The sequence below is a fragment of the Crocuta crocuta genome, unplaced genomic scaffold (genome assembly GCF_008692635.1).
Source record: "Crocuta crocuta isolate KB4526 unplaced genomic scaffold, BGI_CrCroc_1.0 scaffold24, whole genome shotgun sequence".
NCBI classification, from domain to species: domain Eukaryota; kingdom Metazoa; phylum Chordata; class Mammalia; order Carnivora; family Hyaenidae; genus Crocuta; species Crocuta crocuta.
In genome coordinates, this window is record NW_027530974.1 from 12378760 (window position 1) to 12450429 (window position 71670).

At 46.3% G+C, this 71670-nt stretch overlaps 1 protein-coding gene across 1 annotated transcript; it reads left to right on the plus strand.

The window, feature by feature from the left end:
* The first annotated feature begins 37849 nt into the window (after window positions 1-37849).
* On the plus strand, window positions 37850-56535 carry CD83 (CD83 molecule). The gene is made up of 4 exons (XM_077770000.1): window positions 37850-37936; window positions 51467-51680; window positions 53985-54091; window positions 55393-56535. Exons 2-4 carry the CDS (start codon window positions 51491-51493, stop codon window positions 55519-55521), a joined length of 426 nt encoding a protein of 141 aa, XP_077626126.1. The 5' UTR covers window positions 37850-37936; window positions 51467-51490; the 3' UTR covers window positions 55522-56535.
* Window positions 56536-71670: the final 15135 nt, after the last annotated feature.

The window sequence follows — 71670 nt, forward strand, 5'->3', positions numbered from 1 at the left end:
ATTTGCCAGATTGATAACCATCATCTGAAACCCCTCAGTTTGCAAGGGTTACAACAATGGGCATTGGACTTAAAATTATTTTTAAGGTTTATTCATTTTTCAGAGACAGCGAGAGACAGAGCATGAGGTGAGGAGGAGCAGAGAGAGAAGGAAACACAGAATCTGAAACAGGCTCCAGGCTCTGAGCTGTCAGCACCGAGCCCAACATGGGGCTTGAACTCACAGACCGTGAGATCATGACCTGAGCTGAAGTCGGATGCTTAACCGACTGAGCCACTCACGTGCCCCAGGAAACTTGGACTTATTATTGGACTTTTTATCACCTTCACTTTCCCCTGCAATTTTATTTTTATTTTGTTTTTTTAATGTTTATTCATTTTTGAGAGAGACAGAGCACAAGCAGGGGAGGGGCAGAGAGAGAGGGAGACACAGAATCTGAAGCAGGGCTCCAGGCTCTGAGATGTCAGCACAGAGCCCGACACGGGGTTGAATTCACAAACTGTGAGATCGTGACTTGAGCAGAAGTCGGACACTTAACTGATTGAGCCACGCAGGCATCCCTTTCCCTATAATTTTATTTTATTTTATTTTTTTTAATTTTTTTAAAATGTTTTATTTAATTTTAGGAGAGAGAGAGAGAGACAGCATGAGCAGGGGAGGGTCAGAGAGAGAGGGAGTCACAGACTGAAACAGGNTCCGGAACAGGGGCTAGAAAAATGCTGATGCCCAGGCACTGCCCCAGGGAGTCTGATTTTATTGGCTCAGGCTTTAGCCTCCCTCACTCCTGGCATTCTACCATCCAGATGGACTTGAGAAACAACAGGCTAAAGGAAATGTACTGAGAAGATGAGAGGCAAACACACACACACACACACACACACACACACACACACACACACACACACCGGACTTAATGTGTTGAAATGTGTCTGTTCCAACCTACCATTCGATAATTTCATCTCTCACTGCATAAAAGGTCACAGGCAGAATATTTGCTTTAAAGGAAAATGACTTCTGAATCATGGGAATGATCAATTTAAGGGGAATAGCTGAAGTAAAAGTCACAGTCTAATTTGTAAGTGAGGTTTATACTTCCATTCCCTAGCCCCTCCCCCACCCCCCGCCCCAGTTCTGTCTTGCATTTAAATCACATAATAGATTGTCACAAATGGGATATTTTTTTCAGGGACCCTGTTCTCATTGTTGATTGACTTTTTTTTTTTTTTAAATCAGGGAAATGTGGAGTCTTTGTGAGGTTTGCATGTATGTTTGTTTATGCATCTTTTTTTTTTTAAGAAAGAGAGCACAAGAGTGGATGTGAAGGGCACAGGGAGAGAGTGAGAGAAAATCAAGCAGGCTCCATACTCAGCACAGAGCCCAACATGGGGCTTGATCCCATGATCCTGGGATCATGACCTGAGATGAAATCAAGAATCAGATGCTCAGCCAAATGAACAACCCTGATGTCCCTACACCATTCATTTTTTAAAAATTGAAGTACAGTTGACATATAATATTATACTAGTTTCAAGTGTATGACATAGTAATTCAACTATTATATATATGTTACAAAATGTTCACCACCATAAATGTACTCACCATTTGTCACCATACAAAGTTATTATAATATATAGCCTATATTTCCTATGCTGTACTTCCCATCCTTGTGACTTATTTATTTTATAACTGGAAGTTTGTACCTGTTAATCCCCTTCATCTATTTCACCCATCCCTCTCACCCCCTTCCTCTCTGGCAGCCACCGGTCATTTTCTGTTTATGAATCTGTTTTTCTTTTGGTTGTTTGTTTTCTTTTTTTTATATTTCACATATAAGTGAAATCATGCTGTATTTGTCCTTCACTGCCTGACTTCTTTCACCTAGCATAACACCCTCAAGGTCCATCCATGTTGTGAATGGCAGGACTTCCTTCTTTGTTATGGTTGAGTAATATTCCGTTGTGTGTGTGGATATACATATATATATGTAACATCTTCTTTATCCATTTATCCATTGATGGACACTCTATGGACACTTGGGTTGCTTTCATTGCTTGGCTATTGGTTGACTCTTGATTAAGGACCAAGCAGCATATAAATTAATCAGAGATTTGAGTAGTTGTCTATCAGAAAAACAGATGTTCATTAGTTAAAATATCCTTATTTTATATAGCAAACTACCATTCAAAGCCAGTACATGGACAGAATGTGTTGTACCCACAGAGTATATGAGAGGTACCTAAACCTCCAATGAATGAAGAGGTGGTACATAAAAATACACCCCCACTGTGTTATAAATGTAACCTGAAACTAAATAATGTCAACTGTGATAATTCCCTCAAACGATTATTCTTGAAAATCGAGGTGGGGTAATGTTTGTAAAAGAGCTCATTCAGAATAACAGTTATAACCACTACATTTCACACGTTGACTATCTGTCAGACCCGTGTCTATGCACCCAACAGATCTCATCTGTTCACGAGGAACTGGCTCTTTCCTCCCTCACGGCCACACTGCCAGGAAGTGGTGACACCAGGAATATACCCAGCTTGGTCTCACCCACACTTCCTTTCCAGGAACTCTGCTATGCTCAAGAGCCCTCCAACTAGATGGTATTGTTATAAGAATGACAATGTTCTTCTAGAATTTAGAAAGTTACTCTCAGGCTTATTTGAGAGATCTTGATAACTTTACCAAGTTGCCCAAAGAAGTACGAGCTGACAGTTTCTTTTTCACTTATGAAAATCTTCTGACATCAATAGGGACATTCCGTCTTTCTGTTGACCTTGGAGCTATTATGATAAGAAAATGCTTTTGTGTTTGAGGACGAAGGTCATTAAAAGCAAGAGCTCAGTTTTCAACTCTTTCCATAGAGTGATCTGTAGGATATTTTAAGTGGGGGGAAAAAAAGCAAGGTTTTAGAGAAGACAGAATGCTAAGCAATATGTGAGATATAAAGGAAACACACACTCACACACAGTCCTATTTGCTTAATTTTTTATATGGTAGGCTAAAGCCAAAACTAACAAAAATGCTTTCTTGTTGGAGGGAGGAGCAGGTTGGAAAGGATGGAACTAGCTTCTCTGAATTTACCTGGTTTTGTTGATTGGACTTTAGACTTACATAAATGTTTTATGTAATTACAAAATAAAATTAAATAAAATAGAAGCCAATCCTTAAAACCTGAAAGCCAAGTGAAACAAGTTAACAGGACCATGTATTGAGTTGGTGGCTTATCCACACCAAGGGGACCTATTTCATGTGACTCTAACACACAGTGACTTAATTGTCATTCCCTAGTGGGTTATACCTTAAGGTATTAGACAACTGCAAATATGTTTCACATGTGTTAGTAATAACAGTTACTACTCATAGGCTTATTTGGTAATAAATTGATAATGTTACCTGAAACATGGGTGTGTATGTATGTATGTATACATATATGCAAATGGGTAGCAGTAAAATCATTAGGAACTAAGGCTTTCTGTTTAAAAGGGATGCAAATCTAAAAGAAAAAATAAGTACCACCTTTGATTTCTAAATTTTAGTTGAAAATACAGATATGAACTCCTGATATATTTCCTCTTAAAAAAGTATTTCCTACCACTGCCCATAGAAAAGTCTAGAAATAATCCAGCAGTGAGCATCTCTAGCATGCAAATATTGGGGTGTAAGTACCAATTTCCAATAAAAGGAGCCCGTGTTTTTGGAGAAAGGGCCGATTATGAGTTTGGGACAAGAATGTACAAGATGAACCTAGGACACATTGATTAACCAGAACGCAAGGGGACCATAAAGAATTTTGGAGTTGGGCCGAAAGAACTCAGAGCCAACTTGAAGGGGTCCTCACTGTGCAAAAATGGTACGTTTTGAGCTCAAAAATAAAAATAACTACAATGACATTAAAATGATGTTACATGTATGTTAAACCTTATGACTTAATTATAATAGCAAGTTAATAATCCTTATTGGTTATTGTTTCCTGAGGTTGCTCAAGAAGCAACCCATTATTCTGAAAGCCAATTAATAAAGGACATGAATGAACCATTGATTCCATTTTGCTTGAATGAACTGTACTTCAGGATAAGTAGCTGATATCAGAGAGTTCTTTATATTTATAATTTATAATTACATGTTTTATCATTTCAGATAATACGTGCAGAAAAATGAAGATAATTCAAGATTACATTTCTTGACCCCCTAACAAAATACTGTCTCTAAACAGTGGTCATCGATGTCTATTAAATCCATGAAATGAAAGGCTGGTAGATACCTTTGGGTGGATCATTCAGGCTGTCATCCTTGAGCCTGCGGTCAGTCATAACATTACAAAAGAGAGACATGGCCATCAAGAGCCACCAGGTGTGTTCTTGCTAAAATAACTGTACCTGAATCTGGTCATGGGTTTAGGTCTGCCTCCCAGTTTACAGGAAATATGGTGGGACAGAGAAACATGCTATATGGGATTCTGAAAAAGAAATCAGCAAAATACAGAAGAAACTGAAGGATGTCCTGGATCGTTCAACAAATAAATCGCAAGTACAAAAAAAGACATAAGGAAACTACTATGGGTTGAATTGTGACCCCCCCACACCCATTCATATGTTGAAATCCTAACTCCCTTTCATTCAGAATGTGACCTTATTTGGAGATAGGGTCTTTATAGAGATAATTGAGTTAAAATGAAGTCATTAGGATAGAGTCCTATTTCCAATATGACTAGTGTCCTTACAAAAGGGGGAAATTTGGAGCCAGACATACACAGGAGAGAATGCAATGGGAAGATAAAGGTAGAGGTCAGGGACGGGGCTGGGGGGATGCTTCTACAAGTCAAAGAACACAAAGGATTGCCGCAAAGCACCAGAAGCTAGGAGAGAGGCATGGGACACATTCCTTGTCACTGCTCTCCCAAACAGCCAACTCTGCCTACAGACAAACACCTTTATCTCAGGCGTGCAGCCTCCAGGACTGGGAAACAATGAACTTGTGTTGTTCAGAAGCCCCTTACATCGTGGTACCTTATTACCAGTAGAAGCCTATTGGCTCAAAGAGATTCAAGACACATGTTAACAGGGGCGCCTGGGTGGCTTAGTCGGTTAAGCGTCCGACTTTCGCTTGGGTCATGATCTCGCGGTTCGTGGGTTCGAGCCCCGCGTCGGGCTCTGTGCTGACTGCCAGCTCAGAGCCTGGAGCCTGTTTCAGTCTGTGACTCCCTCTCTCTCTGACCCTCCCTTGCTCATGCTGTCTCTATCTCTCTCCTAGAATTAAATAAAAAACATTAAAAAAAAAATTAAAAAAAAAAAGACACATGTTAACAAAAACTACTGTGTGACTCTTGCTTGGATCCTGCTTCAAGCAAACTAAGTGCATAAAAATATTTAGCTGGAGTTTGAATGATGTTAAGTCAGTATAGGGTTTTAGGGGGTGTGGTAATGTTATTTTAGATATATTTTAAATGAGTCTTTAGTTTTTAGAAACATATATTGAAGTAGAAATATATTTTAAAAGAGTCTTTAGTTTCTAGAAATATATATTGAAAAATATATATTGAAGTATATATATACAAAGACCATAAGATGTTTGGGATTTGCATCAAGACAAGCCATCAGGGACGAGAGAATGAGTAGAGGTGTAGATAAAGCCAGAATAGCCAGGTGAGGATCAGTCTTGAAGCTGGCTGGGAGAGACAGGCAGTGATATGGTAGCAAAGTGGCTGAGGAAACAGGAAACCTTCATTCGAAGCATTTGCCAATTTCTGTGATCGTCCCGTCACGGCCGATTCCAAGCTACCGATGGTTTAATGGACAACTTGCAAAATTTCTGAATAATACTCAGGTGTTGGGAGCAGGTTGTAGAAAATGACTCTAGATACCACTGCACCACTGTTGTATTCTATTTTTTTTTAATTTTTAATGTTTATTCGTTTTTGAGACAGAGAGAGACAGAGCATGATCAGGGGAGGGGCAGTGAGAGAGGGAGACACAGAATCCGAAGCAGGCTCCAGGCTCTGAGCTGTCGGCACAGAGCCCGACTCGAGGCTCAAACTCACAGACTGTGAGACCATGACCTGAGCCAAAGTTGGATGTCCAACAGACTGAGCCACTCAGGTGCCCATCTAATTTTTTAAAGTGAAATTTTCCATATATATTTTTAATTTAATTTTTATTTAAAAAAATTTTTTTTAATGTTTTATTTCTGAGAGAGAGAGAGAGAGACAGAGAGAGCAGGGGAGGGTCACAGAGAGAGGGAGACACAGAATCTGAAACAGACTCCAGGCTCTGAGCTGTCAGCACAGAGCCTGACGCGGGGCTCGAATCCATGAACTGTGAGATCGTGACCTGAGCCGAAGTCGGACACTTAACCGACTGAGCCACCCAGGCTCCCCATATATATATTTTAAATAGGACCACAACCTGGCTAACAGTTCTACTCTTCATTTTATTCTGGAGTTTGGTGTTATAAAAAAGGATCTGGTCTTAGAAGTCCCAAATGAGTCTCAATTCTACAATTTACTAGCTGTGTGACATGAGGTAGGTCACTTAACTTCTCTGGGCCTGGTTCCTCAGAGAAAAATACTATCTCATAAAGTTATTGTGAGGATTACCCAAAGTAGGATAAATGGCTTTTAGAAATGTGAAGTATTGGGGCACCTGAGTGGCTCAGTCGGTTAAGCGTCCAACTCTTGATTTCGGCTCAGGTCACCATCTCACAGTTCTTGGGATCCAGCCCCGCATCGGGCTCTGTGCTGATAGTGCGAAGCCTGCTTGGGGTTCTCTCTCTCCCTCTCTCTCTGCCCTTCCCTTGCTCACGTGCATGCTCACTCTCAGTATTGTTATTATTGCTGTTGATTATCAGACCAAGACTAAAATGAAGTAAATGAGATGAAGCCTTGACAGTAGACAGCAATTAGAATTTTCTACAATCCCTTGAAAATCATAAAACCATTACTGAGTCATTAGCAAGAACTTTCTAAAGGGATCTTCCAACTGTCTTTCTAAATCACTAATGAAGGCTTCGGCTGTGTGGCAGGGACCGTCGGGACTGTGGGTCGCGTGCCAGTGACAGCGGGGAGCTTGATAAGTGGACCGTGAAAGACCAAAAGATAGGGGCAACCTGGATGGAAAAATACCAGCCAGGACCAGAGTGGGGCAGGCAAAGAGGGCAGTGTGGATGACTCCTGTCTACAATGCAACAGACCACACACACACTCCAGTGTCCGTGGGTGCAATCGAGTTAGAATAAGAAGCATGAGCATCCCTGCTGGGTGAAGGATTCACCGTGAAGTCAGGTGGGGGTGGGGGGCAGAGGAAGGGTGGGGATTGGAAGGAGGGGACAGCAAGCCAGTCATGTTGCCAGGGTGCTGCATGTCTGCATAAGAAAGTTCCTTTCTCTGGGCACCTGGCTGGCTCAGATGGTTGAGCGACTGTTGATCTCTGCTCAGGTCATGATCCCAGGGTCGTGGGATTGAGCCCTTCATCAGGCTCCACACTGAGCATGGAGTCTGCTTAAGATTGTCTCTCTCTCTCTCAGCCCGTTTCATGCTCTCTCTCAAAAACAAATTATAAAAGAAAAAAAGAAAGTCTCTTTCTTTCTTCCTTTCCTCAGCTTGGAATCCCATCTCCTTCCCTGAGGAGAACCCCCATTCCCTGGCCCCGCAGATGGCTCTGACGAACCCCCCCCCCCAACATTAGCATGGGTCTGCAGAGGGGTAACTAGATCTGAGGCCAGAGGGCCCGCATGTGGATAGACATCACAGGGAACATTCTGGAATTGGCATTCCTCCTCTCAAGGCCCCTCCCAGAAGGAAGGACCTTATAAGTAAAAAGACGGCTCCCAGACCCCCAAAGTGGATGCTGGATGGAGAACTTTCTAGGATGAGGAGCCACGAACCCCTGAAGCCTGGCTTCTCTCCCCGCAGAGAGCAGGGCTGGAGAGCGGCCCTGGAAAGGACCTCTGTGCGAGGCGCCACCTGCCACCACCGTGCTGACCACAGGGGGCGCTGTTTGCTCTGTAACTCCTAGCCCAAGGCGGCGGGTGGGAGTGAATGGATCACCCCCCAGCCCCGGGGGGCACTTAAACCCTCCCCGCAGTTTAATAAGTGGCTCCTAAAGAAGGAAAAAGCTTCCAGGACAAACAAAAAAAAGCTAAAATGCCCACAGATGATGGCAGTGCCAGGAGAGGGAAATGATGTTTGGGGGCCCCGGGGCCCTGTCTCTACCCTTTTGAAATCACAGCTTTGGGTAAGGCTGACGAAGGGCCACGCATAAGCTGTGGATGCCTTAGCCAAGGGGGCTCTTCCTTCCTTCCTTCATTCAATAAAATTAAAACGTCATACACACCTGAGCTCATGCACACTGACAGACACCAGGGATACTGAGAGCTTAAGAGGCAGCATAGCATAGTGCCTAGAACCAGGCTGCTGTGTGGCCTCGGACGTGTGGCTTGATGTCTCTGTGCATTGGTGGGTTTGTTTGTTTTTTACTAATGAAATGAGGAATTTAATAGAATCTCCCTCCTGGAGATGAGAGGAACAAATGAATAAATACATGAAAAACCCCTGAAAACAGTGTCGGGCACTTAGCAAGCTCTCAGTAAATGCTTATGCTGTTGCTATTCTGATGGACACCTTAACTACAATTCTTTCAGATTCCTGGGTATCAGAGTCAATTTATGAAAGTACCCCATCTACAGGGGCGCCTGAGGGGGCTCCGTCGGTTAAGTGCCCCACTCTTGATTTCGGCTCAGGTCATGATCTCACCCATCCTGAGTGTAAGCCCTTGTGTTGGGCTCTGTAACAACAGAGTGTGGGCCCTGCTTGGAATTCTCTCTTACCTCTCTGCCCCTCCCCCGCTCACTCTCAAATTACGTAAATAAGCTTAAAAAAATACTCCATCTATATAAGTGGGTTTTTTTCTTCAAAACTCCACACGCTGCCCCATTGATGAGGTTGGCATGTGGCCCCAGGGGTGATATCAGGACAGCCCCTCTTGTAGCTAGGAGAAAACCAGGTTTCATCTTCCATTCAAAGAGCCCCCTTCCCAAGCTTGCACTCACGGGCCTCACACTTCTGTGGACACACACAGTGCGACCCTGCCGGCCACGCTGCTCGATCGATCTCTCGGGCTCGGCAAGTCCGGCGCACACGCCCGCTGGTCTCTGCGCTCAGCCCAGGACAGGTGCGAGCCGTCACTCCTCCGGCGCCCACGGCCACATCCTGGTTTCCCGACAAAGGGACAGAGTGGCTCGGCCCGTCTCATCTTCGGCTCGCAATACCCACGGTTTCCTGCACATCTGTGTTCCGAAAGCCTCCTGACCGCGAGGATTTCAGCCGAGAAGGGGAGCCGATCCCACTCCGTGCCTGTGCACCGTCCCAAGCTCTGTAGCAGAGGCGTGTGCACAGTTTGAGCAAAGGACCTCCGAGTGCGTCTAGGCTGGGAGGTGCATGGGGCCGGGCAGGTGTGAAGGGCTGGGCCCGCCAGAACGGAAGTTGCATTTTCCCTCTGACACCTGTTTCTCCCTTTGTGGTCTATTTGCTTCAGGAAAATCCAAACCCATTGTCTTCGGCTGGAAGCTCTTCATAAACGAGAGAGAGAGAGAGAGAGCGCGCGCGCGCGCGCACACACACACACACACACACACACACACACACAGGTCAGGGAGGAGCAGAGAACAAGGGAGAGAGAGAATCCCAAGCAGACTCGGCGTCTTTTAGAGCCCGACGCAGGGCTCGAAATCACCACTGTGAAATCATGACCTGAACCAAGATCAACAGTCGGACCCTTAACTGAGTGAGCCACCCAGGCGCCCCCTAAAGACTTTAGAGTAGCAACAGGACAGAGTGCCCCCTGGTGGCGGTGGGAGAATGTGATTGGCTTGTTTGCATAATCCCACAGGCTTGCTGGGAACCCAGGGCCAGGACTGGAAGAAAGGCATTGTTTTCTTTGGGAAGGAGGGTTGTTGAGCTCCAGGGGCCGCGGAGAGGGAAACTCACGCTTAGAGCATTCGAGGCCCTCCCATTTTTTTTTTTTTTTTTTACCAGCTGTCAAGGCAGCTCATAATAATTTTAGGCCTTACACCTATGAAAAGCAAGACACCAGGCCCCACATGGAGTCACTTATGCTAAGCTCCACATCAGCAAATGAGAGTTACAGTTCTGGCTTTCCCAGAAATAGAGTCTTCAACCAGTCAATCAGGAATCGCCTGATCAGCACGACTCCGGTCACCTGCCTGTGTAGACCCCTGCTGTCCCCTAAAGAAAGGTAATCTTGCAATAACCAGCCACTTTTTTTTTTTTTTGCGTGGTGTAACTCCCTTCTGCCTATAAAAGTCATTTTTTCGTACAGCTTCTCAGAGCTCCCTTCTACCTGCTCGACGGGGGTTCTGCTCCATTCATGAATCGTTGAACAAAGCCAGTAAGATCTTTATAATTCACTCAGCTGAATTTTGTTCTTTTAACCCACCACACCATCATCTGCTCCGTTGCACAAACCAGAGAGTGGGTCTCATACTTGACTCCCTCCTCTTTCTCTCACGTGCAATCAACCATTTAATCCCATCACTTCTATCTTTCTCGTACGGAAGCCGCCCGCTTGTCACGGTCCCCATGGCCACCATGTGGCTTTCAGGCACTTCTCTCGTCTGTCATATGCCTTTCTTCATCCGTGCTTTCTTCTTTTTTTTTTTTAAATGTTTTATTTATTTCTAGGAGAGAGAGAGAGACAGCGTGAACAGGGGAGGGGCAGATAGAAAGGGAGTCACAGACTGAAACAGGCCCCACGCTCCGAGCTGGCAGTCGGCACAGAGCCTGATGCGGGGCTCGAACCCACGAACGGCGAGATCATGACCTAAGCGAAAGTCGGACGCTTAACCGACTAAGCCACCCGGGCGCCCCATCCGTGCTTTCTTCTAGTACTTCATGCAATTTCATTTTGCATCTAGATCTCGCGTTCATGGGTAACTTTTCTCGTGTATGGTGCAAGAAACCGATCTGAGTTCACCCTGGAGCTTTCTGCCATAGCTGACGACCCCCACGGACTTCTTCCTCACCTGGCACCTAGTCCGGTGAGCATCACTGACTGTCCTGATTTCCACCTTACCCTCCATCTCACTGCGTCACTGCGTGTAGGGCACACCGTGCACAATCTGACAGCCCCTGGTCTTACATCCAATCCTGTCTCCCCTCTACAGCTAGAGAGCTTTGAAAGAAGGAAATATGACGAAATCTCGTCTATTTGCTTCAGGAAAATCCAAACCCATTGTCTTTGGTTTGAAGCTCTTCATAAACGGGCCCCTTCCTTCCTGCTTCGGCTCCCATTCTCTCTCCTCTTATGCATTTTATCAGAGTCAACACCATAAGGTGTTTCAGGTTCCTAGACGTGCGCCTCCCACCTCTGGGCCTTTGCACATGCTGGCCGCTTTGCTGGGCTACTGTTCTCCTACCACAAAGTCTTCCTCCCGGTCTCAAGGGAGACTTCGCTTCTCCAACCGAGTCCTTGGTCCTGGCCAGCCTGGTTTGGGCGTCTGTCATGCCCCCTTAGGTTAACCCTGTGGTAGGATTTCCATGCCTTAGTATTTGCTGCTCTTCCCACTAGTCTGTCAGATATTCGAGGCCAGGGACTGCATCTCATCTCCACCTTGCTCCCATCATCTAGTACAGTGCACCGCACACATGGGCAGCACTCAGTAAATATCTCTGTCAACTAAACAAGGGACATGGCACATAGGAATAGCATCAGTTGCCATCACCAGTTGAGGGTGGGTCATGGACAGCTTTTGTGTTTCCTTAAAAAAAACTCTGTGAGATGAATCCTATTAGCATCCTCATTTTACAGCTGATGGTAAAATGACAGGTCCAAGGTCTCACTGCCAGTAAAAAGAAGAGTCAGTTCTTAAATCCAGGATATGATATCCTGATTTCAGACACTTGCTGGTAACCACAACTTAGTCCTGCTTCTATGCAAACACAGAGCTGAATTTAGAAAGTGGCGTGCCACTCAGTGTATTTCCTGCACAGGGTGTGCGCAGGAAGGGAGGGGCTGGGCTGTGGAAAAGGCAGCCTGAAGCGAGGTCTGGGTAACTGGAAACCGTGGATGCTAGTGGGGAAACTAACAAGCTCTCACCTGTGCCCTTAGAAAGATGGGCGCAGAGAAGGTGGCCATCCAGTGCTGCCACTGGAGGAAGGACAGAGTCCCCCTGGAGGTGAACCTGGTGCCAGAGGAGCCTGGAGCACAGATTCTAGAAGTTTCTAGAGGACACTTTTGGATGTATACCTTAGCGAGCTTCAGGCTTTAATTGTGAAGTTTTGAAGCACAGCCCAAGAAAAAAGCTATTACTCGAAGCCCATGTTTTATGAAACACAGATGTAATATTGATGCTCGAAGCCACTTAAGGAGTAATTTTGTGCAGGTTTCCCAAGCGATTTATTGGACAGGTCTGGAGATTTGCAAAGTGGATTTTATTCTATTCATATTTTGGTTCTTAATCCCCTTTTATGCCTAATACTTCACATTTCAATTTGGCATTTCAGAACCTATTTAAATAAATCACGAGAGCTTAATGGAAAATCAAAATCAAATTAAATAAACGGGTTAACTGTTCAGCTGCTAGGTTTTACTTCAGCCATCACAGGGTTAGGAAAAAGCACAGAGCAATTTATAGCCAACTCGTCTGCTCTGGAAGAGACCTCTCTATCACCGTACCCTCCTGGGCATACTTAGCCCATCTCAAATGACACATGGAGAAAACATCTGTTCTTTGACAAATACCTGCACAGGAACAATTCAAATCACAAGCCCACATCAATACCAAACGTACATCCTACTGCATTTTAAATAGACATAGGAGATCTAGCGATGTAGAATTCATTGCAAGTCATTAAAGTTTATTTACCAAGCATAAAGCTCAGAAGAGAGTTCAATTCCTTGAAATGGAGAGAATGGTGTGTAATGCTGAGCAGGAGAGGAGGAGAGGCCCGAGAGGGGAGAAGCGTGTTCCCCTGAACGCGTCCTTCTCTTTGGGATCTCCAAGGCTCCCACACATCTTTGGGACCCTTTATTTCCTCTCCCTTCTTGCACCCCCACTGCACCAGCTACATATGATCCACCCCGTACTAAAATTGCTTGACAAGGTTCCTGAAAAGGCAAGTTGCCGCCATTTCTTAAAGTGGTTTCCTCGCCCTTGTTTTCACTTATTTACCATCCTTGTCTTTGCTTATATATGTTAAAGAGTGGTCTTAGTTGGTAGGGTATTAGCGTTTTCTGCAGTAACAAACAACCCCAAGTATTAATGGCTTATAAAAACAAACATTAATTTCTCATCATGGGACAGTAGGTCAGCCGAGGCTCAGCGTGTCTCACTTGAACTTGGCTGGACTCCACTGGACTTGACTAGGCTTGATTCCAAGCCTCAGGTCAGATTCAAGTCTGCTCTGTGTGTCATTCACTTGGAGACCCAGGCTGTGGGAGTAATCGCTCCCTGGGGCATTTTATTTTTCAAGGAAGATAAGTAGGAACACGAGACAGGAAGGGTACAGTCTCAAGGCCCGTTAGAGTCTCTTCTTAGTACTGACACGCTACCATACGGGTCAAAGCAAGTCATGTGGCCAAGCCCAAAGTCAAGAGGATGAGGATATATACTTCATCCTGGATGTGGGCAAGGAACGTGAATATTGGCTGAATATTGGGCATGTGTGGGGGTATGTGAGTGCAGGGATCTCTCCATCATTTTTTTTATATAAAGAAAAACCAAATATTTCTCCAGCTTTTATTATGCTATGGAGGCTCTGCCTTCATTTTCAGGGTTTATGGTTGGTGCCTTAATAGCCCTGGAGAAAGGAGGCAGACTGAAATATACCTAGTTAATGGTAATCATGGTAATACTTAGAATTTATCACACAACCACCACGTGTGTGGGTACTTTATGTATATTAATATAGTGAGTTTTACAAACAATACAACAGTGTTTACATCTGTACTTAATTTCTATTTCAGCATCTACTTTAGTGCTCCCATTCCAAAGAGTTGCAGAAATCGAATCTCAGTCACTTTGGGGACGAAGCAGGTGGCGTGGGGGGTGGTGGGTTATCATCATTGGCACGCTCTCAAGCATTTTCATTTCTACGTGGCCTCCAGTCAGTGATATCCATGGTATTACCACTACATCATTCTTACTCAATGAGACCTTTTGGGTGTGGCTCCCCTTCAGCCACTCCTCTGTCTTTTGGGGGGAACATGGAAAATAGTCCCTTGGTTCCATGATACTCCATCTGCCAATTTCTGCTTTCCTACTTCCCATTATAGCTCAAAGGGCTTCGAGGTCTCATGGGCCTCAAATGGTTTACACATGTTCTTGGGTCTTTGAAGCTAGCTGGGGTTTCCTTCCGTCATCCTCCTTCCCTAGGCATGGCCTGAGATGGGGTTGGGATCAAGCAGCAGGAGGAGGCAGGGCTCTTTCTGGAACCATCCAGCAATGACCAACTCATTGGACTTCTATCAGTTTCTCTCTTCTCGCAACCTGCAGACTTTTGTCTAGGTTCAGTTGGGCTGACCCAACCTTAGACAGTCTTCCCAAATGTGTTGTTTAGGGCATAATTTTATGCTCTGATTCCTTCACCTTTGTCACAGGTAGAGAAATTGATTTTGAGGCAGATGAAGCCACTTCCCAAAGTTAGCTAAGGAGGGTCTGTGGGATTCAAAGACTGCCACGCCCTCCCTGAGGCTAAATTGGCTCCACAAAGACATTTTTTAAGCAAAAAAAAAAGAGCTGGCATCTCAGCTCCAGTGTAAGGGTTGCAATGACATGTGTAGCCCCAAATCGAACAGCATTTCTAACTCAGGATCTTCTATTGGGTGGTGGGAGACACCTCAGTTGTTGGGGGTAAAGTTCCAAAGTTTCAAAATGGCGCCTTTTCAGCTCTTGTTTCTATGTCTACAGAACTCAGTCCAGAAGTAAGAGGTAAAAATCACCCCCTCCTAAAACCAATACACAAGGGTCCAGGATAACTCACACTAACTCAATAATTGCTCAAGTTTGGGGTTTGGAAAACAGGCTTTTGAGAGAGCGTTGCTTACTCATGCATGATTCCCTCCCACTTTTGGAAAGGACCCAGTGAATGTAAACAGTTATTCCATCTCCTCTGATCTCTGCTACAAGTGCTGCTTCCTCCATCATGAGAGATTGTATTCTATTTCTGGGCACCAGAAAATAAACTTTTGTGACTTGTAATGAAAGTCATGTACACACACACACACACACACACACACACACACACATCATCTACACAATTGACTGACTTGGGCAAGACACCCCGTTCTCTTTAGTCTCTGTTAAAACCACATAATTTCCTTCTCTCTCCTAGTTTCTCTCTCAACTATTGTACATTTTGGTTGTATGCTCCAATAATATTCTTTTATTTTTAAAGTTTATTTATTTATTTTTGAGAGAGAGAGAGAGAGAAAAGAGTCCCGAGCAGGTCCCACGCTATCAGTACAGAGCTGGATGTGGAGCTTGAACTCATGAGCCGTGAGATCATGACCAATGCACTGAGCTGAAATCAAGAGTCGGGATGCTCAACCAACTGAGCCACCCAGGCGCCCCTACCCAAATAATATTCTTGCAAGATAATGTTACCAAGGAAAGAGAAAAATCAGACGAACATTCTTGTGGTGTAACTGTTCAACTTTTTCGGTCTCTACCCATTTGAAAGATGTTGGAAGGTAGGACACCCCTGTTTGCTTGTTACTTAGCTTCTCTGAACCTCATAAAATGGGAATAATAGGAACATTGACTAAAGATCAAAGGGGTGGGTCCAAGCTGCCTATTAGGCATATGCCATTTGTGTTAAAATATATACATAAACAACTTGCTGGAAGAAAACACACCAATTTGTTGATGGTGGTTATCTCTGGGTTGTGGGACTATGGCACATTTGAATTTCTCCTTTCCAACACTCAGCTTAATCTCATCTCTTTTTCACTAAACTTGCTTTTATGAAATGCCTTTTTCTCATTCCAAAATCACATGCATTCTCAAAGGACAGAGATTGCCGCCTTTAATAATATGTTTTGTAATTGAATTGTAGTCGATATACTGATTCTTAAAGTGTACAGTAGACTCTGAAGGAAATTACAAAAAAAGGTTTTCAGCACACTTAAAAATGTTGTACGATTTTTTTTTATTTATTAGCTTTTAATGTTTATTTATTTTTGAGAGAGGGAGAGACAGACAGAGTGTGAGCAGGGGAGGTGCAGAGAGAGAGAGAGAGAGACACAGAATCCAAAGCATGCTCCAGGCTCTGAGCTGTCAGCACAGAGCCCGACATGGGGCTCAAACCCACAAACTGTGAGATCATGACCTGAGCCAACGTCGACCCTCAATTCACTTAACTACCCAGGTGCCCCTTCAGCCCACTTTTGAGCACTGGAAATTCTTTAAATAAGTGGATAAGGTGACTGATAAGTGGATGAAGGAACAGCATTCATTTTGTAGTATAATTTCTGGAATATCACAAAATTAGTCACCATTCTTTGGTAGTTGTCCACAGATTGGAGGAAAAACTAGTTTATACCATTATTCAATGTTTTTAAACTCCAGATCAATGTACTAGGTGAATGTAACAATTTGATCAGTCATCTGGAAAGTTCCCGCACATGAAAAGTAAATACATGTCCTTAAAAAAAACCCAGTTCATTGAATGCTTTATTATAAAACAAGTCTTTCTGCTTACATTAATAAAAAGGGGAACTAGATTGGATATGAAAGTAAACTGTGGAAAAAAAATGTGATTCTGAAGAATTTTCTCTGTTCTCAAATATAGAATATGAAAATCAAAGATTATTGGCTTTCATACACAGAAGGTCGTTTTTATTAATAAAACTTAAACATACAGAGCTGTCAAATTGGGAGCGAATATTTGCTTTTCGGAAGGTTTTGCTACATAGGTATTTTAAATAAGTGGATTCTTTAGCTTAAAGTCACACGGCAAGGTCATGGGTATCGAATTCTGTAGCAGAATGGGAAACACTCATTCAATATGGCTCAGTCCCATATTTGAAAAATTGCGGCAAAATTGCAGGTAATACAGATAAGAACCCATCATAGTCTGGGCCCCGGGTGGTGAACACCATCTAGATCATTGTGCTTTTAGGCCCACAATGGAAAAATTAACAGTCACACTCTCTTCACGATTTTGGCAATCTGTGATAGAACCGAGGCCGACTCGTTCATCTTCCTGGATGAAAAAAATAATAGTGGACCAAAGTTAAAGAAGAACTTGACATGTGAGAAAAACCTTCTCTGCTTGGGAACACAGCACCAGCAGAAATGACTGGACGAGGTAGAATATCCATTCTTGGCTCTTCAGGGAGAGAGGGCCGGGTCTCATCTTGTTGACATGCCTGGACACGCTGACCCTTTCAAGTCTTTTTTCCAGTTCCGTGTTTCTGTGATGTCAGTGCTACTTCCTCTCCCAAAACCCCCCAGCAGTGGCCGAATGTCAGAAGCCACAGCTCACAAAACCCGTGACGGTCTTTGTCGAGTTCTTCTTTTGGTTTCTCTGACAGGAGGCTGATGCAGGAGGAGCGGAAGGCTAGAGATCTGCTGCGGGGCTGTGGTCTCCGGATGATGGCTGGCTAACCGGTACCAAGATGGCGCCCCTGGGCGCCTGGACACCAGCCTCTGGCAGCGTCCCTGTGCTTGAGAGTGTTGTGTGTGGGGAACAACAGACGCCTGATGTGGGCAGGGGGGGGGNACGGATCACAGGGCCCTATGTAGAAGGAGTCCAGGTAGAACGCAAGTGTCATTGAGAATCCCATTATTTGGAAACAACTGAATGATTTTTTTGTTTATTTTTAATACACTGCTGGTTTGGAGCAGTACTGCCAGCTACAAGTTGAGGTCCTGGTTAAAAAAAAATAATCCTCAGATGCCCTCAGGTAGGGAAGTCTGGTAAAAATAAGTCCCTTACCAAGAACTGTTTATCAATGGGCAGCATTATCTGGCCTTGGGCTGCACTGCAGAAGTGTGGTAGGTGACTTGCACGGGTCTCCCCTCCCCACCCGCAGTGGTTTTCTGAACCCAGGCACACACTTGACCTAACTGTTTTGTAACTTGCTCCAGGGTGAAGGTGAGGTCTTATCCGTTGTTGTGGGCTCCATAGGGTTAATAATGGATTGTGAACTCCATGTACTCAATGAATGTTTGCAGAGTGAGTACATCCAGAATCAACCTATGTCCTCAGTGCCTACCCACCACCCACATCAGCTCAGGGGCTTCACAGATTTTCAAATCCTAGGCCAAAAATTAACCCAGCATATGATTATACCTTACGGTGTAGGAGATGTTCTATCTCATGAGACTTTCCCATTGGCCAAGTTTGAGAACCAGGACTTCGTGTTGAATGAGCTGTATAATGACCACTGGCCAGCTCATCGGCTATGGGCCTCTGGATGAAATTTCATGATGCTTTGATAGACCTCTCATCAAATTTACTGAGAACTTCTGTTTCCTCTGTCAAAGCATAAAACTACATTCGGGGGAACTTCCTCATCAGTGTGTTAAGACTAAACCCAGACTTTTGTGGGTTCCACATGGGAACCCAACAGAATGTCACCCAGCCTTTCTTAGTTTCCGCCGGGTTTCCTGTCCCTCAGCCAGGTGTACCTGTTCCCACTACCAGGAGACCAGGCCTGAGCTGGACAGCCATCAGCGTCACTAGTTCCCCTGCAGGTACCCAGAGGCTCGATTTCTTCTTAGCTCTGCACTTGCTTTCCTTTCTGTCCTTGATCCTGTTACTACACTGACCTACCAAGTTCACCAAGCCACCTGTCCATTGCTTACTTTCCCTCTTTCTGGGTTCAGAGCCTAGATTTTGTATCTCAGCCAACAGAACTTGAACGTGGGTCTTTGGGGCGGCTTGGTGGAGGGGGGGCTCAGTAGATTAAGCATCTGACTCGATTTTGGCTCAGGTCATGATCTCATGGTTTGTGACTTCGAGCCCCGTGCTGGGCTCTGCACTGAGAGCTCAGAGCCTGCTTGGGATTCTGTCTCCCTCTCTCTCTGCCCCTCCCCCACTAGCACTCTCTCTCTTTTAAAAATAAATAAACATTAAAAAAAAAAAGAACTTGAATTTGAGTCTTAATTCTCCTTTCCTTTATTTAGTCTAATGAACTTTACATAGAAATTTTTATTTATAGCTGTGCTTGTAAACTCAGATGCGTCCCAGAAAGATCACATCATGAGCGAAGATGGTACACAGCATGGAAGAGGAAGTGGGATCGTCAAGATCTTCTTCAGTGGCTTGTACGTTGCTTTCCCACCTTGGGGGACACATGGGTGCAGAGCAATAGTTCTCTACCACGAGACCAACAATGATGTGAGATGCTATGTGGCCACTGGAGCCCACCCTCAGGTTCCAATGGGGGTGGGGGATGGGGAGCTGGAGGGCACTCCTACCTCTCCTGCCTGGATAAAGGGGGCACCTATGTCACGGTTCTAGCCAGTGTTCTCAATCTTATTTGATTCTACCTAAGAGAAGGCAAAAATCTGAATTTGTATGGAAAATACCAGAACTTTTCAATACTGGCTGGTTGATTTTAAAAAAGCTCTGTGCTGGCCAATTAAGACAACCAATGGGCCATGTTCAGGGGTACCAGCTACTGGTTGAAGGGCTCTGGCTCAATTCTCTGACTCATTGGGGCATTATTGGTATCCGCCCTTCATAGGAGGAAGGCCATACATCTGCGCAAGTGAATGGAAGAGCCAGGATCTGAACCCACATCTGCCAGCTGTGAGTCTTGCTTCCACAGTGGCCGACTGCTCTCCTGGCTGGTGAGTTTCTCAGCACACACCCTGAGGGGTTTATTGGGATAACAGGCCCTGCATTCTAACTCTCGTGGACACTGTGTCTATTAGACCCCAAAGATCTGTCTGCACTGCGAAGTCAGTGTTTTCCAGTGAGCCTCATCCCAGCACAACTGGGTACAATGGCCTTGGAGCATCTCCTGTCTGTACCTAAAGGGGAACAGTGGCCCCAGGTCAAATCCACTGCCTGTGAGCAATCGGGGGCAAGTGGACCACACGCTGAAGGTGCTCCGGGCATATTCGGCCACGGGAGGAGGAAGCTGACATGTTCTTCCTCATGCCTTCCCTTCCACATGGGGTATAACCTCTTTCTTGGTTTCTCCCTCAGGTAAGCCTGTGGTAAAGCCCCTCTACCACACTGACTCTAACATCTGCACTTGGACTCCAGAGGTCGGGGGGGGGGGGCGGTGTCTGAGTGTGAGCACCACCTTTACTATAATCTTCCAGTGTGATGTTGGACCTCTCTCTTCAACTCATTGGGCCTCAGATTCCACACCCATGAACGATGAAGCTAAAGACTTCATCTTTAGACTTCATCTAAAGACTGAATGTGTGTGACAGAAAGCCTAACTCAAGCAGGCAGAGGCTAACACTTGAAATGTGACCATTTCACGTAATTAGGTAAAAATAGCAGGTGCTTCAACAGTACTTCCATAAATTGCTCTCTTCTATTTCTCGGCTTGGCTCTCCTCCATTTTGACTTCATTTCAAGGTGGTCAGAGGGTTTCCAGTTACTCCAGGTCTACAGCTTCCTGGATTCAAGCCCAGAGAAAAAGAGGAAGGTGGCCTTTGAATAGCAGCAGCTAAAGGTTGTGGCATATCACTGACTCAACGGTTTGTGTTGGGTGCCCTGAGCCTGTCCCTGTGGCCACACTTGTGTCACATGCCCACACCACCTGAAACACCTGTGAGCTGGCATGTGGGAGAAGCACTTCCCCAAGGAAAATCAGGGCACAGCCACCCAATGCAGGACAAAAAGGTACTGCGTGTTAAGTGATTGAATGTGACTTTTTAAAAAAATCATAGAACATGGACATTCTACCCAAAGTCAGAACTATAGAGAAAGGTATATTCAGAGAAGTATCACCCCATGCCATAATTCTCTCACCCCTTTCTCCCACACTCCTTGTAGGAAACCAACATTTAAAAAAAATTTGTTCATCCTGTGCTTCTTTTTGTAAAGAGAAATATGTATGCAAATCTTCTTATTCAACTTCTTTCTTACACAGAAGATAGCAGGTTACATATGCTCTTTTACACTTTGCCTTTTCGCTCAACAGTCTCTCCTGGAAATCACTCCATATCAAATTGTATCCAAAAAGGGCCATAGAGCTCTTTTGTGTACTAGAGTACTAGAGTGTACTTGTTTCTATCTCAGCACCTCATTATGTGTACAAACTACATTTGTTCCAACCAATCTCCTGTGCTTGGATATTTAGGTAGTTTCCAATATTGCACAACTTTAAATCATGCTACAGTGAATAACCTTGGGCATCTGTATTTTTATAACATTAGAGGTATACATTTGGGGTAAATTCTTGGAAGTGGGATTTCTGGGGGTGCCTGTGTGGCTCAGTCACTTAAGCGTCTGACTCTTGGTTTTGGCTCAGGTCATGATCTCACAGTTTTGTGAGTTCGAGCCCCACATCAGGCTCTGCACTGGCAGTGCGGAGCCTGCCTGAGATTCTCTCTCTCTCTCCCTTGTTCTCTGCCCCTCCCCCACTTGCACTGTCTTTGTCTCTCTTAAAATAAATAAACATAAAAAAAAAAGAAATGAGATTTCTGGGTAGAAGGATAAATGCATATGTGTTTTGTTAGATGTCGAGTATCCCTCCATGGGCATAGCACCATATCACATTCCTACCAAGAATGGACCTGAGTGCCTACGTCTTTAGCCTTACCAACAGAGAGTATTGCTAAGCTCTTGAATTTTTTTTTTTTTTTTTGCTAATCAGATGAGTAAAAAATGTTGTTTAATGTGAATTTAATTTGTTTTTTTTAATTTGGAGTAAAATTGATCATATTTTTACATGTTTAGGGACCAATTTTACATCTCTCAAGTCAATTGTTCATGTCTTTTGTCCACTTTTCTGTTAGAACTTTTTTCTTTCAATTTTGAGAAGTTTTTATGATATTGGATGTTGGTTCTTAATGATCTGTGCTGCAAATATTTTTTTCTGTAAGTTTTTGTGTTTTGACAATTCTAAAGCTTTAAAACTTTTTTGACATTTTCTAGAGTCAGATTTATTGATCTCTCATCCAGATTGTTAGTCACATATAAAAGAAAATCTTTTCCTACTCAGATTACATAAAAGCTCATCCTTCATCTCTTCTGGTACCTGTGCAATTGCATTTTGCATCTAAATTTCTGATTCCTTTGGCAATTATTCTTGTGAATAGTGCAAGAAATTATCTAATATTATTTTATTATTATTTTTAAAAATTTTAATGTTTGTTTATTTTTGAGAGACAGAGACAGACAAAGCACAAGCAGGAGAGGGCCAGGGAGAGGAGGAGACACAGACTTGGAAGCAGGCTCCAGTCTCTGAGCTGTCAGCATGGATCCCGACTTGGGGCTCAAACCTATGAACTGTAAGATCACGACCTGAGCTGAAGTAGGCGCTTCACCAACTGAGCTACCAGGTGCTCCTATTTTATTATTTTTTTAAATGACTTTCTGGTCATTTAAATATACTTTAAATAATACCAGTTTAATATAATAAATAACACTTTAAATACTGGTATTTTAAAAATACCAGTTAGTCCCAGTGATTTGGGGATATCACTTTTACCATAACCTAGATTTTTATAAGTATTTGAGCTGATTTCTTGGCTTCCTATTTTATCCCATTCATCTGTCTGTCTTTTTAGGTGCTGGTATTCTACTGATGTGATGATAAAGGCTTTGTAGTATGTATTAATATCTTATAGGACCACTCCTCTTTCACAGAAGATTTTTTTTAAGGGGAAGAGTTATTATAAAAATATTTTCAGGCTGATGGGAATGACCATGTAGACAGATGAGTCAGGAGAGAAAGGGAAAAATCCTGATGTCCTTGAATAGGCATGAGTGGGGAAGTCTAAAAGGAGCCAGAGAATACAGATTCAGGAAGTTAGTACCTGTCAGTGAGAAGAATTCCCTTCTGATTTTGTTTTCTGGGGAAATAAGGACCAAGGTCAACAGCTCAGAGTGGGGAAGGGGATGAAGAAGAGAAGGAGTCATCTTACAGAAGGAGGCTGCAGAGTACTAAGAAATTACTCAGCCAATGCAGAGGGCCCACCAGGAGTTTGTGGTCACGAACACCATGCAGAACCCAACAGCATAGTTATGTGTTGTTCTCTAGCCTCATACAATGGCTTGAGTTTGGAAGGTGAGTGCGCAAGGAGTTGAGTTTAAACAAAGTTGGGATTTGGCCAAAAGATATGACAAATGGAGACAGGGGGTTAAGAAGTACTGGGAGCCTGGATGTAAGTGAGCCGAAGACCGGGCCGGGGATCCAAGGTGGGTAAGGGAAGTGAGGACGCGAGGGTGGAGGATGGGCACGAGAAGATGGAAGTGGTCTAAGGAATGTTGGGGTCTTTGGAAGGGCAGGTAATGATCCTGGGTAATGATCTTGGAAGTGAGTGGACAAGCCAGGACAGAAGAAAAGATGTCAACAAAGACATAAAGAGATTGGAAGGCCAGCACGTTCTTTGCTGTTGTGATAGTGACAGAGAAACTGTGAGCCAGATCCTGAAATGTTCGTGAATAAGGGACAGTGGCTGGGAGGCTGGAGATGGCTGCAGTGAGAGGGGTAGCAAGTGGTGTTTCCATAAATCATTCCTCAGGGACCTTCAGGATTGTAGCAGGAGGAAATTCTACTCCTCACCACCCCTAGAAAATCTCCTCAGGACCCTCTTTAGTCCACTCCCTCCCCTGGCAATCTTCCAGGGTTGGATTTAGCTGCAAAGTCTATGAGGCCTACCTGAGAGATTTGTCTTTAAGTTTGTAGAGGCTGCTGTTTCTTAAAACTCAGAGGCAATCAGGGAGCCTTGAGGGAGATCCTGGAGAGCCAAGTGGGACACGTTTTGAAGGGTTGGCATGAGTTTCATTATGGGTCCTGGGGTTCCTCTGCAGTGTAGACCGGGTAAATGGAGATGCAACTTCTCTCAGGAACTCCCTCCATCCAGGGCATTCAAAGGGTCAAATAGGCAGAACCCTGTGGAAACCATGAGGAGTGCTGCCTGCATGAGGTGGGCTATTGTACACCCTCAGGCCAGCCTACCCAGGCTCCAAAACCAAAGCCTGAGTTCATCTTCAAGAGTTCTTAAGTGCCACCCTTCCGCTTCAAGCTTCCTTTCCCATCCAGACTTCCTGAGAATGTCCAAGCATCTGAAGTCACTCCTGACAGATGACATGTCCCAGCCAAGTGAACTGCACCTTGGCCAGAAGGACCAAAGCAGACCTTCCTTCAGAAGGACCAAAGCTGTAATGATCCATGGCTGAAGTGGTGACCCCAGTGTGGGTTCGGTCATGTAACTGAGGCTCACTCAACCTGAAGCCTGTTGACAGGAAGGACCCCAGGTATCCCTGAGGGAGAAATAGATAATGTCCAGACACTTAATCTTTGAGGAAACAGGCATGTTAATAGACTTAGGGTAGGGTCCCTGTCTGATAAGGGACATGCGAAATATAAGATCTGGGTCTTTGTTAAGAATGAAAGCTTATGGTCTGTGAGCAGTTAAGATGTTAGAAGTAAGGTCCAAATCAATGTTATTTTCTTTCACGTACAGCAATTTGGAACGTGGTGTAGAGGTAGGAGGAAAGTGCACACTGGCCTTGGGGTCACTGGCTCATGCCCACAGGACTGCGGAGAACAGGTAAGAACTCCTCTCTACTCTCCGGCTATGTCCCAGGAGGCCCTTGTGGGGGCGGGTGAGAGACAGGTCCAATCAGCTCCTACTCTCAGCCTGTGATTAGCCAATGGGGTCAGGTTCTAATGTTGACAGACAGAACCTGGATTAGGGTAGAAGAGTGGGAAGGGTGAGGGGCCGGCTCCTTTGGTCAGAGGAAAGTCGGTGATTCAGGGTTCCTAGCCCTAAATCCCCATTGGAAAGGGATGCCTCAGATCTTGTAGATGCACACACACACACACACACACACACACACACACACACACACACACACACCTACCTAAGTACCTCCTCAAACCACAGACCCGGAGTTGTAATTTTTCTCACTTAGACACAAGAAGCAGCTGCATACCCTCTATTTGCTCAGTAACCAGAGGTCCTGGGTAAGGGAGAAGAGCCTCATCATATAGAAAATGCGTTTTGAACCCCAAGCACCAAAGTTTGTTAAAATGTACAGACCACTGGAGATGCCTTTTGATCCTCCCCAAATCCTCCAGCGTCCATGGCTTTTTGAGGGTTATGTGTCTGTCTACAACGCCCAGCTCTGGGCTTGGGAACGAGGCTGAGGAATCCTAGGTGGGAAGCCCACTCAGCTGGGACACTCTCTGTCCTGCCCGACCAGTGGCCCAGAGGCCTCAGGGTCAAAGATCTGGCCTTGTTCCCAGCCTGACTTTCCCGTTCCAAATGCTGGTCTTGGCCTTGGGCACACATGGTCACATCCCCTGCTGCTGATCATCTGCCTCCCTGACCTCCCCAGCAACACACATACACATACACTATCTGGCTGTCCCAGCTTGGACCCACTTCCTGTCCTGAGATCGTGGCTTTTGTCCCCCAGATGCCCCACCTCTTTATCCCCCTGGGTGGCAGCCCGCTTTACAGATACACGTTCTGGACTCATGAGCTCACACAAACCTGTCTCTGGGACAGCAGACAGCGTGAGCATCTTATCATGTTTCCATCTTTAGGTGAGGTCTATTCTGTTCGCCATGAGACAGGAGAAAGACAGCCTGTGATTTGGTGATGTCACGGTACTCTGCACTCGGGTAGGCTACTGTGTGTCCTGAGGGGTCCCCTCTGCAGCTGCTCTGCTCTGTTATTACATCAGTGACCAGACAAATGTGAATGATATCTTTTTAAAAAATTTTTTTAACATTTATTTATTTTTGAGAGTCAGAGATAGGGCACGAGTGGGGGAGGGGTGCAGAGAGAGAGAGAGAGAGAAAGGGAGATACAGAGTCTGAAGCAGGCTCCAGGCTCCAAGCTGTCAGCACAGAGCCTGATGTGGGGCTTGAACTCACAAACTGTGAGATCATAACCTGAGCTGAAGTTGGATGCTTAACCAACTAAGCCACGCAGGTGCCCCAAAATTTATTTTTGAGAGAGAGAGAGAGAGAGAGACAGGGCATGTGTGGAGGAGGGGCAGAGAGAGGGAGACACAGAATCCAAGGAAGGTTCCAAGCTCTGAGCCATTAGTACAGAGCCTGATGCAGGGCTTGAACCCGTGAAGCATGAGATCATGGCCTGAGCCAAAGTCAGATGCTTAACCGACTGAGCCACCCAGGTGCCCCTGATCTCTTTTCTCCTGGCTTATGCTCACTTGAGTTACCTAGAGGCAGTTATAGGATAAGTTTTATAGGGCACTAAAGAAACACGGGCCATGGGGGCTCCTTACCGAACAACAAAGTGTGTGCAGGTTCTGAAGTCCCAGCCAGGGAACAGAAGGCGTATTCAAAATTTGCAAAGTTCGAGACATAGGATTACCATATCTAACAGTGGTCTTTCACGTCAGGCTTAGCCGGGCATCAGTTCTCTCGGGCAGAGAGGCAGACATTTCAATATGACCTATGGGAGTCATTGTAAGGATTGAATGGTGTGCCGTGTGTATGTGTGTGTGTGTGTGTGTGTGTGTGTGAGTACCGCTTGGTAGATGTTACTTTCTTTTCCCTTCCTAATGCTAGTGGCATGTGTCTTCTGTATGTGGCACTGTCACTTTATGTTCTTGAAAGTAGGAGCCTTAAGGAACCTTAGATGCTTTTGTGCGTGAACACCTTCGCTGCCATGACAATCGGATCTGAACTGACATATCGGCTTTTCCTCCGACAGCTGCTCCCAGGTCTGTTCGGGTGGGGGAGACTTTTCCTGGCCTTCCGCAGAACCATCATTTGTGCAAGCATCCCCGGGGCTCCAAACAGCAAGGAAATGAGGGAAAGCAAGCAACATCTGGTGCTAAACAAATACCATCATCTTACAAACGAGTTGTCTGTGGGTTAATGATTCTTGCATATGGAGAGCAGAGGGAAGGCATCGCCGGGACCCGATCCTAGATGATAAACACCTGAAAGGCAGTCACAGGACCTGCGGATCGCTCTACCGTGTCTACAGCTAAAATCCAGGAGAAAGCTAAATTTAGAAGAAAGAGCAGGTGCTCATGTTCATAGGTTTCAGCCGTACCACGCGGGAAGCCCACCTCTCGCTCTCTGTTTGGAAGAGCAGGATTCTGCAGACACGGAAGCATAAGAACAGGTCAGTGTTTGCACTGAGCCCAGTGGAGGGCGAGCTCGTGTGGGGTCTGTGAGCATCTCCTGTCCTGCTCTCTCGCCCTGGCTGAGAACATTCCCGTTGCGTTGCCACCTGGGTAGCTGGGAGCTCTGGAATGTTGTCCAGCATCACACAGACGTATGAATGCAAAGGACTAAGACAGATGCCTTATGCCTTGTCTGGTTCATCTGGGGGATACACCCCCAAAGAAGAAAAATGCTAATGAGTCATTCTCTAACACTGAAGGAACGCCAATCAAGCTGTGAATAGAGTGGCTCTGGGCCAGATGGCCACAGGGGATTTTGTCTTTGGCATCCACTTGTTCTGTCCTCTCTCCTCTTAGCATGATTTTCCCTCTCTCGACTGAATTCCCAGGCTATCAAGGATGCTCTCTGTAAGGTCCCAACAAGCCCACTGCCACCAGATGTTACACATCATGACAGAGAGGAGAGATGACACGGTGACAGCCATCGATGTGTTCAGTTCATCTTGCGTGGTGTTTGGGCAAACATCTATCATTTGCAGCATTTAAGAGATTTCATAAATATCTGAATTCTCAGCTTCTCTCTGTCTATCTGTCTCTGTCTCTGTCTCTCTCTCTCACACACACACACACACACACACACACACACACCATCTGAGAGATTAAAAGTTTTGGCAAGCCTGGGTTAATTTCACATTCTCAGCAATTGACTGCAACTGAGTAGTGGCTGCTCCTTTTAGATGGGTTGCTGCTGTTCAGTTTACCGCAGTCCCCACTATTCTCTATTGCCTCCATTCTCCCATAGTTCAAATATATAGTTGGGCAACTGGCTCTTTTTTTTTTCTCTAAATTTATTTCTAGGAGAGAGAGAGAGAGAGAGAGAGAGAGACAGCGTGAACAGGGGAGGGTTAGAGAGAGAGAGGGAGACACAGACTCTGAAATAGGCTCCAGGCTCTGAGCTGACAGTCAGCACACAGCCTGATGCGGGGCTCAAACCCACGAACCGCGAGATCATGACCCAAGCGAAAGTCGGCCACTTAACCGACTAAGCCACCCAGGCACCCCGCAACTGGCTCTTTTTATTCACTCACATTTACCTTGCTGGTCTTGTAGGTGATTGCAGTCTGTGCTTTGGGTCTACTTTCTGTTTTTTGTTGTTGTTGTTATTTGTTTGTTTATTTATTTTGAGTGAGTGAGAAAGCGAGAGAGAAAACACGTGGGGGAGGGACAGAGAGAGAGGGAGAGAGAGAATCTGAAGCAGACTCCATGCTGTCAGTGCAGAGCCTGACGTGGGGCTTGATCTCACAAACCATGAGGTCACGACATGAACCTCAATCAAGAGTTGGATGCTTAACCTACTGAGTCACCCAGGCTCCCCGTCTGCTTTGGATCTTCTAAGTGTTCTAGCTCCTTACCTGTCTCCATACAAACCTTGTCAGCCTGTGCCCATTTCCACAAGCTACCCTGTTTCAGAGACACTAGAAAAAGCTCTAATTGGATCAGCAAACACCCAGAACTATATTAATGGTCCTCAATAGTTTGATAACTTTATCAGTTAACTATGTCCGTGATAATACTGCTTAAAAACCAATCACAGAATCTTTGTGGGGACATGGCAGATGGCATTTGCTTTGTTCAAGTGGTCTGCTCAGTGTATGAAGGTCAGCTGTTCCAGGCTGGGCTCAGCTGAAAGGGAAGAGGGAGTGGTTCCTTCCCACATTTCTCATCTTCTCCCTGGGACTTCTTGTGGTGACAGGGGAGGTACCAGAGGGAGTGAAATGGGCACATTCTGATTTCTGCCTCATTCTGCTGTCCACTGAGTCATATGACCAAAGCCAAGGTCAAGAGGTGGAGGTGTATTCCTGCCCACAGCTCAAGGATATGGGAAAGCTACAAGGGATTTGTATAGTGACATGTTCATCTTACCCCTAAAGAGGCCTTGCTTTTTGCCTTTGGCTATTGGAAAGTGATCATTAGGCCCTTGGAATGCTCTGCTTGGTAGGGTTATCTCTGTTAGCCTGGGGGGTTTGGCCACTGGGTGGTTTAACAAAGTGATTTATGATGGAGGCTTGCGGTAAGGGTAGTGGTATCAATACAGAGAGCATGTGATAGAACCCAGTAAAACCTCTGGACACTGAGGCTTGGGTGGGCTTTCCTGGATGGTAACATCCCACGCATATTGTCACACACCATGGCTGGGAGGGGGCGATGCTGTCCACGAGCACCAGGGAGAGGATGTCGGCGAACTCCATATTTGGATGCCTCCCAGGCTTTGTCCAGAAACTCTTCCTGATTTTAATCTGCCTCTTTTCCTTGGAATAAACCATCGCTGCAAGTGTAAAGTTAGTATGTTCTAGTGTTATCAGAACGGAGGGTGGTTTGGGGAACCCCCTTGAAGTTGAATGGGTGTCAGAGGTGAAGGCAGCCATCTTGTGTGAGCCGTTCCCTAACTCTGCTATTGACCTGAATTCTCACAGCACAGAAAGAAGAAGGGGTGAAAATTGAAGCTAAAAATGCAAAGCACCACAATCTCCCTCTCGCGTACATCTTTATTCACTTATTCATTTACTCAGCAAACATTCATGGAGCACCTACTATATGTATGTCTCATGCTACTCCAGGATCTGAGACTAAAAGAAGTTAATAACGCACAGTCTTAAATTCTAGAGGAAGAGACAAAATATAAAAAGCAAACAACTCTATGAGGTAATGTCAGATTGTGAGATGAACTTAGAGGAAAACAGAGTGGGGCCCAGCAGGTGGCAGAGGTCAGCTCTATTTGTATAGGGTAGTTGAGAAGGACTCTTCTGGAAAGGTGACGTCTGAATAGGCTTGCAGGAAACGAAGGAGAACATTGGGTTGTGGTTCAGGGCAAGAAGGTTCTAGAAGGAGAGATGAGCTAGCCCAAAGATGTAGGACCTAGGAGCATGTGAACAGGGCACTCTGGCAGAGATGATACTATAGCCCAAGGAACTCAACCTATAAATTTTCTTCACGTGTCCTTGAAGGACTGAGCAGTGCTTTCCCCCGAAGTGCCTCAAATCAAACCCGAGGCCAAGTTCTCTGCGGTTTGTACTTGCGCAGCTTTGCTCAGGTGGTGCGGCTTCTTCTGCACGGTCGACATGGGGATCATTTCACCTGCCGCTTTCCTCCCTCACAGAGCATGAGCGGCAGTACATTCCAGATGCTTCTGGTTTCCCTGAGGGGGATAAAAAAAGAAAGCAAGAGAAGTATAGGAATACAAGTTATTTCTGTTTATTTTGTTCATTAAGTGAACAAATGCACACAGCGGGAAAGTACAGGGTGACTAAGAAGTAGCCCAAAGGGAAAAACCTAATGGGGGAATTTTATTAAAAGATATAATTTACATATCCACACTTTGGGCTTCCCTCTCAGCCTCTCTGTGGCTTTTCCACCACCACCTCCCCCCTGCCCCCAGTGGGGAGGGCGCAGGTGCCGATGGGGGGAGAAGCATGGGTCGTGGAGGGTGTGCGCAAAGGTCCTTTCAGCTTGAGGGAAGGGCTGTAGGAGTGACCTTGGGGCCAGCTGCTAAGAGCTCTCCACATGGGGCTGCTTTGGGGGTTCAGGTTCAGAAGATGCTTACCCCAAACCCGGACACTAGATGGTAGCTGCTGTGGTTGATTTGTTGGCAGAATTCATTCGAGTGCATTCTTATCTCTCAAAAACACTTCTCTGGAAAGGAGGTTCCGAAGACACCCTTGGGGCAAAGGGGAACCCCGTCTTCCCCTTCTGTAGGGCTTCCTCATCTACCAAGTCTGTCAACCCTGAGGGTGAGAGACAAAAGAGGCTGATGGGTGCTCAGGATATGAACCCGGAGTTTCACCCCCACCAACCAGCACCAGTCACCAGATGAGCTAATGTTAGTCAGCCTCAAATTTTTGCAAATTTTTGATGTGCTCAGCATTTGATAGGTGCCTGAAGGCTGTCCTAAAAATGTGTCTTCTGGCCCCTCCCGAGGGCCTTTTCCTTAAAGGGCAAGACTTCCTCTCATTTCCCTTTTCGCCTTATCCAATCTCTGCCTTTCCCCCATGGGCTCCTCACTAGTTCTTTCCCTCCCTAGAGAGCTGCCTTCAATCCCCTTACACCACACCCTTCCAGACTTTCAGAGAGAAATTGTGTAGAATCAGTGTTCTCCCTCTGAGCTTCTTGAGAACCATCTTTCACATGCACAACTTCCATGCTGCTTAGTAAATGTTTAACAGGGGACTCAAATTTCCTCCTCTCCATGCCCATCCCCACCCCCAGATCCCTGCCCTGGGAGGGGTAGGTGAGAAGAATGGATAGAACATTCTAGAACTTTAGGGGCGCCTGGGTGGCTTAGTCGGTTAAGCGTCCGACTTTCGCTTGGGTCATGATCTCGCGGTTCGTGGGTTCGAGCCCCGCGTCGGGCTCTGTGCTGACTGCCAGCTCGGAGCCTGAAGCCTGTTTCGGTCTGTGACTCCCTCTCTCTCTGACCCTCCCCTGCTCACGCTGTGTCTCTCTCTCTCCTAGAAATAAATAAAACATTAAAAAAAAATTTAAAAAAAAAAGAACATTCTAGAACTTTCTCCTCCCAGTCTCCAATCTCTGAAAAGGTTCTCAAAGGTCTGAGTTCCAAATGCGTGATGTGCTTTTCCTGGCATGCCCTGCGAGCGAGGTAAAATAACAAAGCCTCAGTCCTGACGTAAGTCATCGTAAGAAAGGAGGGTCTGAGGGTCAGCAGGAAGTGGCAAGGGCACTGGTTATCTTTGGTTTTCTTGCCCAAGGTTGACAGATGTCTGCCGATGGCAGTGAGCATGTGTAACCACAGTGTTTTCTAATGATGTGGGGTTTTTCTCTTTTTAAAGCACAGAACAGAAAGATGTGAAGGTGACAGCTAGTGGTTTCAGGACGACAAGAAGCACTTTGCATTCACTTTTCTTTTCACCTTCCAGTCAAAGTGCAGATCAACCCACTCGTAAACTTCTCTCACTGGTTCAGAGAAGATCCCAGGCCAGTGCTCGGAGATGCTGCTTTCCCACGTGCAAGTCACTACAGAGACACGCCGGGGGACACACCAGTGTTTTAGTGTCACGTGGCCTGTAGTTAGCCCGAGAATGTTTCATAGGAATGGCCTTCTCAGAAATATGTTCATACCTCACCACGAGGGGCTGTTTGAAGAGGGGAAGAAGCAGTGTGAAAAGATACTTGGGTATTTCAGTGGGTTGAGACATAGTCACTGTGAAGTCACATCGCTCGGCTATTAAATAATAGATTGGGTACTTCGATTTTCCGCAATATGGTTTTCTGTGTAATTTAAAAATTTTTTGCACATTTCTAGAACTAAAGGAATAAAGGCTAACCGATGTCTATCTGTACCTGTGAGCAAGTAAAGGCAAGTTGGAGGGTCAGAATGAAGAGCTATGAACAGGCATGAGCTGACTCGGGGGCAGGGGTGTGGGTGGGGAGGAGCAGTTGTCCAGACTCGCGAACTGGTGTCTAATTGGAGCTTAGGTTTTAACGACCACCAGGCACACAAGAGGCCCCTGGGCCCTAGGAGAGTAAGAAAGTTAAACCTGAGACACCCCCTGCCTCCCGCCAAGATAAGGATGAACTGAAAATAACTGTCCACTCATACAGAGAAACGACAAAGAGACTTGTAGTTTTTTTTTCTTATTTTAAACAAAAGCCTCTCCTTAAAATTCATAGTCATAGAGGTGTCCTCACATGAATATGATATTTAAAAATATTACACTTAGAGTGGTTTAGCACACACCCCACCAAGAAATTAATATAAAATTCTGGGCGCCAGGAGGCTCAGCCATTTAAGCGGCCCCTTCTTAGTTTCAGCTCAAGTCATGATCTCACAGTTCCTGGGATTGAGCCCCATGTCGGGCTCTGCGCTGACAGCATGGAGCCTGCTTGGGATTCTCTCTCTCTCTCTCTCTCTCTCTCTCTTTCTCCCTCTCTGTCTGCCCCTCTCTTGCTTGCTCGCTCACACACACACACACACACACACTCTCCCAAAATAAATAAACTTTAAAAAATTAATATAAGATGCCATCACAGAGATTGATTTGCAACTAAAAATCACAAAGCATATGAAAAAAAATCCATATGAAATCAAGAGTTAGCACGCCAAAACAGACATCAATATGAAAGAACTCCAGATAATACAACGATCAGGTAGACTCTAAAATAAACATCTCTAGCATTACGAAAGGCACAAAGGAAGTAAGAGAGAACACAATAAAAAGATAAGACGCCATCAAAGAAGACCAGACTGGAGTTAAATCAAAAATCAACTGTAACTTCAGAAAATTTTTAAAAAATTATAATTTAAGACTTAATAGGTTAAACTGACGATTACATATTACAGAATGAATAACTAGCAGCTGGGAAGATGAATTTGAGGAAGAGTCAGAGGTCTGCACAGAAAAATGAGGAGGGGCAAAACGTGGGGAGGAGCTTACCATGGGGGGTGGGGCGGATGGGCACGCAGTGGGAGGGGCCAACACATACTTACCACCTGTTCCAGAAGGAAACAGCAGAGCAAATGGAAGTCAGGCAATATTCCAAGAGAATAATGGAGAATTTTCCAGAACTAATGAAAGCTGCAAACCTTACTAGGTTAAATAATACCAGATTCTCCACTAAATACAGGCTGTAGGATGAAAACCACACCAAATTGAAAGGGAAGATTTTAGAAGCATTTGTAGCTAAAAGAACCCTTGCCCACAAAGGAATGAATATGGGATTGTCCAGAATGTTGCAACAGAAGCCAGAGAACAATGGAATCATACATTCTAAGCCCCAAGAGAAAGTAACAGTCCACTTACATTATAGCTAAATTAGCATTTAAGAATCTGGGCCAAAGGAATATTTTTAGACAGAAGAAAATGAAGAGTGTTTACCCATAACAGGTTTTTGCTGCAAGAATTACTCAAGAATATACTTCAGAAGAAATGACTCTTAAAAAGCAGCAGGGAGACGTATCATATTGGATTCGGACAAATATTCAATATATAAAAGAGACTAACTGGGGAGTAGAAAAATAGGGTGGAACGAAGGTACTGGTCACAGCCATAGATAAAATAGGCAGTGAAAGGGCAGAGGTCAGGGCACTTAGGCATTTTGGGGAGAAGCGTGGCAATATTGGCTAACTTTAGACTTTATTAGATCAGCCATGCTTATTAAAGGTTATGTAAGGGTAACCACATCAGATGGGAAATTGTATGTACAGCTTTCAAACCAGAGAGTGAATGTCATCGAATACAAAAAAATTTGGTCAGTGTTAAATATACGCAAGAAAGAAAAAAAGAATCAGATGGAAAGCAGGTTAGGTATAAAGCATGAAACAAGATGACTGAACTAAATTCAAATATAGCAGAATTTAGATAAAACTAAAATTAAACTCTCAATTAAGAAGACAGATTGTTGTATTGGATTAGAAAAACCTAACTACATGCTTTAAAAAACACGTTAAGAACTTAAAGACAAAGAAATATTGAATTTAAAAGTATAAAAAAATACCAGCTCAAAGAAAGCGGTTTGGTTATATAAGAATAGGCAAAATTCTCTGAAGCAAAAAAGAAGTATTTGGGGGAGGGAAGGTCACTAAATAAAGCTAAAAAGGAACAATCCACCGGGAAGAAATAATTGTAACTTGCTATCACCTAAAACAGCATCAAGTTATTATATGAGGCAAAAACAATAGATGAAATTTCAAAAATACATGGACAGTCAACTGACGACTGGATCAAGAAGATGTGGTTTATCGATACCATGGAATACTACATGGCAATGAGAAACAATGAAATCTGGCCATGTGTAGCAANCTGAAAGAAAAAAAAACAAACAAATGGACAATTTCATAGTCACGGGGGGATTTTAACACATCTCTTTCAATAATTGATAATATAAGATGACCCAAAGTTAGGATGGATATAGACAGACCCATCACACAAGGAGCAAGCTTGATTAAAGAGACCCACGTCGGGAATGCACATTCTTTTCAAGAACATATGACACATTTACCAAAAACCCACATATTAGGCCACAAAAATTTCTTGAGAAGCTTCAAAGAATCATACAGACCGCATTCTTGAGTGCACCCAACTGCCAAACATCAGTAGTGATTATTAAAACCAAACTACATAGTTGGGGTTTTTTGAGAAAAAAAAAATCCTCTAAATAATTCATGACCAGGGAAGAGTCTTCATGCAGAATCTAAGAACGGATTGTTAACAGTAACCAAAAAGTTCCACAAGATTGCTGCCTGTACAAAAGTAAGTTCTTACTCACTTGTAATGAGCAATTAAAAAAATTTAGTTTAGAAAATAGCAACCACAAATATAAAGGTAGCTAGGAATAAATCTCCCCAAAATGTAGAAGACTTGAATGTATGAGACTTAAAAAATTCTGGAAGACCTAAATATAAGTAGAAAGATAAACAATAGTGATGGATTTGTAGAATCACTTTCTAAAGATGCTATTTTCTGCAGGTCATCATTTGAATGTGTTCCTTTTAAAATTCAAAAGAGAATTGAGATTCACAAGTTGATTATAATTTGTATCAGGTAGAGCAAAGAACCAAGAATTCCAGAACAATTATGAAGAGGGCAAATCAATGTATGAGGGTTCACTTACTCCATACCAGAGCAAGACTTAACTATAGTTTAAGTAATTAGAAAGAGACAGTAGCCCAGAAAGAGACAGAATATAGAAACACATATGGAAATGTGTATGTAACAGAGATGTGATTTCAAATCAATGGGGAAATAAGGAATTTTACCATCAGTACTGAACACCCGGGTCTCCATATGGAAAAAATAAGTTAAATCTCTACATCAAACCGTATTTAAGTGGATTAAAGACCTGCTTATGAAAAAGCATGACTTGAAAAGTTTTGAAAGAAAATGAAGGAGAATGTGTTTATGTTCTCAGGGTAGGAAAAGATTTCTTCAACATAGCACCAGAAGCACAAACCATAAATGAAAAGACCAATACATTTGACTACATGAAAATAGTTTTTACAACATCCCTTTTGTACATTAAAGACATCCTAAACAGAGTAAAAAATATAACTTTGACTTGGAACAGATATTTGGCATGCACGTAACCAAGAAAGGATTTGGCCCAGAGCTTATAAGCAGCTCAAATGGAAAAGGCCAAATGATATGACCAGCAATCTTCAAGAGGACACAATGGCTTCAAAATGTAAAAGAAGATGTTCCTCCCTCCTCTAATTAGTGCCAGGTAAATTAAAGAGGAACTGGTATTTTACACTCATCAGATTGGTGAAAATGAAAAAAAAAATCTAATGATACCAAGTCCCTCTGAGGAGAGTGTAAATGGGCACATGTACGTTGGAGGACAAGATGTTAATGTCTGATGACCCGATGGGATTGCTAGGCCAGAGGATTTGACCGCCCCCAGCTTAGGCAACATTGTTTACAACGTCGAAAAATTGGAAAACCGCCTAAATGCCCAGGTATAGGGTCTGGCAAGGGATAGATGGTTTATTAAGACTACATTGCATATAGATGTGCTTGATTCTTTTTTCTTTTCTGTACTTGTATGCCTAACAATGTCTCAATTAAAAAATTAGTGTGATGAGGGTTATGGAGAAAAGGCACTTAGAAATAGCTTGGTGTGACTGTCCGTGGGTTTAACCACTTCCAAGGGCAAATTAAGGCTGTTCTCCACTCCTCAAGTGGAGTCTGAAAACAATAAATGTTGGCAAGAGTGTTGGAAAACAAGCACTCTCACAGCTGCAGGTGAGAATATAGATTGAGAACATCTCAGTGGAGGTAATGTTGGCAATGTTTAACAAAACTGTAAATTCCCTTTGACGTAGCACACTTTCTTCTAGGTACTCATTCAAAGAAACTAAGCAGTTTCTAAGGGCAGAGCTTGATCACGAAGTTCATCACAGCGGCCACAGCATCGTTTGTAATCATACACAGCCTACCACCCCCGATGAGAGTCTCCTAACTGGTTAGATTAATCACGTCTAACACGATCTAATGGGTTCTAGCTTATGATGGAACTGTGTGACGGAGTATTCCGTAGCCACCAACACAATGCTGTTGAAACTCGTTAATGTTATGGAAAGTCTTGCAAATACCAAGCTAAACGAAAGTAGGTTACAAATTCGTATGTAGAGTGTCCCTCTTTAAAAATACCTGTGCAGGCATTGACGCGAAAACACTAAATATTAACAGAGGGTACTTCCGGATGAATAGGAGGTGATTTCTATTTTCTTCTGGCTTTTGGGGGGGGTCTTGCCCCCCAAACTGAGTTTTAATAGGAGAGGTTCTCCTTTGGCTGAAATACTCTCGGCAGGGGGGCTGGATAACCCAGCCAGAGGTAGGGAGCCACGTGCCGTCGTTGCCCGGGAGGCCCGAGGGGGTCTTTGGTTTACAACAGAATCTGGGGAAGAGTGAGGTCCTGAGTTCACCTCTGGCGTCACCAGCCACACGCCGGGCGCCCTGGGGGAGCGGCGCCACCTCTCCGTGCACAGAACGGAGCGCCCCGGGCTGGCCGCGCGCCCGCGCCGTNCTTGCAGCCTGCAGCCTGGCGCCCGCGGCGCGGGAGGTGAAGGTGGCTTGTTCCGAGAACGTGGACTTGCCGTGCACCGCCCCCCGGGACCCTCAGGTCCCCTACACGGTCTTCTGGACCAAGGTAAGCGCGGCGATGCCCGCGGGCTACCGCCTCCCCTGCGCTGGCGACCCTCTGTCGCCGCGGCCAGCCTCCAAGTGCCGCGTCTTCCCACGCGCCTTCCTCACCCCCACCCCCCCCACCCGCAACNGTTTTGCTCCCCAAGGACCGAATTCCCTCCCTGCCCCTGGAGGTGGCCCGAGATGAATGATCCAAATAAGACTAAGCGCAGAGAACCCCCTTGCTGGGATGAATGCTGGACGCCACCTGTGGTTGTGGCCAGGAGGCCGCGAAGAGAGCAGCGAGGGCAGATTTGGATGCCGGACAATAGGAATGTCCCCCAGGTTTTTGATTTCTGGTGTGTTGGCGGACGGTGGTGGCCCTAATTTGGGGGCGGGAAGGGAAGGAATAGGCACCTTGAGAGGCAGGCCAGTAAGAGATGGTCCGATGTGATGTAGGCTTGTTTCCCGGGTGGGAGTTCTCTGTCGTCCGCTTTCTGGGTTGCCCTGGCCCCCAGTTTGTCCATGCTGCTTGGCGCTCTGGAGTCCTGAGAGGCCCAGCTTTGGGGGGGGGGTGTCTGGGAGGGGGCATCCAGGGAAGGAAGAAGCAGCAGCCTCACTGTGCCCCCCNAACAGTTTCTCTCAACTGGAACATTTTCAAAGGTTAGGAGCAGGGTTCCGCACTGGGCTTTTGTTCACCCCTCTTAATGAGGTCCAGTTCAAAGCCAAGGGCACTTGATATCCTAGCCTTGCTCCGCGGCTCTGATTTAGCATCTTAGAAGAAATCTCTGTTGCTTTCTGCAGAATGCAGGGCTTAACTTATACTCTCCGAAAGAAAGGTGCTATACGAACTTGCACGTGTATCTATCTGGCCATTTAGCAAGGCAGTGTAGGACAGGTGTGTGTGTGTGTGTGTGTGTGTGTGTGTCTCCTCTCCTGAGCGGATGGTCTCTTTCGCTGGGACAGGGCTGCACCACTGTTCTTGTGCATTCCACGCAGCACCAAGTGTTTGCCCTGTTAATTGTGAAGGTGCTCAGTGAATTCAGGCGGGCACTTGGTGGGTTATGCGCGCGGGATATGCTGCTACTACCTTGGAGCGCCGTATTGTGTAGGAAAGTAGGTTTGTTATCATCCTTCGTTTCCGCTTCATTCGCTGTGGGATCAGAGAACATAGCAATTCCAAAACTGTTCTTGTAAAAACAATAGGATTTAAGCAAAAAATATTGTAAAGCCATTATCATTTGCTCACTGTATGCCAGCCTCCGGGGTAAATATTTACATCCATTATCTGTTTCAGTCTTTCCAATGGACTTAAAAGATCCATACCACTACTCTATTCCCATTTTACAGATGAGGAAACTGAGCCTTAGGGAATGAATGAAGCCACTCACTGTTATACAGCTTGGCTAAATGAGAGAGGTGGGATCCGAACCAAGTAGTCTGATTCCTTAGCCTCAGTTCTCTGTTTTCTACCTCCACTACTTAGGGTAAAGAAAACAAAAGTCTCCTTGATCTGGCCAGGCAGGGACTTAGTTATCTTAAAGAAGGGGGAAAACAGAAACCACGATCCCTTCCAGAGAGGAATTTAAAAAAGAAAATAATATTACGATCCCCAGGGGAGTAATTAAAGAGTACTCGTGAAACTAGATGGAATTTCAGACTGAACAGTTCAAATAGTTGTCAAGGTAAATCTTCTTGCACAAGGTCATTTGGAATGATGCAGTAAACCGTAGCCATTAACCTTTGGCTTCTCCTTGGATGTCAGCTGATGATGTAACTCTACAATGTATGTGCTTGTTTATTGAACAGGGTTCTCGCATGATTTACCCTGAAGGTCTCTCAAAACTCTGGTGGTTTTTTTTTGTTTTGTTTTGTTTTTTTAAAAACAACAGTCTCCTGGCATTTTCTTTCTCCTTTTGGTTCATGAAATAGGGCCATTGAAAGATCATGCCGTCGTTATTTTTCTAGAAGAGGGAAACGGCGATTGAGGCGCGGTGGAAAAGAAAGCTATGCTCTGCCAATAAACTACCCCGCTGCCTTGAAAATAGATGCATTGTTCCTTCAAGTACTTTTTAACAGGCCTCAGCACATTCTGTAGATATTCATTATTTTCCAGCCCAGTAATTACGCGTTCGCTTCGATTGTGTTTGTACAACACAGGTGGATAGAGTATTCTGGAAAGAAGGTCAGTGGTGGAATACTGAAACACTTGGTTTTACAGAAGATTAAGCATCTTGTCATTTTTTTCCCCCGCCACACGACTTTCTCGTACAAGGCTTCAGCGCAGAGGTGGCTATAAAAGGAGAAATTTAAGCCTGATGACCACAGTGAGCCTCGCTCACGTCACCTCTCTAACCATCACTTGTGTGGTTCGTCAGACCTCTGCACAGTTGTGGGCTGCGTGCCGGGCCAGTGAAACAGAGTCCCTTCGAGTGTTGTTTCTGTTTTCATTTTTGTTTTCGTGTTTTTTTTTTTCCCCCTCCACCAGATTGAATCACATTCTCTCAGGACGTCTGCATATCACAATTACGGTTATAATGAGTCACAATTTAAAATTCCATGTACCACTTAGTTGTCCCACACCACAGGGCACCATGCCACTGTCCAATTGGCAGTGATTACTTGTGATTACCAGAGGACCCATGTAAGCCATGTGTTTCTTATCATGTGCCTTTTACCAAAAGACTCAAAGCAGAGGGCGTCCAATTAGTGTGCGTAGCATTAGGGCCAGTGAAGATGAAACAGGGTCCATTTTATCCTCCCTGGATAAAGAGAATGGCAGTGAGAGGGGGCTGGAGGGGGCTTAATATAGATTTGCACAGGGGGTGGTGGGGCGGAGCCCAAGGCGGGCAGAGAGAGCCCAATTCCTGTTAACCCAGCTTCTACTTCCCATGGACCAGTGCCCTTCTAACTGGGATCCAACAATGGGCGCCTTTCTTGTCCTTTCCTGTACTGTATCTGTTAAGGCAGCGTGGATGGTTGAGAAGAAATAGAAACACGAACACACATAGCCATTAGGGTAGTAGCCAAATTTGGCTCTTAAAGTTGTGAATTGACGGTGTTTGTTTAGGGAGGTATTTGGGGAAAACATGCAAACAGACTTTGGTCCAGCACCCTTCCTGCTGGCTGTGAGTGTCTTGTGTAAGAGGCCACAGCACCATCCCATGTCGTCCAGGAGCAAGGACTTGCATTAAAGGGCTACCTGTGTGCTTCGTGCTGAGCCTAAGTGGGTCCACACTCTCTTGAATGAAGCTGCACTAGGTTTGCAGGGAGAGGAGGCCCCTGGATGAAGTGTTGGGGCTTGGCAATGTTCGCTACTAATAATAGTGAGTGGTTATTTATCAGGGAGATGTGGTACCAGGCCCAGGAGCCCCGACAAGCTATGTTGATGCATAACGAAAGAGGATATGTAGTGTCAACCCTGGATGACACTGCGGGGGTGAAGGCAGAGATGCGTCACAAGACAAATGCCCTTTGCGGATGATTTCCAAAGGAAGGGAGAAAGGGGAAGTAAGACGGATTTCAGAAACCCGTCTTGGGTTTGTAAGAGTGAGAAGAGATCATGGGTTATCCCCTGAACGAAGGGAGCTGTCAGAGAGCAGGTTAATGGCCAGGAGGCGACTTCAAAAGTTCAAGGATGGTCACCATGCAGCTCTTGCTTGTCCTTGATTTGTTACGAGGCTGTCTTCCACGTGTGTTGCTAATTTCCTATTCAGTGTATTTGTATTTTGTGTCTCTACCAACTTGTGTGATAGTGAACCACAGAGCAAGGAGGCACTGAGGAAAGCCAAGCCCCTTAGTAGGGGCTGGAGTGGATGAATGGTCTGGGCGGATGGAATCTGCTCAGCCCCAAACGCTGATGGACCCATGAAGGAGCCAGGGTGTGCCGCTCACTACAGTTCCTTGATTTTAGAGTTTTACCCGCTGCAAGATAGATTTAAGAGCATGTCTTTAGGAGAAAAAGGAAACATTTCCTATATTAAGCACAGAAGCACTGCAACACTGAAATGTGAACACAATGTGTGTGTTAGCATCACAGAAAAATCACGCTGTCCACATTGGCATCTTGACCTGGGTGAATCACTTCGATGGCCTCTACCTTAGGTCAAACCACGAAAAGACTTAAAGTTGGTTTTCAGCCATCTCTTATATTTACACTTTTATTCGTAAAGATTTCTGGGTCCCAGATGCGGTCCAAGTCTTGGGTCTGGTGCTGGTCATCCTAAGATCAACACGGGACTTTTGCCAAAGGACCATCTTGAGCAAAGGCATGGAAAAGGAATCCATGAGCATTTTGGGGGAACCAGTGGGGTGATCAGTGATCTGGAAGGGAGAATTATACAGGAGAGGGCTGGGAGGTGTTTCAGAGAAGGCTTGGAACTGACAGCGAAGGGCCTTGAATGCCCGATTATAACGCCTTGAACTCCTTCAGGCAGCAAGCGGTCACTGAAAGTTTTTAAGCAAAGAGGATGACATAATGGCATGCATTTGTAAAGAAAAGATTATTTTTTGCGGTGAAATCAGACTGTGATTCATCTGAGACGATGGGTTGCGGAGGGAGGCTTTGTTCTCTCGCGATAGCAATAAAAAACAGGTTAACTCAGCCCTGACTTCGAGGCGTTTCTGAGCTGTACCTTTCTTAGTTCTTGGCCACCCGTCGTGTGGGCAGCAGAGCACGTGGCCACCTCATAGGGGCCACAGAAGTCTCAGCCCCTTGAGACTGGTTCGTCATTGAGACTTTGGGACAATCACAGATCAGAGAAAAGCTGCTAAAATCTTTCAATGTGCAGAAGGGTAAGGAGGAGGGAAGCAGCTAGGAGTGAAATAGAATGAAATCAAGCACTTATTTTCCATGAATACAAAAGGGGGAACCTGAGTCACATGAGAACCGAATTATCTTAGTTCTGTGTTTGGTTATGTCACTATACACAAAAGAGGAAGTGAGGCGAAGGCCTCAGTGATGTAAGGGAAGGTCTCAGCTGAAAGGGAAGGCAGAGCTCAAAAGAGATTCTACCTAAAAAAGGGTTCTCCCTCTAAAACCATTTGCATAATCTTTTCCTGGCTACTCCAGCGATAACCCCAAATGTTCTACCCAAAGCCCTAGCTCAAACCAGAGCTAGACATGAGTACTTCCCTGAGATGTGAAGAACACCCACAAACATGTTTTGGGTTCTTGCACTGGGATGCATCTGGCCAACGCTCCTGCGTGGGGCCGGTAATAGTGGTAACAGATTGGAAGCCCAAGGTTTTTAATAAGCTCCATGTTTTTGTGGAACACCACCCAGTGTGCCCTTGTCCTGGTTCTCTGGGAGATGAGAGATTCCAGAAGAGCCTGTAGCTGTTGAGGATCGTAGGTCCGGGTGGTGAAAGCCTATGTATGGGGAAGGCCGGAGGCCAGTTGCCATAAACGATTCATAATCATGTTGGGTCAGACACTCTGGGTCAGTTCTGGGGCATAAGGTTCTGAATCAAATTAGTCCCGGAGGGCTGATTCCCCGAGGCGTGGGGAGCAACTTAGCCCAACGGGCAAGCAGGACAGGTCTGGGGGCTGGAGCCACGTGGAGATAGCTCCCTCTATGCCCCATTTATTTGTGGGGCGGTTCAAGGTGCCCCTACCAAGTAGGGCTCTTTAAGTTGGAAACCATTGTAATCAAGTCATAAGTAGCTCCAAGTGGGGCACCCGGGAGGCTCAGTTGGTTGAGCCTCTGACTCTTGATGTCAGGTCGAGTCATGATCTGATGGTTCGTGAGTTCGAGCCCCACATCAGGCTCGTTGCTGACCCCGAGGAGTCTGCTTGGAATTCTCTCTCTTCCTTTCTCTCTGCTCCTCCCCGACTCATGCTGTCTGAGTCCTTCTCTCTCTCCCTCTTTTACTCTCAAAATAATTAAATAAATAAATAAGTAAATAAATAAATTATGATATTAGAAAAACCTAGCTTCACGTAAAGGGAATATATTGGGGTATGTAATTGCGATGGAAAAGGCTTTAAAATGATAATGCACACTTCAGTTATGCCCGGTATTGTGGGTAGAATTGTGTCCCACAGAAAGATTATCCCTGGTAGTTGTTTATCTTTATAATTTTATTTAAAAGATTTTAATTCCAGTATAGTTAAACTGCACTGTTAAGGTAGTTTCCGGGGTGTAATGTAATGATTCACCAATTCTGTACATTACTCAGTGCTCATCGTGATAAGGGTCCCCTTAATCTCCTCACCTATTTTACGCAACCCTCTATGGGTAGGGAAGTAGAACTCAGGGATTAGTGGCTTTACCAAAGATGACCCACCTAATGTGCCACGAATTAAAGGACTTTGGGTCTTTGATTCCAAAGCCAGTGCTCTTGTAACTCTCTCTCTCTCTCTCTCTTGTTTTTAATTCACTCGTTCACTCAGCAAATGCTTTTTTTTTTTAATGTTTTATTTATTTCTGAGAGACAGAGAGAGACAGCGTGAGCAAGGGATGGTCAGAGAGAGAGGGGGGCACAGATCTGAAACAGGCTCCAGGCTCTGAGCTGTCAGCACAGAGCCCGACGTGGGGCTCAAACCCACGAACCGTGAGATCATGACCTGAGCCGAAATCGGACGCTTAACCGATTGAGCCACCCAGGCGCCCCAGCAAATGCTTTTTGAATAAGTCCGGTGTGCTGGGAACTATTTAGAATGCTGACTGAATCCAGGGCTGGGAAACTGAGAGAGAATAGTGACCCATTGAGGGCTCCCTGTGCCATCAACAGATGCTATAGTGGACTGTCCATGCCCATCATCACTGGTGTCTTCTCACCACCCTTGCAAGATAGGACCACTCTCCCCCCACCTCCCGTGTCTGTCTGTGGAGCAGAGGGAAGCCCGAGAGCTGTTCGGCCAGTTGGCCAAGAGCAGATCTTAGCCGCGGTAAGGCCCGGCTTTGTGCCCAGGTCCATTCGACTCCAACGCCTGTGCTCTTAATTATGTTGCCTCTTGGCATACTCATAACTCTCGTAGCAGTCATAAATTCAACTCTGTCTGTTAGACCCAGTAAATTTCAAAGTGGAAAATCATTTTTCCAATAAAACTACACTTAGGAAAAAAACGATGTTAATGCGCATACATTCTACCCTCATTATGACATCAACCTCCGAGCCAAACTATTTTGCACATTATAAAGAGCGGTTTTTATGATGAATGGGGATTATATTGGCACTTTAATTGAGTTAGAAACCAAGGTACGTGAAAGGTAGTGCATGAGAAATGCAATAAAGAAAAGCTGTTCAGTGTGATCGGAATATATCAGATTACTTTCATACCACCTTTAAATACATAAAGTCCATATCTTTAAATATGTTTAATCAAATTGTTGGATTAAATATGTATATATATATATTTATGCATATATAGGCACACACATTTTGCCCCACGAGAAAATCTCTTCCTTTTTATAAACTTTGCTTTTTAATTTTATTTTAGAGAGAGTGTGGACGCATATGAGTTGGGGAGAGGAGCAGAGGGAGATAGAAAGCAAGAGAGGAGGTGGGGAGGGAGGGAGGGAGAGAGAGAATCCCAAGTAAGCCATCTCCATGCTCAGCGTGGAGCCTGATGCAGGGCTCAATCCCACAACCCTGGGATCATGCCCCGAGCTGAAATCAAGATGTGGACACTCAACTGACTGAGCTGCCCGGGCACCCTCCTTTTTGTTTTCGTTAGTTTCCTATCATATTTGTGGCAGATCTCATGTATGATAAATTTGGATTCCAGATTCGTGATCAAAATTCTTTCTTTGCTATAGGTATGGAACTGTTGCTCTCTCTGTTTTAAATGTTTGTTTATTTTTGAGAGAGAGAGAGTGAGCAGGGGAAGACCAGAGAGAGAGGGAGAGAGAGAATCCCAAGCAGACTCTGCACTGTCAGCACAGAGCCGAAGGCCGGGCTCGAACTCATGAACTATGAGATCATGACCCGAGCTGAATCGGATGCTAAACCAGCTGAGCCACCCAGGAGCTCCTCTCTCTCTTTTTAAAAAAAATATTTATTTATTAATTTTAGAGAGCACACAAGCGAGCAGAGGAAGGGCAGAGAGAGAGGGAGAGAGAATCCTTAGGAGGCTCCATGTGCTGTCAGCGCAGAGCCCAATGCAGGGCTCAAACTCACATACCATGACATCATGAAATCCAGAGGCTGACGCTTAACTGACTGCACCCCCCAGGCGCCCCGGCTCTGTTGATCTCTTGTATTCAAACATGGTAATCTAGAAGGTGAGCATATATTTGGATAAAATTATTTCAATTAAAACATATAATGTTCCACAGTAGGGTTTTTGACAGAAATACCAGTTCAATTTCAAACATATTAATTATTTATTTGATTTCCTTTGTTCTGGTTCCAATGTGTCCATCATTAAAAAAAACACATTTAATTCACATGCCCTTAAAATTAGTACATACTTGTATTTGCTTGCTTTAGTATTCAGCAAATTAAAAAGTTTATTTAATTTGGGGCTTGTGGTTTCCTTAAGGTCAAATCTCCACCGTGAAGAAAGAATATGTTACTTAAATTATTTAGTTACAGTGAAGGCCTTTAGGCAAATCAAAAGTCCCTAGGTTTTCTGAAAATGAGCTGTCCTATATTTTACCCTTCTCCAATCCAATCAGAAATATAGAACTGTCCACATCAGAGTTAATGCATGGAGTGTGGATTTTTAAAACATAATTGGGACGACTGTTTTGAGGCATTAATTCGCGCAAATCGTGTTGTGGCTTAGCACACTACAATATTAGCTTTGTAAAGTGCGCATTAAATAGTTCCCATCAATTACGCTTGGCTGTGATGAAGCCGAGGGTTCCTTTTGTTATAAATTACTATTTCCTAAAATGCCTTTGCAGAGAGGCAATGAAACACTTTCAGATTCGGATTGTTTGAAGAGCCATTCTTTGCCAGTGGTTGATTTTGAGCCAGCTCAAGTGTTTATAAGAACTCATGAAACAAAGCAAAGTCGATGATGGCCCATTGGCTGGTTGCTTTGTTTACCTCTTTTTGGAATTTGGTTCAAGAACCAAAGGCTTTGCCACAGGGACTCCCCTGATAACTGTGGTGTGCTAGCTACCCGGCCACAGAACTGAAGTTAATGATTTGAACTGCTGCATAGAAAGTCTCCTGTGGGGCCCCTGGGTGGCTCAGTCAGTTAAGCGTCCAACTTCGGCTCAGGTCATGATCTCACAGTTCGTGGGTTCGAGCCCCGTGTTGGGCTCTGTGCTGACAGCCAGCTCAGAGCCTGGAACCTGTCTTCGGATTCTGTATCTCTCTCTCTCTCTCTGACCCTCCCCTGCTCACGCTGTCTCTCTCTGACTCTCAAAAACAAATTAAAAACATTAAAAAAAAGTCTCCTGTACACCTGCTTGCATTTTGAGCATGCAACATTAACATAAAAGCTGCAACTATTTTTGCAGCTGGAGGCAAATCCCAGATTGCCCAGATGGAGTCACAGGAGATCTATGTTGAAATGGCATAGAGAAGGGGGGATGGACATTGTGTATGTACACTTGAACTTGAGCACTACAGTGTGTCGGCACCGACAACTTCAAGCCAGAGGGAGGGTTCTGAGATATTTCCAGGTGCATTGTGTGAATTCACAGAACGTTCCTTTTTTTTTTTCTTTTTGGTCAGTTCTGACAATTTCTGTCTTTATTTATTTTTTTTTATAGTTTATTGTCAGATTAGTTTCCACATAACACTCAGTGCTCATCCCCACAAGTGTCCTCCTCCATGCCCATCCCCCCCTCCCCCCACATCCATCAGTCCTCAGTTTTTGTCAGCATTCAAGAGTCTCTCATGGTTTGCTTCTCTCCCTTTCCCCCACCATTTCCGCCCTTCTTCTCCCCCTTGTTCCTCCGTCAAGTTCCTCCTAATCCTCCTATACGTGCAAACATATGATATTTGTCCTTCTCTGCCTGACTTATTTCGCTCAGCATAACACCCTCAAGGTCCATCCATGTTGCTACACATGGCCAGATTTCATTCTTTCTCATTGCCATGTAGTATTCCATCGTATAGATAAACCACATCTTCTTGATCCATTCATCTGTTGATGGACACTTAGGCTCTTTCCATGTTTTAGCTATTGTGGAGAGTTCACAGAACGTTCCTTTTGCTACAGTTAGTCATCAGGCAGAGACCGCTTGCTCATTACTTAAGCAAGAGTCCCAAGTTCATCCAGTAGTTCTCTCAGTGTTCTGGGTCTTTCAGGAAGACCCAGGAAGAGGCCATTGGAAGATGGCCCTGTGACAGTTGAGATATTTTGCCACAGTCCCACTGACGGCTGTGGTGGGTCAGTAAGTCACAGTTCTGCAGGTCGTTTGGGGGTCTTTGTTTTGCCTTTCCCCTTCTTCTTCCTTCTGCCTTTCTCATAACCTCGCCCTGTCTTTGTTTTGCTATTTGAAAATAACGGGAGACCCACTGGAGGCTCTGCCAGAGGCCCACGGAAATCTGACCACCAAATGACTACTACTCCCTGTTACTACTGATTTTTTTTTTTAAATGTTTATTTATTTTTGAGAAAGAGAGGGAGACAGAATCCTGAGCAGGCTTGGAGCTGTCCCTGCAGAGTTGAGGCAGGGCTGGAACTCACACCTGAACTGAAGTCAGACGCTTAACCGCTTAACCCACTGAGCTCCCTAGGCACCTGTTACTACTGATTTTTAAAGTAAAATTCTTTTCTGCAAAAAAGACAGAAGGCCACCGCCTGCCAGGTCTGATCACCTGCAGACTCTGCTTAGGCCAGTTTGGCAGCCAGCATGATAATGGGCCGTAGTTTATGTTCCCACCCCCTCTGGAAGGGTCTGCAGTTTAGATCTTGACTTTCAGATGGCTCCTTCTGAGCTGAGGGAGGGAGCATTGAATGGGACCAGAGGCCCCCCGAGGAGAAACCCAGAGGTAATCTGGTAATCTCAGAATGATTGTTGCCACCAAGTTTCAATCCTTTCAGATGCAGGAGTTCTAGCCAATCAGAGTCCCGTGAAATGTATTAGAAATAACTCTGCGTTGACATATTTGGAGGTTAATTCCAAAAAGAAAGGCAGGATGAGTGGCCTCTTGGAGGTGTGAAGGCAGAGCTTGGGAGCACACCCCTGACCATGACCCCCCCCCAGCCAGAAGCCCCAGAGGGTCCCAGCTGCCTGCCCCCCAGGACCCCCTGTAGGGGGAGCTGCGTTGCCTGTTGCCTGGGGCGGAGGAGGGGAGGGGAGGGGAGAGGAGGGAGTGCACCCGGAGGCCACGTTTGCTATACTTAGGCCTGAAGAGGGACCCACTGGGCTAAATGAGATGGATTGTCGCGCCCTTGGATGCCTTTAACTCGGCCTTCTCGGCCACTCCTTTCTTTTCTGCTTCATTTTCGAACCCCTGAAGGCCCCAGGCTGTGGATCCTTGATTATTTAGGGAGGGACCTTTCAACACAAAAAGAATCGTCCAGAAATGGGATAGACTCTCCTAGACTGTGCGGGAGACAAGCCACTTGTCTGGGCCCTGTGTGGCGGTGGGGACAGAGCAGGGCTCCTAGTGGGTGCTGCCGATCGGCCACCAGGTGTCTCTGCAGCCTGTCCATCTGCTGAGTTCCTCCCAGAGCGCCCAGGGCAGCGAGGGGTGAGCTCAGCCTTCTGCGGGCTCCGCGCTTCCCTCCCGTGGGAAATGCAGCGGAAGCCAGACTGTGTGTGCAGTGTGTGTGTGTGCAGTGTGCATGTGTGCTATGTGATTTGTGGGTAGTGTGTTGTGTAGTGTGTGTGCATAACGTGTGTAGTGTGTTGTATGTAGTATGTATGTAGTACATGTATAGTGTGTGTAGTATGTGTGTTGTGCGTGTACATCATGTGTAGTGTGTGTGTACTGTGTGTGTATAGCATATATGTGGCGTGTGTATGTGTGTCTAGTGGATGTAGTGTGGATGTAGTTACGTGTTGTAGCGTGTGTGTGTAGTGTGGATGTAGCATGTGTGTATATCACGCGTGTGTTGTGTGTAGTGCATGTGTGTGACATGTGTGTAGTGTGGGTGTGGTGTGTGCTCACGCAGCATGTGTGTAGTGTGTTGTGTGTGTGGTACATGTGTGTAGTGCGTGTGCAGCACTGTGTGGTGTGTGGTGTGCGGCTGTGCATGTTCTTCCTGAGCTGCCTCGGCCTCACTGGGCGCCCCCCCCATTCCTTGGTTGGTGATTCTGCGCCCGGGTCCCCTTGGAAAGTGGGGGAGGAGCTGGCGGCCCCCAGGACAGGAGATCAGGTTGTGCAGCGGCAGGAGTCCTGATGATCCCCGGGTCTTTCCCGAGGTGGCTCCTCGGGGCTGTCACAGTCCAGGGGCAGGAAAGGGCCTCCGCGGAGTGCCAGGCTCCCTGCCGGTCCCGGCCATCCAGCCAAGGGCGAGGGCTGAGCGCGGAGCACAAACGGCGATTAGCCTTCCTGTTTGTGTAAACTTGAACACATGTCGGTGGAGGACCGGCGGGCAGGCTAATTAGGCAGGTTACAAATATATCTGGGGGAGAAAGAACCGATGGGGATGCGGTTGTTGCCTCATCTTTCAAGTAAGAGGTGATGGAGAGTCCCCACCCATTTAACAAAAAAGATAGTCCAGGGAGGGAACGCCAGCCGGATGAGGGCGGCTGAGTTTGGCATCTGCCCGTCGGGCTGGTCTGTCTTGGGTCCAAGATTTAGGTTGTCATGGTCCTCCCGTGTGCATCGTGGCATGACTACCGCATGACGTGACACGCAGTCTCCACGGGGCACCACTGTTGGCTTGTCCCGGCAGAGCGTGAGCGTGGTGCAGCCTGTGGCATCACAGATGGCCCCACAGTCACCCGGGTCTTTAAAAACAAGGTGGCCATTTATAGGAGGCGTTGCTCACGCATCTCTGTGCTTTTCGCCAAGTCGTCGGGCAGTGGTCTTTGATTTCGGGACATTTCCAAATAAAAGGCTGACATACCAAACTAGGAATTATTCAGTGGGTGAGTTGGTATCTGAAGAAAACAAGAGAACGTTTAATACAGAACAACCAGCAACAAAGGATGACTCAAAGTGAGCCACGCACCTCCTCGTGAGCACGTCCTTACTGTCCTTTATGGGGGATGGAAGCCGGGATACCCACAGTCATAACCTGCGGGCCTGATCTTCTTCCAGAAAAGATATAGCCTTACAGAACTGTCACAGATTTTCTCCTCTGCACCTGAAGGTCACACCTACACTTACTGTTTTGTTTAAAAAAAAAAAAAAACTAGAGGCGCCTGGGTGGCTTAGTCGGTTAAGCGTCCGACTTTCGCTTGGGTCATGATCTCGCGGTTCGTGGGTTCGAGCCCCGCGTCGGGCTCTGTGCTGACTGCCAGCTCAGAGCCTGGAGCCTGTTTCAGTCTGTGACTCCCTCTGTCTCTGACCCTCCCCTGCTCACGCTGTCTCTCTCTCTCTCTCTCTCTTAGAAATAATAAATTAAAAAAAACAAAACTAGCTGAGGATGGACCTTATGAAAATGGGAGGCAGAACCTTGATGCGGGTGAGGACGGTGCGTGCAGGTTCTGTTAGCAGAGCCTGATGCGGTGGGGTTCTTTCTCGACAGCTGACAGAGCATGGCGAGGAGAGGATGGAGGTGACCCTGGGGGGTCTGTGGCACCACCACCAGAAGGATGGCTCCTTGGGAGCCGCCGGTGAGCGGCTGTTCTCCCTGAAGATTGAAAACACTACCAGCGTCGACTCGGGGACATACAGGTGCACTTTGGAGGAGCCGGAAGGGCGGAGAAACCGAAGCGGCACTGTGACCTTGAAAGTGACAGGTGAGGTGACCTGCTGTACCTGTTTCCTTCTTGCAAGATGCGTGGGCACTTGCCGCAGGCGTCACAACCCCTCCTCTTGATGGAAGTCTAACTGGAGGCTTTGGATGGTGTTTGTGGCTAAAAGCTAAATTCTCCTATCAGAATGCCGTAACTTCCTGCTCCCTCCCTTCCACCTTCTCCTCCTCCCCTCCCTCCCTTCCTCCCCCCTTCCCTTCCTCCCTCCTTCCCTCCCTCCCTTCCTTCCTTCCTCCCTTCCTTCCTTCCTCATAAGGACAGAGCTACCCTAGTTGGATAGATGCCAAATATAGCCAAACCACCAATCTGGCTGTTGTTTATTCATGCCAGAGTCCTTTGAAGCAAATAGGAAGTATCGGAGATGAATTTTCGGAGGACAGAGAAACTGTGTAGTCCTGAATACATCAGCTGATATTCTGCTCCGTGGGTCTTTCTAACCTGGCCGTGGGGGGAGCGCATCATGTTTCCACCTTTTTAACCAATAAGCTGTAGCATTTCCCTCCCATTTATGATGGTTACATCGCCCAGTGCCTCAGCTCAGGCCAAAGAAAAAGGGCACAGCAACAGAATTATGTTCCAGTGACAGAATACACAGTTTTGCTCTGTGCAGTAATCGCAAGAATTGAGCTCCAAGATGAGGATTATCTCTTTGGAATTTTTCCATAATTTTTCTTTATGTAGCTTAAGCTATGCCTTGCACTTGACTTTTGCCCAATGCTTATTAGTGGTTGAGGCATGAAACAATAGACATGTTGTCGTCACAGAGTTCCTGATTTTTATACCCTAAACACTTCCTCCTTTTATTGGGAATCGGAAGGGAATCTGACTTAAGAGAATAGTATTCCTTTTTTCACAAGAACATGATCATTGTTTAGAGTTCAGTGTTTGGATTTGGTTCACCATTACACACACACACACACACACACACACACACACACACACACCTTACACCCTTCTCAGTCTCTAGCCCCTTACGCTGCTTTGTCGGGATGCACCTCCGAGACCTGACATCTGTTTTATTCTCTGCTGTATCTGGCACCCAGTAGGCTCTCAGTCAATATCCACATCGACGTGATTGACAGATGAGAGCACCCTTGCAGGGAAGAGGAACAGAGAATGGCGGTCTTCCTTTCCTCTGCTAAGGACAAGGTTGCCTACACGTTCAGTGGTTAGACTCCAGAGTCCCTTGGATCTGGTTCACTTAGGAACTCTGCAGCTCCTTAGTATGTGCCCTTGGGCACATCTCTGACAGTCTCTACACCTCAATTCTCTCATCTCTGCAATGGGAGTGATAACCTCTCTAGCATGGGCTCCTGTGAAGGTTAAATGGGATATTGCACTGAAATGCTTAGTTCGGTCCCTCGAGTACACTGAGTGCTGGATAAATGCTGGGCACTCAACCTGCTCTTTCTTGAGTCACAGACCCTAGTGAGGACCCATCCCTATACTACTCATGAAATGTTGAATCCAGCTTCAGAGGTTGTCAGCTCTCTCAAGGACCATTTGTGGCCCCCGGGGAGAGTCCCCCACTGCCAATCATCTGCACTATACCTGCGCCTGCCTGGGCCTTCAAGCAGGCTTAGCAACCTGGCTGTCCTAGACAGCACATGTTGGATGTCATGTCTGAGTGGGGAGAGGCTGTCCCCTTCCCTGTCTCCTCCTAGGCCGAAGGCCTGGCTCTTCCTGCCTTTGCATCCCCAAGTGCTAGAGCCACAGACTTTTGTGGCACCTCGGGGAGCCCCTTAGCCACCTTTGCTGATGGCCTTGGTGAAGGAGATTTCATGATTCTACAAAAACATGTTGACTCATTTCAGTAATAGCTGGGCAGCTCACATTTAACCCTCAGTCCTCCTGAAATGAGAACACCCAGCATTCTACACAGTATGGATGAAGCAGACTCATGCACAGATTAACAAATGGTGTGTCTTCTGATGTTAAGACATAAGAGAAGCCAGGAAATGCCCAACATCTGACATGGAGGCAGACAGGCAGCAGGGTTAGTCTGGTGGGGATACCCAGATCTGCTTCCGGAGCCTGAGCAAGATGCCATATGCCGAGCCCATTGCACTCAGCCAAGCACAGGTGCGAGTGAGCACCAGCTGCCACCATCACTGCTGTCACTGGTGTCGTTCTTCCCCATGGCACAGACGTGTGGTTGGGAGTGGGAGACAAGAAGGACTTGAAAAAAAAACAAACAAAAAAAAAAACTAGAGCAAAGCATGCTTAGCTTTTTATCATGGTAGGAAAGTCCTGTTAAATGGCTTCATATTTTACTCATTTTTTTTTAAGGATGCGCTAAGGAGAGCAAAGAAGACACTTTTCAGAAATACAGAGCTGAGATCGTACTGCTGTTGGCTTTGGTCGTTTTCTACTTAACACTCATTATTTTCACTTGTGTAAGTATCTTTTTAAAAACATCTATTTTGATTAAAAGATCACCTGGGGACACCAATCGGAATATATTTTGTAGATAGTGTGAATCATTAATGATGGCAAAAGATGGTCTTCTGTGAGCCATGCACTTGCTGAGGCGTCCACACTGTGAGGATCAGTGAGGGAAGCGCCCAGCGTGTTTTGCACCTGGTTGCTCCGCAGAGTGCTGTCCAGAGAAAATGAAGTAAGGTGTGTGAAGGAAGTTTGAGAAAGGCCACAAGATTCTTCTAGAGTGCCAGAGGCCCTGGTGGTGACAGTGGTGGGAAGTGAGACTCTTACTTCCCATCGTCTTGGGGCAAAGGCATGATTCTGCCTGTAGGTGAGTGAGGCAGCCCCACCCCACAGTGGTAGATCAGTCTCCTTCTCTTGACCTTGACCTGTTTTCTTCTGGTGGTTCTCTTATATTTTGGAGCTTCCATCTACTCCTTAGGAATTACCCTGAGAAGCCAGAGGAGTGGGGTATATAGGCAGCATCCTAGCATGGAAGATGGCTGGCCGGTGCTGAAGTGTCCTTGACAATAGCCCTTGAACTACTTGTAGCGGGCTCTAGCTTACAGACCCTGAGTCTCTTTCTGCATGACTGCTCACCTGAGTTGACCAAAGTTTAGGGAGCAAGGCCACTTTGGGCCTGACCCAGTAGGAAGTGATCTGTCCCATGTGTCTTAATACTATCAGGACCAGGACAGAACTCACCCAAGAACTATCTGGGCCCAGGTCTTGTCACTCACTGGCCCCCTGTATTCATTTCCTTGCCTCTCTGGCCATGTACTCATCTCTCTAGTTGCTGTTTTGGACATCAGTCAGTCAAAAAGACTCCCGTGAGTCCCTACTGGGTACAGGCATTAAGCGAGGCACTGTGGAGGGTGTAAGACAGAGTTCCAGCCCTCAGCTTACGATTTGGCCATTAGAGTTCCCTGCACACAAGATAATTAGAATTACTGGATGGTAAATTTAAAATGTGAATGGCTTTAGTTTCTTGTTGGCAAATGCCTGTTGCAGTGGGCACTGATTTCCCATGCAGATAATGAACAGTAGGGGCTTGAAATGGCCCCAGGCTGTAGCCCGTGCATCTCTTGGTCAGAGTTTCGAGCTGCCAGGGCAATGGTACAAGCCCACTCGCAGAGTGAGTGAAGCGGTCAGTCTAACAGGGGCTTCCCAAATGAGCTGTGCAACTGACTCTTAGTGCACAGAGCTTAAATCTAGGCGTCCACTGTTGCATTTTCCCAATTGCCCCATTTCTCAACTCCGCTCTTTTGTTTTTCAGAAGTTTGCACAACAGCAGAGTATTTTCCCAGATTTTTCTAAACCTGGCACGCAACGAGCCTTTCTCCCAGTCTTCTCCCCAAATAAGCATTTGGAGCCAGTGACTCTTCACAAGACAGAACTGGTATGAACAGGATTTCAGCACGTTGTTTTCTCTAAAGTCGAAGAAAGCTCAGCCATGTGTCTGTAGGTTCCACTGGACAAAAGAAGAGTGAGCCCCACACGGACGAAGGCATCCTTCCCGTGAAGTCCTTCCGGAAACTGCAGGTCATAGTCCACTCTTTGTGAGCAGGACTTTGGAAACCATTACAGGACCACGTAGCACGGGGCCCCCTGAAGGGAATTTCTAGAGCTGCTTCTTCATGGCTAACTTCTTAGCATTTTATTTGGCTATCTGGTCAACCTCTTGGAAAGCTTTGCAGTCCGACACAGGCTATGGCGAGATGCAGTTGGGAAAGGGTCTGGGGAAATACGGATGCCCAGAGCTGGCCCTGCGACAGACTCTTGAGGACTGCAGTTGTCTTCACATCTGGGAAACATCTCTTGGAATTTGTCGTGTTTTCTTATATTCTCCCAGATGTTTCATGTCTGGGAGAGGTTGACAGGCCAAACTGTGAGACAGTGGGGGATAGTTAGCAAATCATTTCCTGGTGTGAAGGCTCCACTGTTATTAAGGAGTCTTATGTGTATTTAGAAGTAACAAGTTGATGAGCTGTTCCCCAATGGAGCCTTTTCATCTGGAAAGACATGCATAAAGAGGCAATAAAGAAGAGAGCCACGTTTATTTTGATATCCATAGATATCTGCCGAAGAAGGATTGGTCTTTCCTCTCCTTTTGACATCTGTATCTATAGTTAGGTATCAATGCTAACAGCACAAGTAACCTCAGTATGGAGAGAATGAAGTCAGAGAGGATGACCCCAGGATCGTGAGCTATTGACGCCCTGATGGAAATGCTGGACCAGCCATGCCATCTGGGTTCCAGCCCCAGCTTCCCACTACCTAGCTGTATGATCTTGAACGGGGTCTTTATGATTTCTTTCTTCTCAATTGGAAACCAGAAGATTGTTGTATAAGTTGACTGTGACAATGTATGTGAAAATGCTTTCAAAAAGCATAAAACACCATAAAAATTTGAAGCTCCTTTTGGTCATTATCCTTATTCTTACAGTGGTGTTCTGGGCATGAGAGACTGCATTTCTTTGTTCATGTTTGCCATTGTTCCAGACAAAGAAGTCTGGACATAAGACTTTTCCGTAGTTTTCTAGGGGTTCTTTTGTGGAAGCGAGGAGGCCAGCTCGGCGAAGCACCAGCCAAAAGTACTCCAAGATGCAGACACACAGGAACCACTGGGGCACAGGGAGAAGAGAGCCCACAAGATGTTGCATTGACATTTTGACAGTTGTTGGGTTTCTCTTCTCAAACTTGGCCCTTTCCCTACCTGCTTCCTATAGAGATTTTATCCCGTTAGTAGTGTGTGTGTTGTCCGCGCTGATACGAGAGAGTGAAAGAAAGTCTAAGATACTTCAGTGTTCCTGCTTCTTTGTCATGGCCATCATGCCATTAAGCGGCTGCATCATGTGAATCGGGGGTGTTTTTCTTTTTTATATTTAAAACTACTCATAGAATTTCGGGATAAGTGCTAGGATGTCTGTAAAGTAGTTTGAGAACCAGAACCCAAGATGGAATTCTAGAGATGTGACATTGGCTGAGTCCTTCCTCTGGGAGGGAGGGCATTTATGGCAGGTGGACCTCTATGAAACAGCGCCCCCTTCTGCCCAAGGATGCCCCTGCATCCCTTCTTAAGGTGCTTGCCACTGGCTAGTGCATGATTGATTCACTTGGCCACATGTATGACTGCCGGTCAGGGAGTGGAGAACGGGGTGGGAAGAGGGAGGGTTTGGACTTCAGAAGGGTGTGTACATCAGGTCTCTGTACCAGGGATTCATGGGGTTTCACTCAAGATTCTCAAATAGGCCCATTGGCCTCAAAATGCTAAGAACAACCTAGGACAAGTGGTTATAATAGTTACAAAAGTGTCATAGATACTTTTTTTTTCACCAGAGATTAGTCCTCTTTGGAAAATGGCTCTTTATAAAGATGAATGCTCATAACATTTCTGTAAAACCTGTAGATTCCCTTTCAGTGGAATCGGCTCCATTCTCAAATGCTTGACTGGAAGTGCTGTGGAGACCATTGGCATGGCCATTAAGAGCTCAGAGTTCATACTCAGCCAGGTTTGAAGCCCGGCTACATCACTTAGAAGTTTTTCCCACTCTGGGCAGGAGACAGACCTCTCTAAGCCTCAGTTGGCAGATCTTTAGAATAAAAAAGACAGTATCTGCCTAATAGGTTTGTTGTGAGGATTAAATGAGATAATATATCTCAGGGCTGAGCCCAGTATCTGGCACACGGTAAGCCAATGAGTAATCTTTGGAACAAGAAAGAACAAAGAGGCAGCAGAGAGAGTGGCAATGGCCATGAATCTTTAACAGACAAAGTGGTTAAAGGAAGGAATTGAGGGATACCTGGGTGGCTCAGTCAGTTAAGTGTCCGACTTTGGCTCAGGTCATGATCTTACAGTTTGTGAGTTCGAGCCCCATGTTGGGCTCTGTGCTGACAGCTCAGAGCCTGGAGCCTGCTTCAGATTCTGTCTCCCTCAATCTGCCCCTCCTTCACTCATGCTCTGTCTCTGTCTCTCTGTCTCTCTCAAAAATGAATAAACGTTAAAAACATTTTTTAAAAAAGGAAGGAATTGAATTGGTGAGGGGAGTCATGTTGCTTGCGAAGGATTAATACCCAGTGAAACCAAGTACTTCATGTCCATTAGGATTACAGTTCAGGAAAGACCAGGGAGGGAGCCGCCCTTCATTAGCTTGAACTGACTCAAGCTAAAAACATGATGCAGATTTGAAATCCAACTTGACATTTTGTACCAGTCTTTGGCAGGAGAAAAGTGTGTGTGTGTGTGTGTCTGTGTGTGTGAGAGAGAGAGAGAGAGAGAGAGAGAGAAGGGTAAGGTGGGTAGGGCAGAATTCATCAAGGAGAGTGAACTGCCTTCGTTGAGGAAGGTAGACGATCGTGGACGATATTTGTTCTTTGTCTCCACTGCCCTGGAGAGCTTTATTCTCAGGGCCCTCCTTTGTCTCTGGAGTTAGCTCTGCAGTTAAAATAATTTCATCTTCAGGGGCGCCTGGGTGGCTTGATCGGTCAAGTGACTGACTCTTGATTTCGGCTCAGGTCATGATCTCGTGGTAGGTGAGTCTGCGCTGACAGTGGGGAGCCCACTCGGGATTCTCTCTCTCCCTCTTTGCCCCTCCCCAACTCATGCACATGCGCTCTCTCTCTCTCTCTCAAAATAAGTAAATAAACTTAAAAATAATTTTACCTTGGGATATCCCGAGACACAAATACAGACATGAATATCGGCTCTACAGCTTTCCAAAAGAAGGCCTATGGGTTTTGTTTTCATAAACATTCTTAGCAGGTTTCATCATAGAAAACACTGAGTTGTGCTTGCAGAACCCAACAAAGTCTGATTATTTGCTGGGGTTGCAGGAGGACAGAGCCAGCAACTGCTTGTGGACACAGAGTGCGTGAGGCTTATGTGTTCGACCCCACAGCTCAAAGACAATGCAAGTCTCTGAATAATTTCGTCTGGTTCCCTCGCCCTTTCCTCACTGGCAACTTTATTTGGCTGGATTAAATGGCGAATTGTTTGATACTCCATCTTTCCTAAATAGCCCAAACCCTCAAACTCCTAGAATAGGAGCTGTTTGCCCAATTCGATAGCAGTTGTCCGTCATAGTTTTGTGACTGACTATTTGCAGAGCCAGATTTGATGTACTCGGTTGGTAAGCTATAATCCATCAGTTCTTTGGTTGGAGTCTTTGTTTTTTAATGTTTATTTTTTTAATGTTTATTTATTTTTAAGAGAGAGAGAGAGAGAGACAAAGCATGAATGGGGGAGGGTCAGAGAGAGAGGGAGACACAGAATCTGAAGCAGGCTTCAGGCTCTGTGCTGTCAGCACAGGGCCCAATGTGGGGCCTGAACTCACAGACCATGAGATCATGACCTGAGCCCAAGTTGGATGCTCAACTGATTGAGCCACGCAGGCGCCCCTGTGCATATTTCTTTTGAAATTAGATCTGCTTTCTTTTTTTAAAATTGCAGAATGGGAAAAAGAAGCTATCCCTTTGATCTCTCTATAAGACGTTGAACTTTCATCATCTTAGAGCACACGAAAGGCTCTAGTGTGTCCCAGCCAATGAGGTAGCTGAGAGGACTTTGGTGCTGCCTCAGTACTAGACATTGCATGGAGAAAGCTGGTTTTATGCACCTCTGTTCTCACTCATGTCTCAATTTCCCTGTCCCAGCAGAATATTCCTGGGATTTCCCCTTCTAGAATCTGGTATAACATTTGATCCACGGTTGGTTGATTCAGGAAACGTGGAGGGCATCATCCGAGCTCTGTATGTTTATATTTTCCTGTGTTTACAACCACACAATGAGCATTTGCTTCTTTCCTTGGTTGTGAGCCCTCAGACGTTGGGCCGGCTGATTACAGGTTCCATAACTGCTCCTTAGCAAATTTTAAAAATAAAATCTTGTGGCAGTTGGCTGACTAACAGACCGTGCCGACAGAGCACTATGATGAACCAAAGGATACCTTCGAGGGAGCCTCGTGGGTTGTGTGTGGCTAGCGGGGGATGGGTAGGAGCCACTGTGTCTTAGAGAAAAGGAAAATGGTGCCCCGGATCATTGGTTGGTGCCCCAGAGCTTGATAAATTTCATACACGCCCCATTCTGTTTTCAGAGACAAGGCGTTTCACTTGCAGACATAGTTTTTCTTTTCCATTTCTTCCTTTCATTCTCCCCAAGGGATCCCAGGCGGGCACACAGTTAGGTAACAAAAGACTATCAGAAAACAGCACCTAGGAGGGGTATATTTGTTTCCATGGTTCCTGAGAAGTTAGGGTGAAGGGAGGAGGCAAAACTTGAGCCCCGCCAGCAAATCTTCTATTCTTGTCTCCTTCCGTTGCATAAACACTCACAGAATCCCTCTGGGCAAGGGAGATAGACTTCACTTAGTGGTTCATTTAGATTCTGCATGAGAAGAAGCTATCGCTTTATTCTTCACTGCAAGAGGGGCTATTTCTTCAAATTGGCCATTCTCCCCTACCCCAACTCTTTCCCGAAGTAGCCTGTTTACAATCCACTCTTGTAGATTATGGTACTTAGTAGAGCCAAGGAGAGAGAAAATTCGGGCACTGAAAACCTTCAAGACATCCCGCAGGGCTGGAATGGTTTTTTCAAAGGGTGAAAAAAAAATCTGCAAATGTGTATGTACTTGCCTATGTACCCAAAAAAACAGCAGCCGGACAGCCCATAAACGGTTCCTATTCAGTCATAACAAAAGCCCGTGTCAGAAGTCAAGGGACAGGAGGCTGAGAACTAATAATAATTTTGCTCTTACGCAGCAGTTTTCATCTGAAGACCTCGGAGTGCTTTAGAAACATTAATTAAATGGCCCCGCAGCCCTGTGAGATGGTTCTGTATCACTATTTATTTCCAACTTGCAGGGGGCGGAGGAAGGAGAGATGTGTAAACGGAGTGAAGTTGGAATGAAGCCATGGTATGGTGTGTGTGGGCTGTGTAAAATCGCAGCAGGGCCTCGTCCCCTGTGCAAACACGGCAAAGGTCACATGCCACGGTCCCTTCTGGCCTTGAGGACGAGATGGTCTGGCCACGCAGAGCAGCTTAGGACAACTCCCCCAGCGAGAGCCACCTTACGCAGCAGGCAAATAGACGGCCACCTGCGCTGGTCTCGGAAGGTACGGCCGGCACAGGCTCATCACCACGTGCCAGCCCTCTGTCGTGACAGACTCACCCCTTTCGTGGTACTCGTGACGTCAAGTCGAGTCGCCAGAGCTGCTGCCTCTTGTCCCCTTGCAGTTCATCCGGGACAGCTGTGTGATGCAGGGCTGTGATATCTGCTCTGCGCAGCAGAAAATCCCGTGATCAATGATTGAATTGATATCTGCCCTGCCTGTGGGAAAAGGTAGTTGTGGGTTGGATTGTACCCCCCCCCNATGTGACCTTATTTGGAAATAGGGCCTTTGTAGATATAATCAAGTTAGGATAATGTCATATTGGGTGGCAGTGGGCCCTAAGTCCAACGACTAGATCCACGAGACAAAGGAAATTTAGATATGGACACAGAGGGGAAGGCCATGTGAGGGTGGAGACTGCCATTGGGGCGATGTGTCTATGAGTCCAGGAATGAGTAGGATTGCTGGAAACCTCCAGAGCTAGAGGAGGCAAGGAAGGGTTCACCTCTTGAGCCTTCAGATAGTCTGGGCCTACAACTCCTTGATTTCAGACTATCGGCTTCCAGAGCTGTGACAGAGTCAATTTTTATTGTTTTTAAGCAACCCCAGTTTGTGGTGTTTTGTTACAGCAGCCCTTAGAAATTAACACAAGAGTCTAAACATTGGGGCGTCTGGGTGGCTCAGTTGGTTAAGTGGTCAACTTTGGCTCAGGTCATGATCTCGCGGTCGGTGAGTTTGACCCCTGCATTGGGCTCTGTGCTGACAGCTCAGAGCCTGGAGCCTGCTTCAGATTCTGTGTCTCCCTCTCTGTCTGCCCCTCTCCTGCTCACACTCTGTCTCTCTCTCTCTCTCAAAAATAAATAAACCTTAAAAATTTTTAAAAAAGAGTCTAAACATTGGAAGCTCCATATGTAGGATCATAAAATGGTCATTTAATTAGGTCATTCATTTAAAAAGTCATTCCAGGGGCACCTGGGTGGCTCAATCGGTTAGGCGTCTGACTTTGGCTCAGGTCATGATCTCATGGTTTGTGGGTTCAAGCCCCACATCGGGCTCTGTGCTGACAGCTCAGAGCCTGGAGCCTGTTTCAGATTCTGTGTCTCCCTCTCTCTCTGACCCTCCCCTGCTCATGCTGTCTCTCTCTCTCTCTCTCTCTCTCTCTCTAGTGAGGCTAGGCTGGGCACATTGTAATGCCAGTGACAGTGACATCACTGTGTCCCCTGCCATGGCACACGCCGATGGTTCTCAGCCACTTAGATGTTTTGCCAGGCAAGTACTCTTACAGTGTGTTGAGTTGCAAGTGTGCAGATGTATTGATTGCATCCTACTTCTCAATCCCTGTAATGAAATAGAAAGAACACCAAGGAACGCGTCTAGAAGCCAGATCAAGTATAGCAGGAAGGAAAAATAATCTATAGGAATTAAGATCCAGACTGAGAAACTGAGTCTGGCTTGGGTGAGACTGTTGACGTTTGGGGCAAAAGATCATCTGTTGGATTTAGCTTCAGTATCGCCCTTCTCAGGCTACTTCTTTTCTTTTTTTTAAAATGCAAACAGTCCTGGGAAGGGTGACACATAAAACAAGACAACACCAAGCTACACACTGTTCTGGAAGGAAAATGGTCTTTGGAGTGAGACAGATGTGATTTGAAATCCAGGCTCTGTCATTTACCAGCTCTGTGGTATCCAGCAAGTCACTCGACCTCATGGTGCCTCGATTGCTCATCTGCTAAGTGGGAACGAATGAAACAAGTTGATATTTGTTTCAGGGGTGCCTGTGTGGCTCACTTGGTTAAGGGTTCAACTGCGGTTCAGGTCATGATTTCACGGTTCATGGGTTCAAGCCCCACGTCGGGCTCTGTGCTGACAGCTCAGAGCTTGGAGCCTGCTTCAGATTCTGTATCTCCCTCTCTCTCTGACCCTCCCCTGCTCGCTCTGTTTCTCTCTGTCTCTTCAAAACAAACAAACAAAAAACAGAACCTGCCATATAGTATGCATAGTACTATACACGTAGTAGTGCTTGCCGCTGCTCAGTAAACGGCTTTCCTTCCCGTGGAGAATGGATATGAAGAGGGAAAGGCAGGCTGGGGAGAGGCAGAGGGGAGGTCGGGGGGAGATGGCGCCGTCGACCGAGGCTGCAGATCTGAGTCGGCCATGGGACGGTGGTTTGAGAAGTTGCTTCCTTGTCCACGTGGCCTCAGGTTAGCCCTGTCCCTAGGATTCTCCTTTCCTCCTTGTTCACGGTCGCCCAGGGCTGCTGGCGGTGAGAGCAGGCCCCTCTCTGCCCACCCTAGGCCCGCCGTGGGCGAAGGGGCTGCTTCCTTGTCTGCCTTCGCTCTCCGAGGCGGGGCCCACGTCCAAGATGCTGGGGATGGGGGGTGGCGGGCACTGGAGGCAGATCCAACCGTCAGTGGAATCCTTTTCACACGCCGGGGGGCCAAACGGTGCCAAGAAAAAACGCAGAAGTTGCTTTATTTTTTTTTATTTTTTTTTTAGAAGTTGCTTCAATCAGACTGGGCCAAGGGAGAAACCAATAACCTTACCTCCTTGGGTAATGATCTCCGAGACCGGGTTGAACATGTCGTCAGCTCTAATTTACCCAAACCAGAACAATCTCTGCCAAGTGGCTCATTAGCTATTTATTATTTATTTATTTATTTATTTATTTAATTTATACATTTATACAACCGAAGGCACGCGTGTCAGCCTGAAACACAACGCAAATATCTTTAATGTCGAGGTCCCTCCACCCAAAAATGGCTGGTATCCCAAACACAGACCCAATTCCTTGTGGGTCCTGAGCTGCTCACCATTGCCTTGGCCACCCCCATGTTTTCCTCTTGGTGACCATGCTACTCTCGCTCTGCCACCTGGTGGCCTCACTCAGCAACTGCATGCCCCGTTCCTGCCGCTTACCTTTCAGAGACTGACGTGTGCTATTTGTGGCTGTTGCCGCTGCTGCTGCTCAGCCCAGGAAAGCTGGAGAGGCCTCTCTTGCCAATGCAAAGCTCCTTAAATAAGTGAACTTCTTGAACTATCTTTCCTCTCTTCCTAGAACTGGGGCACCTCTCCAGGGCTGCGTTCAGAGACATCTCGTCTCCCTGCAATGAGGCTGAAGCCTACGGGAGGGCCAGGCACTCGACGAAGACTCTTTCCTTTGACCAAACCTTAGCCAGGCTCCGTGGGACCTTCTGCTGCTCTAGGCCTGGCCTTGGCTTCCCTCTCTATTCTTGCAGCATCCGGTTTGAGCAAGCGTCCTATAAATTCAGCTTAGGGAGAACTCCCCGCCCTTGCTGTCTGGCCCCTCCTGAGAGCGTGCTGGTATTCGGCTGGCCTGTCTTCTGCAGTTGGCCCACCGAGAATCGCCCTTACCGCTGGTGTCTTCTCTTAGAATTCTCCAGCCACCGGCCCCCACCTTACTCCTTCACTGCAAATCCCACTTGTCCTTGGTGGAGGTGGCATTGAGCCCAGACTCTCTCGCCTTCTGCAGTAGCCCGGGTTGAACAAGGGGCTGCCTTACCATCTTCAAAAGGCGCCACACATAATTTTTTCTAGAACACACTCCCCGCTGCCACGGCAGAAGGCCTGCCCTGCCCGCGTGGGGCATAGGTTGGGGCAGACTTTCTCTCTCATCTTTAAGACTCTTTTTTTTTTTTCTTTTAATTTTTTAATGCTTTATTTATTTCTGAGAGAGAGAGAGACGGCGTGAGCAGGGGAGGGTCAGAGAGAGAGGGAGTGACAGACTCTGAAACAGGCTCCAGGCTCTGAGCTGACAGTCAGCACAGAGCCCGATGCGGGGCTCGAACTCATGAACCGCGAGATCATGACCTCAGCGAAAGTCGGACGCTTAACCGACTGAGCCCCCCAGGCGCCCCTCGTCTTTCAGACTCTTAATCCCGGGAAGAACCTGACTGGTCAGATTCAAGGTCTCTCCGTAAACTCCCCCAGGATGCCTACTGAGGTTGGCGGTCCTGTATCCTAGAGTTTGATGGGCATTTGTATTTCCAAACCAACTTTCTCACTGCCAGCAAATGAGTCTGAGCTCTTTGTTTAAAAAAAGGTCTTGGGGTGCCTGCGTGGCTCAGTTGGTGAGCAACCAACTCTTGATTTTGGCCCAGGTCATGATCTCACGGTTCCTGAGTTCGAGCCCCCTACTGGGCTCTGTGCTACCAGTGCAGAGCGTGCTTGGGATTCTCTCCCTCTCTCTCTCTTCCTCCCCTACTTGTGCTCTCTCTCTCTCTCTCTCTCTCTCTCAAAATAAATGAATAAACTTAATTTTTTTAAATAAAAAGTTCTCCCTATTTTCTGCTAAGGCATACCCGGGCTCCTGATCACACTAGGGGCACTGTTGACATTCCCTGGAGCTCCTATACTGTCCCTTCGGTTAGAGGATGTGAGGCCAAGTATCCAGCCTTCTCCCTGAGCCTCGGGGCCCGATCTCCTTCAGGATCCTCCCCACGACTCAGCTCAGCATGACAGCTGAGATGTGGCTGTTAGGGCGGCTTGCTTGCTTTCCCAGGTCCTGGGGACCCTGTACGGGGACAGGAGGAGAAGGGGGAGAGGAAGACACATGTCTTTGTTCCTGTCGCGGCCTCCCTCCCTGCCTAACCTCACTCTGGCTGGGAACATGATGTGCTAATCTGGGTCATTTTTCCTTATGAAACTCCCATCCCATCGTCCCCGATTCCCAAACGCTTGCTAAAGAGAGGGCCAGGCCGAGCCTCGAATGTGAGGGCAGGGAGCGAAGGTAGCCCTGAGATTCTGGGCCCTAAAAGGATCAGTTACGAGGCAGCGAGACAGGAGAACCACCGTGGCAAGTCTTTGCTTCGAGCTGGGGCTGGACTCGTGCGCGGGGAGCATGGGCTTTGCGCCAGCCACTTCACTCCCTTAGCTTTCCCCCACTTTACAGATTAGGTAACCGACCCTCAGAGAGCTTCAATCACGTCCCCAGGTCCCAGAGCTCCTGAGCGGAGCCAGGATTCAGACTTGGGTCTGCAGATCTGTTTGACTCCCATGTTCTGGCCCTTTCCACGAAACCCTAGCCCTCCCACCGGGGAGAAAACGTGTGTGCTCCCGGGGACAGATATGCAGCTCTCGCACATCTACGGAGGAAGCCTGGCTGCCTCTCTCTGCCGCCCGCCTTCGCCACAGATCTTAGTACCGCTGTGAGCTTTCCAAGAAAAGGTTCATAATAATCTCTGAGGTGACAGCAATGGCACCAGTCCACGGACATCTGGAAAGGCTCAGGACTGCCATGACCACCGGTCCCAGCTCCAAGCTTTGCCTGTATCCGCTGGAGACTGCAGCTGGCCTGAATCTGATACCTGAGCAGGGAAGGGCGTGAGCAAAATGGCAACTAGGTCCTGGGAGGTTTCCTGGAGATAGAGCCGTGAGTTATGTCCCTTTGGTGAGGCCGATCTGTGCAGCAAGCCCTTGGGGAGTAGATAACCCAGGCTGACAAGTGACCTTGACAGAATTACAGCAGTAATATTTTCAGCTGGTTGCACTAGTCTTAGCCGATCTCTCTAGAGCGTTAGGTGCAAACAGAAGTCCGCGGCTCTGCATTGCACGGCGTGTGGCTGCCTCTTCCCTGTTGCTGTTTAAAGTACTTATCCTGGGGCTTGTACCAGCGACATCTTTCTCTTCCCTGGTGACAAGGAGCGTCTCCAGGCCTCCCTCCTCCCTCTGCCGGGCGTGCAGCGAAGCAACACGGACAAGGATCTTCTTCTAAGCCCATTGAGCAGTGCTAGCATTTAGTGACCTTCTGCACCAGTAATTCCGTCTTTCGGGAATTGAAATTGATTTTCCTCCTCTCCGTGTGTGAGCACAGCCCGAGGGTACAGCTCTGTTACCAAAGCTGATCTCAGGTGTGTATTTAAAGGCGAACAGCAACACCCTTGCAAAGATAAATGAGAAAAGTTGTTTTAAGGATGCCCTCTCTAACCTCTACAAATGAAGAGGCTGTGTGCTTCTGTTTCCAAAGAGTAGCTTTTAATTTCTTCATGCTAGTGTGTGTGCATGCGCACGTGCGTGTGTGTGTGTGTGTGTGTAGGGATGGGTGTGGTGGATGCTGTTGGGGGAGAAGGTGTATAAAACTCCAAATTCCTGCCCATGTGGCCAGCCTGAGAGCCAGACAAGCAAGGTGCTTGCCTCTGGGACAAGATTTAAAGAGGTGTCCAAAAAGCACTCAAGCTACACACTGTTTTGAAAAATTTTTTTTTAATTTTTTAATATTTATTTTTGAGAAAGAGACAGAGTGACCATGGGGGAGGGGCAGAGAGAGAGAGAGGGAGACACAGAATCCTAGCAGGCTCCAGGCTCTGAGCTGTCAGCACAGAGCCCGACGCGGGGGTCAAACTCACGAACCTTGAGATCATGATCTAAACCAAAGTCGGTCACTTAACCGACAGCCACCCAGGTGCTCCCATAATATATATTTAATAATAAGAATTAACACAAAAAATTCCTAATGATCGTCATTTTAAATATATGAACAACTGATGATACTGATCTTGCTTTTAGCCTCAGACTCCAATATGACTCAGCACAGCACTTTTTCATAAACCTTTGCTCTGTCCTTCGTCATTGAATTTTTTCACATTAATTTTGATTTTTAAAATCTTGCATGAAGATATTATTTATCTTGGTGACTGACTGAGTTTTCTGGCATCCATGGAAGCATTGCATGAGGACTGAATTACCTCTTCCGGGTCCCAGCCCCCTTCTTGAAGGCATGGCCCGAATCCGAGGTAGGGCTGTTTTTGACATTGGCTGAAGATGCTAACTGGCATTTATATTCAGTTTCCGAGCCGAACACGAGTTGTTGAACGATTCCTCTAGCTGGTAACTATTTGAGCCCAGAATGGTTCTCAGATTTTGTCATTAGCTTGGTCCGAGCTAAAGCCATCTTGAGCACCCAGCAGGAGGAAATTAGAATTGGTTCTCTTGGGGGTAGTGTTAATTCTGTTTATCTCGTGCACGGTCCAGGAACTCTCCAGGACATGGGAAGATACAGTGAGGGCCTTAGCAGGTGCTCAGCTTTAATTCTGATGTCCAGTCCTTGCTGCTGCTGTTTGCAGAGGACCCCAACCTCTTCTTCCAAGCTGCCTCGCTCGTGGCTGGTGCCGTGCCGTGTGCCCCGAGTTCCTCCCCCGCACACGTCATTGTCACTGGTGTGCTCGGCCGCGAGAGGCTGTGTGGGTATTATTTCAATAGGTGCCCTTTCAGGATGTGGCCCGATGACTTCCGGTGCTTCTGGAAAAGCTAACTCTTTCATAGTTGTAGAACTGACCTCTATTCCTCAGCTCTATGACATACGGGCGTGTTTCCTGGAAAATCCATCTGACCCCAAATTAAATGACATTTCCTGGTGAGAGATGGGCAAACGGTTGAAAATATCACAAGAACTACGGCACTCAACCAGTAGCTCTACCTACAAGCAATGGCTCAGGTCATTCCTGGGCCTCTTAACCTGTAAGGTTGAGGGGTGACATCGTGGGCATCGAGTCCTGCCATTTGGAATAAGGGGTCATCAGGAGGCTGACACTGGAGTTTAGTTTTAACTTGCCCGGTGTGTTCAACCGTCCCCCGCCTGTATGCCTTCTTTGAGGAGTTGATGTTATTCCTTGTACCCAACCAAACCTTCTGAATTTTACCTCCTTAGCCCTTTAGATCCCACTCTGCTGCCAGAATGATCTTTTTATTTCATTTTTTTAAATGTTTATTTAATTGTTTTGAGAGAGAGAAAGCAAGCACAGGAGGGGCAGAGAGAGAGGGAGAAAGAGAGATTTCCCAAGCAGGTTCCACCCTGTTACCGCAGAGCTGGAGCAGGGCTCGAACTCACAGACTTGGGAGATCATGACCTGAGCTGAAATCAAGAGTCAGTTGCTCAACCAAATGAGCCACCCAGGCACTCCCAGAACGATCTTTTTAAAATGCTGATGTGATCGTGTCACTTTACTTTCTAGAACCCTCTGCAACTCCTTCTGGGCTGGAAGATGAGGATCAGTTTCCCTCTTTTGGCTCTGCTCACGTCACTGCGCTCAGGGCTCACTCTTCTCCCCGTCCATCCACTTGCAGCTCTGTCTCAACCCCTGGACCTTTGCACACACCTCGCCCTCCTGTCGTACTACAATTTCTTGTCTTAGGGTAACTGCATGGCTGCCAGTCTTCTCAGAGCTAAGTAGCTGATGAGGTGGCAGTGGGGTCTCAGGGTTTAGCATGTGGATTTAAAAAAAATGTTTATTTGGGGCGCCTGGGTGGCTTAGTCGGTTAAGCGTCCGACTTTCGCTTAGGTCATGATCTCGCGGTTCGTGGGTTCGAGCCCCGCGTCGGGCTCTGTGCTGACTGCCAGCTCGGAGCCTGGAGCCTGTTTCAGAGTCTGTGACTCCCTCTCTCTCTGCCCCTCCCCTGCTCAACCAGTCTCTCTCTCTCTCTCCTAGAAATAAATAAAACATTAAAAAAAAAATTAAAAAAATGTTTATTTGTTTTGAGAGAGAGAGAAAGAAAGAGAGAGCATGCACAAGCAGGGAAGGGACAGAGAGAGAGGGGAACAGAGGACCTGAAGCAAGCTCTGTGCTGAGGGTAGAGAGCCCATTGCAGGGTTCAAGCTCATGAACTAGGAGATCATGACCTGAGCTGAAGTTAGGTGCTTAACCTATTGAGCCAGGCTCCCTGTAGCGTGTGGACTCATACCCATTGCCTTGATGTCAGTAGAGTACCACTCCCTTGCCCTCCAACATATCTGATGGTTCTGGTTCTGGAGCCTCTCGTGCTCATGTCATCCCCCAAATAAGACCCTTGCACCCCCTGATGGGCAGGGATGGGAACCAGTTGCCCGCTCAGACAAGCTGGTGGAGATTGTGCCTGTTGTGAATTCCAGTCAATCCTCTGCTTCCAGTCTCCCGCCCCTCCTGCTTCCAGCCATATGCAGCTTGTGAATCTTCCTAGGGTTCTAGACACCAGATCACTGTCCACCCTCGATACACCTTTTTGGAGGCATTTAACATAGAGCTTTCTCAAGGCTTTGCTGACGTCCTTGGTTGGACTTCATTTTACTTACCCGTAAAGTGAAAAAAACAAAAACATCATTTTCAATTCCATTGAAGGAGTTGAACGAGCTATGTCCTTAAGTGACTTCTCAGCCAGCATCGTCCTGTCTTAGGATTAGTCAGGAAACGAATTATGGAGATGTTGTGACATTTCTCTTTCTCTCCTAGTTGACTGCGGTCGGAGGGAAATCAGGCACTGTTGGCTCAAGGAAACAACGGCCGATGAAGGTACATTTGGTTTTAGATTAAAGTAAGAGGTTTATTGATTGTACCTATCAGTCTTTTTTTTCCCCAATTCCTCATTTTGGTCGATTTGTTTTTTAAAATAGATTGATTGCCTGGCAGTGGTAGTGTGGATAGTGTGTTGGGGAAGAGAGTGTGTGGAAGGAAACCAGCAGGCATTCATGCCGGGGAAGAGAGGTGTGAGTAACGTCACCCTCTGGCTGGGGGGAGGGGTAAGTTCCGCATTACCCGGATCCCCTCTGTTGACTGGGTGGGTCGTCGCATAAGGGAGAGATGTTATTTTACCCATTAAGTAGATCATCGCCCTAAAAGGAGACCAAGTTTTCATTATGCTCTCCGAGAGGGGGCTGTAATGTTTATTTAAATACACGCCGGCCACGGAAGTCTGAAATGCGTTAAGGCTTAATGTGCGGTACTGTTCCTGGGGACCCCTGGAGCCCTGGGTTTGGCTAAGCTCTGCCCTGTCTCTTTGCAGCCAGGGGAAGGGTGGGTCCACCCCAGAGTCTCCTTTATCCGGCAGGTGCATTTGGCCTCTGTTGCCCAACACTTGGTCTTTTCAAATCTCACTGCTTCCCACGACGATGCCAACTCCATCTGTCCCCCCTGCCCTGGTCAGACCCCGCCTCCTGTTCCCCCATATACAATCTATACCCTCAAGTTCAAAATGATACACCTGTGATTTCTTCTCATGTCTGAGTCCCTTCTTGACCAGCTTGTACCAGACTTTGCCTGATTTTTTTTTTTTTTGGTGTGTAAATGCAGTTCCCATATATGCAGTTTACACAATTTCTGTTTAAAAAAAACATTTTTAATGTTTATTATTGTTTGAAAGGGGAGGGCGGAGGGACAGAGAGAGAGAGAGAGAGAGAGACATGAAGCAGACTCCAGGCTGTAAGCTGTCAGCACAGAGCCCAACACAGGGCTCAAACTCAGGAACCATGAGATCATGACCTGAGCCAAAGCCAGGTGCTTAACCAACTGAGCCACCCAATTTCTGAGGTGGCTAAATTTTCACCCCCTGTGCAAAGAAATGTCTTTGGGCATTCACAGCTGGATTTCAAAGCAAGTTGGTATCACTGGTGATGTATGGGTTATGCAGATTTATGTGACCAGCCTGTCTGATAAGCCACACCCTCAGGCAGCAAAGCCCGGTC

Bases quoted from the DNA above. Each gene is read 5' to 3' on its own strand.
- CD83 (XM_077770000.1), top strand. From the start codon at position 51,491: ATGGAGGTGACCCTGGGGGGTCTGTGGCACCACCACCAGAAGGATGGC. The intron at 51,681-53,984 runs GTGAGGTGACCT...TTTTTTTTTAAG, and splicing joins TGTGACCTTGAAAGTGACAG to GATGCGCTAAGGAGAGCAAA. The intron at 54,092-55,392 runs GTAAGTATCTTT...TTTGTTTTTCAG, and splicing joins CACTCATTATTTTCACTTGT to AAGTTTGCACAACAGCAGAG.